Source organism: Schistocerca gregaria, chromosome 10 (genome assembly GCF_023897955.1).
Source record: "Schistocerca gregaria isolate iqSchGreg1 chromosome 10, iqSchGreg1.2, whole genome shotgun sequence".
Lineage (NCBI taxonomy): Eukaryota > Metazoa > Arthropoda > Insecta > Orthoptera > Acrididae > Schistocerca > Schistocerca gregaria.
In genome coordinates, this window is record NC_064929.1 from 204,077,076 (window position 1) to 204,140,540 (window position 63,465).

The window sequence follows — 63,465 nt, forward strand, 5'->3', positions numbered from 1 at the left end:
GGACATATTGAGCTCATTGGAGAATATCTAGGGATCGAAGGCGATGGTCCATAAGACCTGCTCTGATCATTAAAAGGAGGTGTCGCCAGTTGATGGCGGCTGAATGCCAGAGATCAGATGAAAAGTCTATTCCCAAACAGCGAATGGTATCAACGGTGGTGAGAGCTGTAACACACTCCACAGGGAGTCCCATGCCAATGAACATAACTTGTGACTTACGTACGTTTAAAGAGCTACCCGACGCCTCACCATAAATCGCTACCCACGTCAAAACAGCTCGAACCTCGTCGGCATTACGTAAACAGATGACTACATCGTCAGCTTAGGCCGTGCAACAGAATCGGTATCGATCTATGGACAACCCTACCAAACGTTGTCTGAGTCCACATAACAAGGATTCCAAGGAAAAGGCGTACAAAATCGCTGATAGAGGGCAACCTTGACGTACAGATCGACCTACTTTATCGGAGGAGTGAGTCTGCCATTGTACATAACCCTGGAAGAGTCACCCCGCAGAAGGCGCCTCACTACCGTGATAACGGTGACAGGGAAACCCACATGGTGGAGAATGGCCGTAAGGAACGAATGGTCAACCCTATCAAAAGCTTGACTAAAGTCCAAAGATGCAAGTGCCCCAGAGAGGCGTTGTGCCTGGGTAACGGCGATCATAACCCTATAGCGGCATAAAGCCATGCGGATATTATTATCCCCTCCCACAGATGCTTGGTCTGGCGACACAACATATCGGGCAACGGTTTTAAGATGTGCCGCCAAAAGGCAAGTGAAGATTTTCATATCACTGTTAAGGAGCGTGAGGGGCCGATAATCACTGATATTGTTGCCACCATGCGGTTTATGTACAGGAATAATAATTCCTTCCATGAAAGAGTCCAGCACATGTACTTCCGGAGACATCAGTTCCCGACATATGGAGGTGAAGGTGGACTCCAACAAATCATGGAAGGTGCGATAAAATCCGAGGGGAAGACCGTCGGGTCCTGGGGAGCGATTGATGGTTCCTGCTCGGATCGCATCGCGGACTTCATCATCAGTCACCTCTGACACCAAGTCAATCGCCGCATCTCCTGGGAGACCACCGAAGTTGAGCTGTGAGACTTCCTTGATCAACTCTGGGGAATGTGGAATTGCGGCATAGAGCTGGTGGTAGTGGGCATGAAGCACATTCCCTATTGCAGATTGGGTAACATAGCGACGCCCTTTTTGGTCTGTTAGGACGGGAATAAATTTTCGGCGACGATGTTGGCATTCTTGGATGATATGGTACATAGATGGATGTTCATGAGGCATGCGATCAGCAGTACGAGATCGTACTATCGCTCCTTCCAAATGCCTGCGCATGAGATTGGAGATTTGGGCCTTAGCATGGTTCATCCTTGCATGGCACTCAGGGGAGGCTGGCATCATGGAGCATTCTTGTAGGATCCTGTAGTAAAAGTCCATAGTGCTCTTCCTCCAGGTGACAACATCTTTGCCATATCGGATCAAAGTTTTTCGAAGAGCAGGTTTTGCACACTGGATCCACCAGGATATGGTAGACGGATATGTAGGACGGCGTCTATTACATGTGATCCAAGTGTCTTCTATTAGAAGTTGACAGTCAGGTGAATTAAGAAGTGCCGTGTTCAGTTTCCATAAACCACGTCCGTGCCATACTGCCTGTCTTGTGAGAACAACGTCACAGAAGTAAGCCTCATGATCTGAAAAAGCAACAGGCCAGATTTCAGCGTGTCATGTGTGTTGAATTAGGGATCACGAGATGTAGATGCGATCCAGTCGGCTAGAGGAGTGCGCAGTGTAGTACGTAAAGCCCAAACGATCACCGTGAACATGTCTCCACGTATCAACAAATTGTAGCCACGTCACGACTGTTTCCAGAGCTGCGCATGGTGAGTGATGCGGCAATTGATCCTGAGGTCGCTGGGTGCAGTTGAAGTCTCCACCCATGACCCAGTCATCGTGTGGTCCCATAAAAAGGGGTGTAACTTCATCTGCGAAGAAGGCATTGCGTTCATGACAGTACCTGGAGCCCGACGGCACATAAATGTTGACGATGCCTACACCAAAGAGAGTAAGGGCCATACCTCTGCCGTTGGGGAGGTATAGGACATCTTCGGCAGGAAGACCTTCTCGTAAGATGATGGCAGCACCATTACCGGTGTCTGAAGCGGGAGAAAGATGCGCCGTGAATCCATGTGGTGGTGAAAAATCGGCGACATGCACTTCCTGAAAAAGCACAATATCAATGTCCGCATCATAAATCATATCGCGGAGCAGCGCTAGTTTGTGGGGCGCACGAATGGTCGCGAGGTTAATCGTTGCGACACGATAATGCTGGTGTTGGAGTCCCACAGGCACAGATGGGGCTGCCTCTTCAGGAGCGAGAGGTCATCGATCTTGCCGGACCGCTGAAGACGTTGCTATTGTGGAGAGTGTGCGGGCGCGGGCACAACCAATGGGGGTGCCCCATCATCAGCACTATCCACCACAGTCCCTTTGATCTCAACGTCGTATGCCCAGGAGACTGATACTGCGGTAGGGTACCGACTGTGTACATCATCCATGTGGAGAGGAGACGTAGTTTTCGGCTCAGCATATAGACTTTCTTCAATGTCGACTTGTGGGGGCGACGGCGCCAGTAAGGAGGGGTGATCGTTGCCAGTGGTCGCCTGTGGCGGGTCGTTCGCATCAGACTTTTGGACATCATAGAGCGGTTTGTCGTCCATCTTCGGTTCTGCATCTCTGGCATCCATCCGTAGAATGGATTCATCAGGGGGTTTACGGCTACGCTTCTTTCTCTTTCGTGTCGACCCTTGTTTTCGAACAGGTCGTTCCGAGTCTGATTGCAGGTGGCCTTCGTCTGACTCTGGACCAGCCTGAAGGAAAGCAGAAGTAGGTACCACTCTCGGATCAACGTCCATCTCAGCAGCATTTTCAGTCACAGTGCTGCGATGATGTGGTAGGTCAGGATCTGGCGTCTGTGGCACCTCAGAAGGAATCTCAGTAGCGGTTGCATCTGCCTGATCAGACGAAGTCAACAGAGCAGGAAGACCCTGTGTAGAGGTGCTACCTTCCTGGGCAACCTTGGCATATGTGACAGGGATCTGAGTGATCACCGCTGGGGACGCTTCCTCGCCAACCGGCGTCTGGATCAGGCGGCATCGCATGCAGGCAGATCTGACGTGGCCTTCTTGTCCACAACCCGCACATGTTCGGGGTTGGCCGTCGTACATGACAATGGCTCGCACACCGCCAATTGTCAGGTATGATGGTATATGTTTTTTCAGTTCAATTTTTACCTGATGCACACCATTAAGGACATAGTAGGTCGTGAAGGTTTGCCATTTTTCCTCTACGTAACCGATGACGTTACCGTATGTTTGTAATGCAGAGACAACTACGTCCTTCGGCACTTCAAATGGTAGTTCAAACACCCTAATCGTGCGTTGACCGTACTCTGCGAGTTCAAGTGTTACTGCTCCGACGTGACCATCAGAGTATTTGAACTTAAGTCCATTGGTATGGCGGCGAATAACATCTTCACACACCTCGGTGTTTGTCATTTTAATATGAACGACACTACTCGTAATCGAAAAATGGATTCCGATAACGTGGTTAGGATCTAAACAAACTTCTTCATGTAGGAACATTTCAACTTCATGTGCACGAGGTCGTGCATGTTCAGCTGGGAAGGAAACTTAAAGGGTCGCACTGCGGTAAGCGCTCGACATGTTGTTCACGGTGGACGGACTCAAGCCTTGAAGCTACGACGCAGAAGTAAACAAACCTGCAGCGGAGCACGGGGCTGGCGCGCGGGGCTGTCCGCATGCTGCCATGGCTGAGAGCCGACTAGACCATTCAGCTATCGGGGCAGACGCACCAATGCAGTGACCTTTTACAAGTTGTGTACATGATACTACCACCATCTGTATATGTACATATCGCTATCCCATGACTTTTGTCATGTCAGTGTAAAACAGAGTATATGAGTGTGTATCTGTGATCTCCTCCCAAACCCTTGGATCGATTTCAACCAAATGAGGTACAGAAACTGCATATCTCATAAGTATCAGTACTGTGGGGTTTATAACCTTGTTGTTTCAATAGGAGTCAATATACAAGTAAAAACGTACTTTTAGCTCCTGGTGTATAGGCTGCTATGCATGACAGGCATGTAGTATGGGAACAGTATCAGAATGCCAAATCAAACTACTTTGCAGGACAGCTTCCATGTCAGGAGGAAGAAAAAGTTTTCTGGATCTAAACATGTAATATGCCCTGCATGACACGTGTGTTGTGTTGGAGTAGTATCAGCCTGCTTTATCGACCTGCTTAGCATGGTGGCCTGTATAATAATTTTCAAGCCCCTGGCGGTCAGAGAGGGGAGGGAGAAAGACATAGTCAGAGCAAGGGGTGGAGGAAGTGGACAAAAAGGAGGGAAATATACAGATAAAGATGGGATTTTAGTACTACTAGTAGTAGTAGTAGTAGTAGCTTTATTCATCTGTAGATCTCTTTTTACGAGGATATAGGCCATGTCAAAGTATTTACAAATTTATCTAAAAACAAAGATGATGTGACTTACCAAACAAAAGTGCTGGCAGGTCGATAGACACACAAACAAACACAAACTTACACACAAAATTCAACCTTTCGCAACCAATGGTTGCTTCTTCAGGAAAGAGGGAGGGAGAGGGAAAGACGAAAGGATGTGGGTTTTAAGGGAGAGGGTAAGGAGTCATTCCAGTCCTGGGAGCGGTGATAACTAGTTAGAAGAGGTTAACAGTATTAAATTCTTGGGATTAAAACTTGACAATAAATTCATATGGGAGGAACATATCACAGAACTACTGAAGCAACCTAACAAATTTTCATTTTCAATGCAGGTAGCATATTGCTCAAGTGTTTGGGGCCTGTACAAAATAGGACTAACAGGGGTACTGAACATATACAGAGAAGGGCGGCATGAATGGCCACAGGTTTGTGTAATCAGCAGGAGAGTGTCACAGAGATCCTGAAGGAACTGAACTGGCAGACTGTTGAAGATAGAAGTAAACTATCCGAGAAAGTCTATAAACAAAGTTTCAAGAACTGGCTTTAAATGATTACTCTAGGGATACACTATAACCCCCTGCATATCGCTCACATAGGGATTGTGAGGACAAGTTTAGAATAATTACTGCATGCAGACAGGCATTCAAACAATTATTCTTCCTGTGTTCCATATGCGAATGGGACAGAAAGAAACCGTAACAACTGGTACAATGTCATGCACCTCATGGTAGTTTGCAGAGTATAGATGTAGATAAAGAGACAAAATAAAAATAACAAAGCTAACAAACTTCAGCCACTTTAATTCCATAATGTCATATGGGATCATTTTTTGTGTTGGCTCTTCAAGCCAAATTTCGTTAATCCCTAGTTCAAAGGGTGTAACACAAATTATTTGTGGTATGGTCCCAAGAGTTTCCTACACAGGGTTGTTCAGTGAAGTGGGATACTATCTTCTAATTCCAAATATATTTGTTTCTTGAAGAAATTTATCATTAATATACTCTCTAATTAATATACTCTCTCCATCCAAACAGGCCTCGAAAGACCCAACACTACTGACTGACTGCTGTGTCATCCGCATCTTATAAGTGTCATTGGATGCGGATATGGAGGAGCTTGTGGTCAGCACACTGCTCTCCCAGCCGTTGCTGGTGTTCATGACTGGAGCTGCTAATCCTCGATCAAGTAGCTCCTCAATTGGGCTCACAAGGGCTGAGTGCACCACGTTTGGCAATAGCATTTGACAGACCTAGATGGTGACTTGCCCAAGTGGTAGCCAAGCCCGACAGCGCTTAACTTGGCGATCTGACAGGAACCAATGTTACCACTGCTGCAAGGCAAATGAAAATGAGACGGATGGAACAAGTAAGTAAACTGTTTATTATTACTAAAGTAATCACCATACCTGTCAAACATTTATCTCACTATGAGACAAGACATTCAGTACCTTCATGGAAAAATGTTTGTGGTAAGAATGGGTGTGTCACATTACTGCTTTGCTTGACTATCAGAAGATCTCTGCATGATGGGTGCCCCAGATGCTGACTCCTGAAATGAAAGCGCACAGACCTGAAATTTGCCAGCAGCTCCTCTCACATTACAAGAATGAAGATGACACCTTTCTCCATTCAATTGTGACAGGAGATGAAATGTGGCTACACCATTATGACCCAGAGACGAACTGTTGGTCTATGGAATATTGACACAAAGACTCACCCCAGAAAAAGAAATTCAAGATGCAGCCCTCAGCTGGGAAAATCATGGCCACAGTGTTCTGGGATGCCGATGGTGTTACCAATGTTGATTTCCTTGATTTTGGAACAACAATAAATTCAGAGAGTTACGTCACAATGCTGCAAACTCTGAAATGACGGCTAACAATGGTCCAAAAGGGAAAGGGAAATGTTTTCCTGCAGCATGACAATGCCAAACCACACACTGCACGTGCCACCACAGCAGAACTTCAGAGACTGAATCTCACCGCCGTATGGCATCCTCCATACAGTCCAGATTTAGCACCGTCTGACTTCCATCTGCTCCCAATAATGAAAGATGGTCTGCGGCGACATCATAAGCATTTGATGAAGATGTTGATAGAACTGTGAGACTGTGGTTGCAGAAACAGTCAACTTTTTCCGTGACGGATTCAGATAACTTGTTCATTGTTGGCACAAATGTATGCAATTGGTTGGTAATTATGTGGAAAAGTGAATATTGGTAATTAAAGAGCACATTCTGAGGATTATTTCTGTGTTTGATTTATTAAAATATTCCCATCCAAACCCAATTAACAAAGGTGGAGGCAATACTTCTCATTCAACCCTCATAGTGTTACATAGGTATCCCAAAAATACTGTAATCATTGGAGGGCACTTAAGTCAGCCAATAATGAATTGAGATAATTACACTTTTGTTAATGGTGGGCGTTATAAGGCATCCTGTAAAACACTACTAAATGCCTTCTGTGAAAAGTATCTAGAGTACATAGCTTAGGACCCCATTCATAATGGAAATATATTGAATTTAATGGTAGCAAACAGGCCTGACATCTTTGAAGATGTCCACACTGGTATCAGTGACCATGAGGCAGTTATAGCTATAATAATTACAGAAGTACAGAGGACAACTAAAACAAGTAGAAAGATTTACATGTTCAGTAAACTAAATAAAGAGGAACCAGTGTCATATCTCAATGAGGAACTTGAAACCTTAAGCTCAGGAGTTACAGCTGAAACCTGTCAACTCAATAAACTCTTGATGCAACAATTTGTAGGGATTTAAAATGGAACGCTCACATATGTACTGGTCTCGCATTCAAGAGGACTGGGGTTTACTCCCCATGCAGCCATTCTGACTTGGGTTTTCCGTCATTGTTCCTTGTCAGTATAGCAAATACTGAGATATATCCTTTGATTACGTCATGGATGACTTCCTGCCCTATTGTCACCTTACCCTATCCTATTTTATTAATGTTTTATATCTATATATTTTTCAGTAATATTTCTGACATGTCCGATATTACTGTACCAAATGTTCTATGGATGAATAAAATCCATTCAGTCACAGGAGAAATAGGTGGCAGGATGTGGTTCAGGGGCAATACTACGGAAATGCAATTAGTTTACAAAGGAGATGGATTACAAAACACTTGTGCGACTCATCCTCTAATATTGTTCAAGTTGTTGGAACCACATCAAATTGACAAAAGAAGATATTAAAAGTACGCAAAGGACATCACTTATGGTCAGTTTCGTTTGGGGTAGTGCCTTGGAGATGCTGAAAGAAATGAGCTGGCAAACTCTTCCAGGTGAACGCAAACTGTACCATGAAAGCCTATTTAGAGCTTTTCTTTTGGGTCAGGCAAGAAGACAAATTGTCAGTTGTGGCCAAACTTGTTAACAAAATCATCTCTTTTTTTATAAAATTGTCATTTTATTTCCTTGCTCCCTTTCTTCTTCTGCCTCCGTTCTGCATATCCAAACTCCATGACGGTTCATAGGAAGACGACGTACTACAGAGGAACATTGAAAACTGCGACTAATGTATCAAATAGTGCGGCAGAAACTCGGGTTAAAACGACTCTATCAGTCACTTTGCTGGTAAATTGCATTTTCTCTTAATTTTTACGGCTTTTGTCAGACAGCGATGTAGGCCTATTCATACTTTTCATAACATGTTAATGAATTCAGTTTTAAGTCTCACGAGAATCAGGATATAGATTTGCACAAGTCCTTTAATCTTCTACGCTTTGTGTGAGACCCGTAATTATTGTAGTTACTTGCGCTGTCGAAGTTGGTGTTTACGTTTTACTGTGACCTTGAAACTAATCTCCGTACACCGAGATAACTAATAGGACGATAATGAAACGCAATAAAGCTCTTTTTAAACGAATGGTATACTGCTGTTCATTTCAAACTCACAACTGAACAATGATTCGTTCGTTTGCAGCTTGTACGTTTTAGCAAACCCCTTACGAATAATTATGAATGATATTTCTAAATGCTGTCAATTGAGAATGATGAATACGTCTAATGAAAAGTGAGAGATAACAGGGTCCAAGGTTCAATTCTTCTAAACCGTTTACAGTAGTCTAAAGACAGCCTGAGGCAGACGCCGCGTCAGTAAAATGATCATTGCTTCTTGAGATTCGGCCGAGATGTACACCAATGGGATGGATTTTTATTTGGGTAAATACTAAATAAGCAACCTTCCATGTTGGCAACACTTCATTGTCATGGCGTGTGTATATCCAGACGTTTGGGGAGAAAGGTAGCAGGCGGCATTGTTTAGAGTGAGCAAAATTAAGCAATTTAAGATCAGCATTATTGTGACGCGTATATGTTTGTGGTGAATGGAGTCGTTAAGTAACAATATGAACAGCTGTTACAGAATATTTTACTAAATGTTTATTTGTGTGTTGTAGGATAGTTATTCATTACGGATCAACACTACGATATGTAGAATTTGCGGACACTTTCTCTGTCCCTCAGTTCATTTCTCACATTAAACTAGTCTTCGTAATTATCGTCAGTCTCTTTTTATTGTTATAATGGCTATTTGAAACAGCAGCGGCCAAAGATACGACAGCTTTGTGTTTGTTTAATACTTGAGCAGTTTGCCGTTCGTTAATATTTCTTATTGACAGTCATCATGTCCCAGTCCTCCGGACCATATACAGGAAAATAGTACGATTTTGAAACTAATGACATATTGGATGCATGTACGTGCGAATTGGGTTTTCAAAGACTAACCAGGAAGTTAAAAAACCTTGTTACTGCTCAGCGTACAACTGGCGCTCTGAGACACTGGGAAATACCAAAACAATAACATAGCATATTGTGCTGTTGCAGTCAGTGAGAAAGACGTAGACATATGTATTTTGTACGCGAATCCGAACTGCCATGTGTGTTTCCCACACCATGTCTGTTCCGTGTAGTAGACGTATAGAGTGTGTGCGGTTTCAGAATTTATCAGCTGTAAGAAATCATGTTTTATGCGTCGAGCAAATACGGAGTGCTGTACTCTGTGCTAGTATACTTTCACGTGCCTTGAGTGAAATGGCAAAGGAATGATCCTTCTCTTGAAAGGTATTTGTGGTTTGCAATTGCAAATTAAAGAGGATGTTGTACTTGTCACAGACTGTTTCAGTACAAGTGCACAAGAATTGTGCTTGTATGTCTTTTATAGAACACTGGTGGAAATTGACATTTCCTTCGAAATCAGGAATGTTTGTCAGTTGCCGGAATAATAATAATAATAATAATAATAATCCAATGTACCCATTTTGTCTTTAAGTTCTATCTCTGACATCTGGGCCCCCCTGTGACAAAGTATTTTTATGGTGGAAGTTGATTGAGTCGAATTTCATGCATTTGATTCGATTTATTTAGTTCCCCTGTGTCTCATCAAACATGTTCTTACATGGATAACATGACATGAAAGATGTACAATTATGTGCCTGCTAATAAAATTTTCTTATGTATAAATCGCAAAACAAGGATAATGTAATGTAGTCGAATTAAATCATATGGTGCTGACGGAATTAGATTAGGAAATGAGACACTTTAAAGTAGTAGGTGAGTTTTGCTGGTTGGGCAGCAAAATAACTGATGATAGTCAAAGTGGAGGGGATATGTGTGGCTGGCAGTGACAAGGAAAGTGTTGCTGAAGAAGAGAATTTTGTCAACATCCAGTATAGATTTAAGTGTCGGCAAGTCTTTTCTGAAAGTATTTGTGTGGAGTGTAGCCATGTATGGAAGTGAAACATGGACGATAAGCAGTCAGACAAGAAGAAAATAGAAGCATTTGAAATGTGGTGCTACAGAAGAATTCTGAAGATTAGATGGGTAAATTATGTAACTAATGAGGAGGAACTGAATAGAATAGGGGATAAGAGGAATTTATGGCACAACTTGACTAGAAGAAGGGATCGATTGGTAGGACATGTTCTGAGACATCAAGAGATCACCTATTTAGTATCGGAGGGATGTGTCCAAGGTAAAATTGTAGAGGGAGACCAAGAGAAGAATACAGTAAGCAGATTGAGAAGGATGTAGGTTGCAGTAGTTATTTGCAGATGATGAGGCTTGCAGCAGGGAGAGCTGCATCAAACCAGTCTCAGGACTGAAGACCACAACAACAACATGTGTAACATGAAACTGTACTCGTAACAATAGTCATAATATACTAAAATAGGATAAAAATGAATACAGTTTATTTTCCGAATTAGCACTTGGGCCACTATGATGAAGGAAATAAGCCGCTGTATTTTGAATGTTGATGATTCAAGTATTCCTACAAAAACTCTTGCTAATGAGCATTTTTTGAATATGTGGAATTTTGACGTTCTTTTGATTTTCCTTGACTGTTTAATACAAAATGTTCCTGGTGTGCCTTGAGAAAACATATACTTTCATGAATGTGGGTACATGATAGGGTCATGATCTTTATTTCATTGAAAAAAAAATTACGTGATTCTCTATGTGTCACCTCTTTTATTATTCTTATTGCTCTCTTTTGAAGCATAAATGTGGGTTTCACCAGATTGGTATTCTTCCAAAATATGGTGTCATAGCATATGATGCTAGGTAGGAGAGCAAAGTATGAACATAACACTGGATTCTACGAACATATCAGTGCTGACTTAATTTTTCTGTATGTTTCTTCAGCATTAATTTTTCATTGAACCATACTGCTTCAAATTTAGTATTGGAGGGGGGGGGGGGGGGGGGGGGAGTTGCTGCCTCTTACAAGGCCCAAGCTGTATTGTGAGATTGGTTCCTAGTTCATTTGTTATGTGTCTGAAGTTTATCTAAGGTATGTTTGTTTTCTTCTGCAGCTACTGTGACTCTCTCCCGTAGGTAAGCTTCAATCATAGCTGTAACAAACGTACTGGTGCCATCAGGTCAAACTGTTAAGCTCTGCTCGCATCTCGTGGTTGTGCGGTAGCGTTCGATTCCCGGCTGGTTCAGGGATTTTCTCTGCCTCGTGATGGCTGTGTGTTGTCTTTAGGTTAGTTAGGTTTAAGTAGTTCTAGGGGACTGATGACTGTAGATGTTAAGTCCCATAGTGCTCAGAGCCATTTGAACCATTTTTGTTAAGCTCTCTGAGGCAGATTGCTAGTATAGTGCACTAATAATGTTTACAGAATAGCTTTTTATAGAGAAATATGACGTACTTAGCTCATCTAGGAGATGGTATTCAGTCCCTAGATTTTCGTGTTGAAGTACAGATGCAAAAAAAAAAAAAAAAAAAAAAAAAAAAAAAAAAAAAAAAAAAAAAAAAACATTTCTGCTTCCCTTCAGTACTGAGGTTTACTACAAATAAACCATTAGAACACTTTAAATGAACTGAGGACATGGAAACTGTACCAATGGTAACAACAACTTGTGGCCAATAGACCTGTCAAAGCAATAATGAGACTGCGATCTCAGAGGACATCATACTTATAATATTCCAACAGTCATTACTGTGCATATTGTTCTCTGTTGGTGAAGATGTTCATGTAACAAACAAATTTTTCTTCTTCTTAGGCAGTATGTGAGTTGTTATAGGAAACTCTGACTGTTCCTTACATCATGAGCTAGGCTCTCCAGAAGCCGATGGCCTACTTGCATCACTGTTTCCAGTGATGAAGGATTGTTTACCTCTGGGAGTACTTTTCCCTCGTGTGTCCACTGTCATATCTTGCTTGAAAGTAAATTAGGAGTGGCAGTTAACCCTTTATGGGATGTTACATCTGTGCTCGAAATGCTATAGGGGTCTTAACAGGCCACCTAATATGGATCAGACTCCTATTGTAGCTGATCAGTTTGGTAATGGATGCTACTGAGTTTTGCAACTGGTGTCAACATGTAGACTGTCGCTGACCACCTTGGGGTTTATAAGACAACTTCTTCTTCTTCTTCTTCTTCTTCTTCTTCTTCTTCTTCTTCCTCCACTCCATTCATTCATTCATTCATTCATTCACTCACTCACTCTGTTCTGCTGGCAGCTTGTTATTAATGAAGCCCACTGAGTAGTGTACACCTTTGTGTACAATCCTTACGAAATATAGTCAGTATACATGTCACTTTTCCATCTAGTGTTCACTGAATCAATGATGCAGTTTCTTCTGAATGAGTCAATATTGTCAACAATAAAACCCGCAATGGAATATATTTACACCGTCGGCAGAGTTAGAATTCTGACATACTTGAGCAATGGTCTACTGGAAGTTCGCGAACTTTTCGGATAGAAGAATATTGTTGGTGAGTGTTGGAGTTGCCCAGAATATAACACCATATGAGATAATAGAGTGAAAGAAACCAGTGTAAACAAGCTGTTGTGTTTCATTGTCAGAAACATGGGAGATTGACCTTATAGTGAAGATAGTGGCAATCAGTTTCTGCACCAGATGCTGAACTTGATACTTCGAAGAAACAAGACAAAGGAATTAAAGCAGTGGTCATTAAACTTTTATGCTTTAGAGCCAATATAGCAGGGTGGTGCCTTGCACTACATATGGAAGGGAGGATTGGCACCTTAAACAGGTATTCAGTTTTCAGCAAACAATGGCTACTGACAGAAGCTTAGCATATACTCAGTTTGAATCTCCATATTATAAGGTATCACACTGAATATTTTTAAATGGAAAAAGAAAATAATATATTGGTCTAAACGTATTTTTCTGAAGGTTTACATGGTGTCCAGTTTTCACTACTGAAGGGGCTAACATGGCCAGTGCCATCGCAATATGATTACGTGTTTGTTTTCCTGAATTCTGAGCACATTTTCATGCCCTAGTATTGGGAAGGATAGCAAGTGGCTGCAATATACAGTTTACAATCAGAATATTGTATTAGGCCCTGTATAACTGAACAGAGACGCTTTTAAGTTATGTAATTCAGAATTGTCACAAAGGGACACAATGGTGGATGATAACTTTGTATATAAAGGGATTAGAAGTCAGTTTTATCTGTTGTATTACACGAGTTTTTCTAACTAACTGTTATTTGGGTAGACACCTGACATGTAGTGTCGCCACTTTTTGTGATCAAATGCCGTGTTAGCATTAGTGATCCACAGAAGAAAGGGGGGGGGGGGGGAAAGAGGAACTACATTTATAGGCCAGATGCTGAGTTGCGATAGGTACAATAAAAAAATTCACACAATCGTAGCTTTCGCCCATTAAGACCTTTGTCAGCAGTACACCCCCCACCCCCCCTTTCCCCCCACACACACATAAGCACAACTTGCACACGTGTCTGCAGTCTCAGAGAGCTGAAACTACACCCATTTTACATCAGATGACTAAGAAACAAAACAGTTTGTACTAAAAAGTAACAGAACAAGCTTCCATTGTCAATCTCACTGACAACAGTGCTGATGTGTATTAGAACTAATTTGACCACTTCTCGGCAAGCAGCAGTGCTGTTGAGAGTAAAAAATACGCACTGGCCACTTTTCCAGTCCTCAACACTTTACCTCACCTTACCCTACTGATTTAACATTATTTGGTAACCTACATAAATTTATTTGTTGTTATAATTAATAACAGTAACTGCAGTATGAGGCATGGTCACAAATTTGTACTAAATGTTTTGAATATAATTTTTATTATACTCATTGTATTTCAACAGCCTTAATTTGATTTGAAATTACTTGCTACAGACATGTACCACATTTGAAGATGACCATATCTATAACACATATTCATGAATCCATATTTGACGTTTATACAACAACAGCTAATCGGTACTAGTTGCGCATGCTCTTGAGTTGCCAGCTTTGGAAGACGAACAAAATATTCCCACTCTCACTCCTGTTAACTGTGCAGAAGCTGTGCTGTGCACCACTCTGTCCCTGGTGTAAGTGCCTAAGTTTATGTAGCTCATGGCTGAATTCACCAGCTTTAATTAAAATGAAGCACATCTTAAAATATTACTCTCTCTCTAAGTATTTTTGTTTGTTACTCAGCAAGAAAAATACCCTCTTGGGAAGCTCTTAGCATTCATTGATGTTTTTGGATTGTGCCATTTGTGCTAGAAGCATATCATTAAAAAATATGTCTGAGAAACACACACACACACACACACTCTTGAGTCAGGTTGCAAGTAGCTTGCAGTTTGATGACCACTGAAGTAGAGGCATTAGCTTCCAGTGGGCATTGATTTACAGGGTTATTCTAAATGATGGATCCATTTTCAAAAATTCGTATGTATTCAAGTACAAATACAAACTGAACAGGCTTTATACCAATGAAAAGAGGAAGTTTCCCACAGATTGCAGTGCAGTGCAGTGGTCATTTCGTACCACCAACTCGCAAAAGCATTTGCTGTTGGTTTAAGCAATTTAAACAGACAGGGAGTGTGTACAAAGGAAAAAGCACAGTCTGACCATGTGTTTGTCAGAGGATGATGTCCGACAGATTCAAGAAAGTTTTGTGCGCAGTCCCTGTAAGTCTACCAATAGAGCCAGTCGAGAACTTGGAATACCCCATCCAATTGTATGGAAAGTTCTGAAAAGGCGTTTGCTGTACAAGCCCTGCCGATAACAATTTGTGCAGGCTCTCAACCCTAATGACAGAGAGAAGTGTCTCGCATTTTGTGTGCCTGCAAAGATGGAGGATGGCGCATTTCTACAGCATGTAATTTTTAGCGATGAAGTAGTGACGTTCCACCCTAGTGGAAAAGTCAAAAGACGCAATGTTTGCATATGGGTTTTGAAAAATCCACATTCACCATTGCAACACGAAAGAGACTCACCAAAGATTGACGTGTTCTGTACCGTATCCCGTATAAAGGTTTATGGACTATTTTTCCTTGTGGAAAGAACTGTAATGGTAATCGTGTACGTGGACATGTTAGAACTGTGGCTGTTCCCTCAAGTAATGGAAGATTCCCAGGTCTTCATTTTCCAACGGGATGGAGCTCCGCCCCATTGGCACTGTGATGTACGAGGCTCTTTGAATGACTCCGTTCCTCAGTGCTGGACCGGCGGCAGGGGACTTGAGGACCTGGCTCTGCACTTCTGGCCACCGAGATCTCCTGATCTCTCACACTGCGACTATTTCTTACAGGTTTATGCGAAGGAAGCTGTTTACATCCCACCTCTACCAACAACTCTGAATGATCTACAGAACGGGATCACTGCTGCCGTGCACTCAGTAACAGCAGATATGCTTTCGCGTGTGTGGAACGAGTTTGGCTACAGCATTGATGTTTGCTGTAAGCCCATGGTGGCTACATTGAACATTTATAACATTACCACATTTCTAATTATTAAAAACTAATTAATTACAAATTATTAAATTTATTAAATTGATATCAAAGATTACAAAAAAACTTTGAAACTTCTTTTTTTTCCATTGGTATAAAGCTTGTTCATTTTGGATTTGTACTTGAATAAATACGAAGTTTTGAAAATCAGTCCAGCATTTACAATAACACTGTATATCAATGGGACAAGTTGAAAAGTTATTACAGACTGGGTTTGAACCCGAGTCTTCTGCTTACTAGGCAGAAGCTGACCACTACACCATTCAGACACACTGGTCACTGCAATTGCATGGATTACCCTAGCTCAACTCCCATCGCACTCAAATTCTTGACTTACACCACACACCGTGGTTGTAGTGTCCCCTGGTCATTAGCCCCATTACTCTCTGCATGCTGCCCATTCTCGCAACAATTTGAGCTTAGTGTGCACCTGCAGTGAACATTTACAGGAATTGGCAAGATGACATGAGTAAAAGACTAATGAGCAGCGGTATGTGGTAAAGTTGAGAATTTGGGTCTCTTGTGAGATTGCTGGGATAGTCAGTGCAGTTGTGGTGACCACTATGTCCAGATGGTGTAGTGATCAGAGCATCTGCGTAATAAACAGGAGACCTGGGTTCGGGTCCCGGACCAGCACAAATTTTCAACTTGCCCCACTGATATAAATCGATGTCCGCTGGCAGCTAATGTCTTTAATTCCTTTGTGTCATGATTCGTAGTGGATGCAGGATCAAAGTGGTGCCTGTCTCTTCGGACATGTCGGAAAGAACTGACAGCCATGTATACATGACTTACAAGAAAGCCTTCTATCTACCCACAATTGTAATAGGTTAAAATGGTTGATTTCTATGACAGTTCGACCACCTTTTGACAATAAAATTTCAGTTTTACAAGAGTTCGATGTCAGAAACTGTATGCATTAAAGTTTGTCTCAGTTAAGTGTTAATGTAACAATATCATGAAAAGGATAGTTGCTACTAGCCATATAGTGGAGATGCTGAGTCAGAGACAGGCACAACAAAAAGACTGTCACAAATAAAACTTACGGCCATTAAGGCCCTCACACGCACGCACGCACACACACACACACACACACACACACACACACACACACACACTAATGCAAATGCAACTCTCTCTCTCTCTCTCTCTCTCTCTCTCTCTCTCTCTCTCTCTCTCTCTCTCTGTGTGTGTGTGTGTGTGTGTGTGTGTGTGTGTGTGTGTGTGTGTGTGTGTGTGTGTGTGGTCTATTGTTGATGAAGCCTTAGTGGCCAGAAGCTTTATTTGTGACAGTGTTTTTGTTGTGCCTATCTGTGACTCAGCATCGCCACTATATGGTGAGTAGCAACTTTCCTTTTCATAATATTGTTACATTCCATCCTGCATTTCCCATTGCTTGATTAAGTGTTAATGTGTTCTCTGAATGTGACATGCCAGTGTTACTGACTCCCTATTAGCTACAGAATTTGTATTACGTTCCACATCTTTCACACTAAGACATGTCATCTGCAAAGAGTACACTCTTATGTAACACGTACACGTACCAAAATGTCTTTGATAGCGACAATTTCTCCACGATAATTTGAGAGCGTTTCCTCACGATTGTGCCTGAGGGCTTACAGTGACATTATCTGCATAGGAGGCGCACGCAACCCACGGGCAGTATCTGCGCCCGCCCAGTACCATGGCGCAGTCAGTGTGAGCCACGGGGCAATCGTTGGCAATAGTGCCATGATGGATGTAAGCAACTCCAGCACTGGCAGTGCGATCGACATGAAGATGGAGCCGTCCAGCCCCACGGAACGCGAGCTGCGCTACCCTTTCTCCCGGAGTAGCAGTGCGGGCTCCATACACACGTTATCGTCCTCCAACCACAATTCTGGTGAGTCGACACTTAATTTTCTCATACCTGGTTGATTGAAACTCAAAGTCTCTGTTGTAGAGATAGCTTGATCTCTAGTTTAGTGTGAGGTATAATTATTTTTGAAAAGTGATGGAGCAGTTAAGTCTGATGGAGTGCTTTCAGACCTTCAGCTGATCTGCTGGTACTGGTGGACACCAAAAGCACATCATTAAAATATTTTTATATTGTGTGCAATAGAACATATTGAACATTTGTTCCAGAAAGGCATTCTTATTTTAAACAGTTTGGATTTCGGAAAGGAAAATTTAACTATATTCAACACGATAGCGTTATTAAGAATCAATAAATCGAAAATTATGGTCAAAGTTAACTAAATACTGTCAGTGTGCTGTGCTTTAGATCAAATGTTTGCAATGAATCATTAGGTCAAGTTGAAGGTAGCCAGTTGGAGGATGGTGTATGAAATAACTAGTGACAAGCTCCTACAGGGGCAATGTCCAGACACCAACAAGTGTGTTTCCTGAATGGCCTTTCATTTTGATACTACGGTTATTAAGTGATAGTGTGTGAAATATATCTTGCTTGTGCTGAGCAACTAATCTGTAATGTAACCCAAGATCTAGGTCAGGCTGGGAGGTAATAGTTAGGTTGTGAATTGGCAATCTATGTGAATGCGAAACAAGTGTGAATGTGAAATCTTGATTGGGGTGGTGTATTTGGTATCATTTTTGGTTTGTTTAATTAAGTCTTTTTCACTGTTCAGCAATCTACTTCTTTGTTTGGCTGTCTTCAATCTTTTTTCCCCATTTGTTGACACTTTCTTATTTGACTACTTGTTTTCTGTATTTCCATTTCCTCAGTGTTTCCTGCTACTCATCAATCTTTGCAGTACATTAAGGGTTATGTATTTTCTATAATGTTCTGGCCATTCTTTCTGTGTTCAATTTGTCAATGCAGAGTAAACCATCACATTGCTCTAACCCTTTTCCTCTAAAGTGAACCAGTTAGTCATTTCCAGTGTTTTCAGTAATCTCATAATGCACCCTAGCTCCTGTGCTTCAGTCCATAAATTCCTTTTGCAAACATTCTTTACCATAGCCAAACAACAACTCCACATACTTTTTGTTATTTCTACTTAATCATTGGTATTGCTCCAAGAGGAGGGGACCTCTGTATTTCACCATTCAGCCAATCCCTCCTTAAATTCCAGACTTAAAATTTGTAGCCCTTATGCGCCTTGTTCCTGACCAATACTGTGCCTCTGTCAGCGAACACACCCAACATGATAGTTAAGGACTAAAGTACTTATACATATATGTATGTCCAAAAATATTACAGCTAAAATAGTAAAACTTGAGATTATTATGTAAAACATAAAGCTTGCAATTCTGTGCAATTTTTGTTTGAAAATGTGCATTGACGTATATTTTGTGACAATATGAATTATTAATTACCATTGTTTCTGTTGTGCACCTTTTCTTGTAAACTAATCCAGCAATAAAACTGGAATTTCACAGTTTACATCTGCATTAGAGGCTAATAAAACATGTCGAACAGATTTTTACTCAAGGTCATAGTTGCTTTGAAAAGATTTTATTTCAATTTCTGACAGTATTGCTGTACCTCTAGTGACTAATGCTGTCCATATCCATAATCTTTGTTTTCTTCCTGGAGTAATCCCTTCCCCAGCCGTCTTTGTCTACTCATCTTTTGCATTTTTTATTCTGCTGCCTGAGCTTTGTCCAGTTACAATTCATTGATGCTTCCAAGTATTTTCAGTGTGAATCCATCTGCATGGAACCTAGTCTTTGCAGGCACTTAGTCGTACATGTATTTCAGCTATTGAACACTAGACAGGCATCACATGCAGTTGTCTTCATGACAACTGAGGACACTGTCATCATATGGACAAGTATTTCTAAGTCAGTTAACCTAAATCCACTGGGGAACTTGTCTTTGGCACTGTACACAGTGTCATCAATTCCTTCACTTATTTTCTTCTTTGATGAACTCAGGGACTTTGTGGAAAATTGTTCTTCACACTTACGAGCAGCATCTGCAAACTGTTATTTAAATTTCCTGTATCTTTTACACATGAAATTCAACATTTCCTCATTTTTTTGAATATAGGTCTATGATTATGACCCATTTAGAGCAAAACAGGTTGATATATGCAAAACTAACAACTGAAAAAAGTTTGTAGCATGTACTGCTAAAAAACACACACTGTAAACAAAGGAACAAGTAAAGATTTCTCACCACATTCTAGACTCTCCTGCAATTTGTTTAGATTGTGTGAATGAAAAATTAAAGCACAAAAAATTTCTAGCTTGGTGAAGGTGTGGATCACAGCATACAAAGAGGGGGTGTAACAGACGCATATGCCCAGTCAGGCATTTTTAAAACATGTTTCTAGCCAGATTCCAATTATGAAATTTTGCAGTGTTATTCTTAAAGAATCAATCTAATAAATTACACAAAAAACATTTTTTTTTGCAATTTTGCCTTCTATGTGGCCTTAAAGTCATCTGTTTAAACTAGAGCAAAATACCTCACATTACCTAAAGAAGCTATTCATCTGTTTAGTCAAATACTTGAGCTATCTGGCAGTTTTACTCTTAAGAGAAGTAGATAACCATGTACCCAATATGACTTAATTCTGAAATGGTCAGCTTAGGCTTCACCAAAATATCAGTGACCCTGACACAATTTACACAGGAATGGAAAAATTGGTAGAAGCAGACTGCATCGTAGATCAATTTGAGTTACAAAGAAATGTTGGATCACATGAGAGAATACTGAATTGCAGAGTAACTGTGTAGATGTCAGTGTAATGTAGATTACATCTGGAGCTTGTCTTTTTGCCTGTTTGATTCTCTGCAGCCTTCGCTACTTCCTCTGTCAAGGCAATCTATTTATGAGAGTCATTTGGAAAGTAAAGAAAATTTTTTGTACAGTAATTTTTATTTGACACAATGAAATGAAACTGTATTTTGCATAAGTTTGAAACTCAAGCAGCTTTTCTGCGCAGTCACCATTCAAGTTTAGGCACCTATTGTACCGTTCCATCAACTTTTCTATGTATTCTGCATGCTTAGTTGCTGCCAAGCTGTTGAACCACTGATTAGTGGCTTCTTTAAGTGCATCAACGCTTCTGTAGCACTGTCCATTCAAAAGAGTCTTTCAGTTTGGGGAGTAAGTGATAATCACTCGGGGCTAAGTCCGGACTGTATGGCTGATGTTAAAATATTTACCACTAAAATTGCTGAAACAAGTCCAGTGTCACTCCCACAGCATGCAAATGTACATTATCATGAAGGACGACGACTCCACTGGTTAGCATTCCACTGCACTTGTTTTTAATGGAATGGTGAAGTCATTGAAGTGTCTGACAGTAGGCCAATGTAGTCCACTAATTATGAAATGGATATCTCCTTAGAATTTTGTTTCAGTTCTTACTTTGAGTCTGCCAGTCACCGAGTGCCGTTCCGCGTGATCTTCGTAATGAACATTCTTCTGTCTGCCATTAAACATGATACACCATTTCAAAATTGATGTTCCGTTCATCACATTATTGTAAACCTAAGTGCCAGGAAGTCATTTATGAAAGTATTTGTATGGAGTGTAGCCATGTGTGGAAGTGAAACATGGATGATAAATAGTTTGGACAAGAAGAGAATAGAAGCTTTCAAAATGTGGTGATACAGAAGAATGCTGAAGATTAGATGGGTAGATCACATAACTAATGAGGAGGTACTGAATAGGATTGGGGAGAAGAGAAGTTTGTGGCACAAATTGACTAGAAGAAGGGATCGGTTGGTAGGACATTTTCTGAGGCAACAAGGGATCACCAATTTAGTATTGGAGGGCAGCATGGAGGGTAAAAATCGTAGAGGGAGACCAGGAGATGAATACACTAAATAGATTCAGAAGGATGTAGGTTGCAGTAGGTACTGGGAGATGAAGCAGCTTGCACAGGATAGAGTAGCATGGAGAGCTGCATCAAACCAGTAACAGGACTGAAGACCACAACAACAACAGTTAACTGTGCATAAATTTTGATGTGTCAGACTTTTTTGCATTTAAAAAAACGAATAACACTGCGCATCTCACACTTGGCGGGATTGTCAAGTGTGTCACAGGTTGTCAAGTTGCACAGCTAAGCAGTATAATCAACTGTAATGGATCATGTGTGTCTCCCATCCTGGTGTCCGAGTAATCTGCCCATTGTGTGTAACCTTCTCAAATTTATCATTCTTTGCTTTCTGAGGAAGAAATGCTAGTTCCCAGTGCTAGGAATTGTCTCATTTTTAGGGTTCTGTACCTCAGTTTGTTAAACCAGAACCATTACAGGATTACTTTGTCCATCTGACTATTAAGAATCCTTTTTCTGGGGAGTGTCAAATTAATTGGAAGTGCAGGAGATGGCTCATCAAAAGACAGAAGTACTGCGTCGTTGATAAGTACCCAAACAAAAGGTACAGAGCTTTGCCAGCTTTTGGAAGGAAAGCCATATCCCCATACACACGATCCTCTTATCCATTCCAAGAACCAACCACAAAGAAGTGCCCCCTTTGTCACCAAATACCATCCAGGACTGGAATGACTGAACTATGTCCTTTGTTAGGGCTTTGATTATCTGTCATCATGCCCTGAAATGAGGGACATCCTACCCAAGATACATCCGTCCCCTCCAAAGTGGTGTTCCGCCACCCACCCAACCTCCACAACATTCTAATCCATCCATATGTCACTCAAACCCCCAGTCCTCTGCCATACAGATCATACCCTTGTGGAAGACCAAGATGCAAGACCTGCCCAATCTACCCACCCAGCCCAGTCCCATCATACACTTACCCTACCCCATCAGAGCTGGCTACCTGTTCACCTAGAATCATGAAATTTGATAAGACGGTAAGTTATGCAGTACAAGTAAAGGGTAAAAAATCCAAAAATGGTTAAATTCTAAAATTGTATCAAGTAAAAATATCTTTTTGCCATTGGAACTTACATTACAGTCATCATCCATCAGAAGTTAATAGAAAAATATTACTGCATGCAAACTAAAAATGCAAGTTGTAGTTGTGTTTTATATAAAAATATTTAATTAAATTTTTGCTCTCAACATATACATGATGTATCGTAATTAATGGCGTAAACACATACAATTGAAAGTACGTGATACTAGAAGCAAAAAAGTCTCAGTAAACTTATGGTCGAAAATGCATACCTTAAGAGCTACGAGCAATTTTTCATCTTCAATACTGTGAAGCAAATCTCGTCTACTGCAAGCTCTTTGCTTTCCACGTTTGGGGAAGTAGTAGTATGTACCAAAGTGAGGAAAAGTGTCCAGTAAACATTTTCTCTAAAATGCATACTGTAAAAGTTATAAGCAATTGTTCATTAGAAGAGCTGTGTTTTCAAATAGTGAAGATGAGCTCATGCTCATAGCTTTTAATGTATGAATTTTAGAGCACACATGTTTACTGGACTTTCTTCTTGTTTTGGTCCACATTACCATTTCCCAAAATATGGAAAGCAAATAGCTTTCAGTAGAAGAGATTTACTTCACAGTATCGAAGAAGAAAAATTGCTTGTAGCTCTTAAGGTATGCACTTTTAACCCTGTGTTTACTGAGACTTTTTGCTTCTAATATCATATCCTTTCAACTGTATGTGTTTATGCCATTAATTATGATACACCCTGTATAAACTGAAGTCTGCTGCTATCTTATTTTTGTATGTCTGAGGCACTCGCAGGAATGACTAAAGATTTTTATGTGGTTTTGGAGTTTCCAGGACTGACATGTTGCTGGTATCAATATCAACAACAGGCAAAATTGTTGAGTGTCTCAATTTTTAAGGATGGATAACCTATCTGTATACAGAATTAAGTTTGAATGGAGCCCTCAGAGCTCGAGTTCTATGCTCATTTGTCCAGTTTGTGCTTCATTTATGTATCAGCAGTAATACCCATTTCACCTCCAGTAGGTAATCTCTGCCCTGCAAGTCTCTCTCATTATGCATTAGTTTTTATATCCCCTTTGATGTTAAAGCAGTAAAAGCTGTGGAGTGCACCTGTGTGTGTGTGTGTGTGTGTGTGTGTGTGTGTGTGTGTGTGTGTGTTGCCTAATTAGTACAGAAAGGGGTGGAGACAATAGACAATACACATGATGATAAGATATATGCCACAGAACAGATGGCTGAGAGCTAATATCTGCTCATACCAGTCCTTTGCTTTTTGTTCTGTTAAAAATGTGGTGATCATATGGCAGTCTTACAACTGCCAGTTTCTTTCCTTGTATCTTTGACACGGTTCAATAGGTTACAGACAACGAGCTTGAAGAACACAACTTTTCGTTGAATTGCCTTCCTTTAAATTGATATTTAGAGTTTGAAATTGACTTTTATTTAGAATTCAGCATCAATGTAATTTTCTGCTTTTCTTAATAAAACTACCCAATAAGATCCTGATGTAACACCAGATCAGACTGCAAAATAGAATAACTTCCTTCTGTATATCACCCTCATAAAAGTCAAATGCAAGAATAGAAAAGAAAGAGCTTTACAATCTGAAGCAGAAGGCACCCAGCAAACTAAGAGTATTCCAGAGTTTTCGTGGTATATGTGAATAACATAGCACTCAAGGAAAGGGAAAAAAAAAAAGACAGAGGTTCAGGATTTGATGAGATACAAGAGTTCCTCATCAGTTGTGGAAACAAAACTCATAATTGGCTTGCAAGCTTTGTCTATATTATACTGTCGACTAACCTTCCAAGAGCCTCCAAAAGAATAAAAAATCCTAGTTATACTGAAACCTGGCAAACCAGTGAGTAAAGCTGTTTGCTATCATCCAGTCGCCCTCTTAAGGTGCTGCTACAAACTGTTAGAAAGTCTAGTTCTAAACAGAATCTGTACAAAGATCTGTGAAGTTACTTCTATCGAACCAGCAGGATTACCTGTGAAGTTACTTCTGTCGAACAAGCAGGATTCGGACCTAACAAAAGCTTTACAGACCAAGTACTTGACTTCACCACACACACACACACACACACACAGAAGCTGGGTTTCAACGAACTCTTAAAACATCAATGACTCTTGTTGATCTTTCAGCTATCTAAAATACAGCCTGGAAACAAGGACTCCGTTACAAAATTGCAATTTTATACAATACCAAACTGTAGTTAGTTTCATGAACAACGTGTTATCTGAGGGATACTTCCAAGTGATCCTCTTAAGTTGATCAAGCAGACACAAGAAACTTTTGTCTTTTCTGAGGTTTAGTATTGGGACCAGTGGTATTAAACTTATATACATCTGATCTCCATGAAATAATCAAGGAAGTTCATTTATACAACAATCCGTCTTTGGCCAGCCTTGAAGCTAATGTAGAGATACTCCTTGCAGATCCAAGTACAAAGCATGGATACCTCAAAAAGTGGAGATTAACAGTAAATCCAACAAAGACTGAAATTAGCTGATTTCATCTTAACAGTGGCGAGTGCCAAGCTAAATGTCACCTTTAATAGTCACGTCCTCCACCACCAAGACTTCCCAAAATATTTAGAAATAACTCTTGTCCTACAAGAAACACAGAAAACACTGCAGCATCATACAGAAGGTGAGTGGTATCTCATGGAGTGCGGGAGCTATAGCTTTAGACTGTTCTTCCTTAGGACTTGTCTACTCTCCTGCCAAATACTGTTCTCCAGTGTGGCTTATAGTTTACGTGTGAGAAAAATCTACATTCAGTTACATGTAGGGATGAGTGCAATAACAGGCTGCATCATATCTACTCCTCTTTATTGGTTAACACCTCTAAGTCATATGTGGCCACAAGATATTCAGATACAGATTACCCTTTTCATGGAACATGAAAAATTAATTAAAATTCACCAGCTTCCAATCTACTCTGACATGCTTGCACTTAGAATCAGCCCCTTAAAATCCAGGCAGTTACCTATGATATTGGCAGAATTGCTGCAAAGAATGGATTTCAACATGAGCAGGAAGTGGTCAGAAACTTGGATTAGCACTGCTTATGTGGAGTATCAGACCTTGCAAGACTTGGTACGAGGCCAACTGGCATGGCATTACCATGACATGTTTGGAAGACAATTAACAGGATTTGTACATGCTGTGGTGCCTGTGCTGAAAGTCTACATTGATGTGACTTAATCTTCTCAGTGTGATTGTGGAAGTGAACATCAGATGACCATGCACTTTTAACAAACTGTAGCAGATTAGCTTTCCCTGGAAATACAGATTTGTTACAGTGGCAGCACCCTCAACAGATTAAAAACTTAGGTATTAATTTGTAGATATATTGTTTTAGTTATATTTATTTTGTAAAATTATACAGTTCATCTAAGATAGTTGCGCTTCAGTATTTATTGCCACATGCTAAATACGCGGTCCAATCACATTAATACGAGGGCTATGCCGAAAGTTTTTAGCAGAATGTGTGAAAAAAATTTATTTGCAAAAAAACGTTTACAACTTTTCAAAATATTCTCTATTAGCATGTATACATTTTTCCACTCTCTGAAACCATTTAGAAAATGTCAGTCCAAGCTTCTTTTGGGATGTCACTTAGTGCACTCTCGTACACTGCAATGGCCTCTTCATCTGATGAAAACTGCTTCCCTCGAATTTTTTCCTTAGCCTTTTAGAACAGAAAGAAGTCACAGAGGGTTAGGTCATGTGAATAGGGGGGATGGGGTAACACTCGCACTTTTTCCTTCTCCAGGAATTCCATCGTTCTGGCCGCCCTGTGCGCAGATGCATTGTTGTGATACAGCAGAAGATGCCCACTCTTGGACTTTGGATGCTGTGACTTCCATGTGGCGATGACTTTTGGAAGACAATCGTTCACGTACCATTCAGCATTGACTGTACGACGCGTGTCCATGGTCTCAGATGTGAGATGCCCGATCTTTGTGAAAAAAGTTGCCACAATCTTTTTTCCAGAGCTCTGACTTCGTCGAATGTTTGTGGGTGGTTCCTCCCCTGGAAAGCACCACACAGAAGACTGTCTCTTCGTTTCAGGGTCATAATGGTAGACCCACGTTTCATCACCTGTGACGATATTGTAAGTGTCTTGGGGACTTCCCTCCATTGAATTTTTCAGGTATGAAACGACACCAGTCTTATCTAGTCTCCTTTTGGCTTTCTGTGAGAGAATGTGGCATCCAAAGGGCACATCTCTTAGAAAGGCCTAAGTGACTATAAACGATGGTCTGTGCTGCTGTTGATCCAATATTTAGGGTCCCTTCAATGTCGCAAAATGTAAGATGTGGATCTTCTTTGATCATTTTCCTCACAGCATCAATGTTTTCAGGAGTCACAGCCGTTGCTGGCCGACCGGTACAAGGTTCATCTTCAATTGACTGCTGACCCCTCGAAAATTCGCGAAACCAATTTCCAACTGTGGCCCTAGAAGGGGAAGCTTTCCCAAAAACACGCAGCAAAGAAGAATGGCGTTCTTCGGCACTTAAATCCTTTTTATAATCGCGAAAAATCATGGCGCGAAAGTCGCGGCGCGACAGCTCCATCCTTCACCGTCTCTGACTTAACACAGCCTGTGCTTTCTTACCGCGCTGTGGGGGGACCACTGCTAGCCAGGGGCTGCGTGCTCACACCCCCAAGATCGAAAAGCATCGCTCTTTCGAATGAAAACAATCCCATTGTCCTCCACATTATCGTTTACGGGCTGCTAAAAACTTTGGGCATAGCCCTTGTATGACCACTGCCCATGTTTGATGTCAACGAGCAATAACCACTCACAGATGGCAGGTCACTAGCAGTGGATGGTATATAAAACTTGTAGGGGGAATGCGGAAAAAGTGCAGTCATTGTTGTAATGTTGTGATGGAGTGATTTATTTGACATCTGAAAGGCATGATCATTGACTTTTGGACTAAGGGTGGGAGGATTTCCAAAATGACTAAGTTTGTCAACTGTCTGTAAGGGGACATGGTTAAAGTATACTGTACTTGGTAAAATGGCCCTATCCAAAACGGGCACTGCAGCAACTATGGTGCACCACGGATCATAGAACACGAGGGTGAATGATGGCTGCGGAGAAGTGTTTGGATGAACCAAGGGGCTACCAGTGTGTTTCCTCAATGACTGTTCAGCCAATGTTGCTGCATATATCTGCCTCCGCCAGAATCACCTGATTTGTGCACCTGTGCTGACCGCTGTTCTTCAGCGACAAAGGTCGGATGAAAATAGTCTTTCTGGCCTTTTATTACCCTACATGAGCATTTTTTTTTTTTTTAAGTATTATATTTAACACACAGTGTATTTATGCAACCAGGAACTTACCTTCAGTCCTCTGGTTTCACGCTAATTAATATTGATTCAGCTAAAATTGTACCTTTATGAGGAAGTTGTTCCACTGATCAGTCTTTATCTGTGCCTAGCTGCCATTAGTGTGTATTATCAGAAAGCACAATTGCTACCCGTCCATGGGTCTGATAATATAACAGCTGGCAAAGCACGCAGTAGCTACTATGCTCCTTCAGCGGCAGATAGCGAAGTACGTGGTGGCGAGCACGGGATGGAGACCGGAGAGAGTGGATTGCACTATCAGCCTCTTATAGGGGATGCTTGGCTCCACTGGCGACGCAGTGGGAACGGGCGTCGCGGGTCTGACGAACCGTGGCTACACTGGATAGGCGAGAGTGGGTGGAGGAAGCAGTCTGACGGTATTTCACTCATTACTCTCTCTCTCTCTCTCTCTCTCTCTCTCTCTCTCTCTCTCTCTGTCTGTCTTTCCATGTGTCGTGTGTGTGTGTGTGTGTGTGTGTGTGTGTGTGTGTGTTTATACCTGTGCTGTGCGATCCTATTCTGGGTGTAGTGGGTAGTTGTAAAGCCTGAATTGTTGTCGTGGTCTTCAGTATGAAGATGCAGCTTTCAATGCTAATTTGTCCTGTACAAGCCTCATCATTTCCGGATAACTTTTTGACCTTTGAACGACAATGTGTCACCTAATACTTCATTTTTTTCGTTTAAATTTATGTCAGAGTTTCTGATATGGTACTAGTCAGTGGTTGTCTCAATGAACTGTAAAGAACATTCACAAAAATACTGTAGAAAAAGTCCAATATAACTATGTTAACCTTTCCCCTACCTCTTTCTATATAAATGTGATGCTTCAAACAACCTCCGAAAATTATAATAAATTAGTATCTAATCATGCTGTTCGAGCATCTCTTGCATTGTCAGGTGACACTATACCGCAATGCTCGTTTCTTCAGCCAGTTCATAAGAGCAGATTTCCTTTTTCTTGTTTCCTCCCCTCCTCTTACCTCCTCCCCCCCCTCCAAAAAAGAAAGGAACAAATTACATAATTCACATATTAGATATTTTCCTCTTTTAAATCCCAACATTTGTTAAAATGATAAGACCTGATTAATGGAAACTAATACTTATACAAAAACTAAATTTTATTTATCATTACTAACAAGATAAATAGTTCATTAATCAAAAAATTAAATTCCATTTGTCAAATATAACCTCAAATCAAATTAAGTGATATCAATTGGAGCTTCATGCATTCAAGTAACTGTGCTATTTCTTCACAGTTTGCAGCACAAATATGTTCGTCTCTTAACAGAAGTCAGATAGAACCTCACTGCACTAACAGCTCATTTTCTTTGATTTTGTAAGTTGGATCTGTAATAGCCAAAACCAATTGCGGGAACGCCTTGGGCAGCGGGATCGGAGCCGGCAGGCGGGGGAAGCCGGGTAAACACAAGGACGAGTCTGACGACAGACCGACGACAACCGACAACAACCGACTATGACCGACACAACAAGGAAGAGATAAGCAACGGAGGCTTGCAGAAACCACAACACCAAAAACCAACAGTAAATTCACTCGGGACCAGAGCCAGGCAAATGTCAACAACGAGAAAAGACCAGAACGCCTTACCGCCGAGATAGAGACGCAATCCAGAGCGAGTACCAGACTGACTGGAGTAGGGCAGAGTGGGTCTCTGTATACGAAACCGGAGGGAGCGGCTATTGGGCGCGGTCTGCACGTGGTGTAGCGGTGGCGTCCTCACTGCGCGGAAGAGCCGCCGCAGACGCGGAACCCTCTATGGGATAGCCACGTCCATTTGTTCTGGCGCGTGTTCGAGTTCTGCGGCAGGAGGTACTAGAGGATCCTTGTTTTTCAAAAGGGTCATACTGCAACCTACAGCCATTTGAATCGGCTGACTGTACTCGAGGTTCACGCTGCCCCCCACTCCCACCCCCCTCCTCCCCCTTTGCATCTCTCCCTCCTATGCTTCCATTACTAAGCTGTAAATCGATGTGATTCGTTGATGTCTCAGCATTTGTCTTATCAACCAGCCATTATTTTGGTCGAGCAGTGCCATAAATTTCTTTTCTCTCCAGTTCAGTTTCAGTATATCTTCATTAGTTACGTAATTTACCCAAACAATCTTTAACATTCTTCTGTAGAGTCACATTTCATAAGCTTCTGTTCTCTTCTCATCTGAACTGTTTATCATCCACATTTCGCTTCTGTACAAAGCTATATTCCAAAGAAATACCTTCCAAAAAGTCTTCTTAGCACGTTAATTTATGTTTTATGGCAAACCTAGCAGTGCTTCGCAATTGGTAAATATGTATGGGAGTTGGACATACATTCTAAACTCCTTCCCCGTTGATAGGCATATACAAAAGAGAAAGAACATTTGGTGGCTTTTGTCCTCAGCCGCATTTTGTGCCGCAGTTTGGCGGTCCGCAACTTGTGGTCTAGTGGCTAGCATTGCTGCCTCTGGATCACGGACTCCCAGGTTTGATTCTTGGTCTGGTTGGGGATTTTTCTCTGCCTGGAGACTGTGCGTTTGTGTTTTCATCATCATCATCCTCATCATCATTCGCGACAGTGGTTATAATGGATTGTGTAAAACTTGGACTGTGTAACAATTGGGACTTTGTACGGGAGCTGATGACTGTGTGGTTGAGGACCCCACAAACCAATCATCATCACAGTTTGGCGGTTGGTGTTCATGCTGAGCACAGCTTGGTTGGCATACCAACATACAAGGTTGTGCAGTGATGGCAGCAGAGTTCATGAATGGCATGGCATAGATATCCCTGCTTCTGACGAGGTATGGTAAGACTGTGGCAGGACAGCAGTAGGAAGTGCTAAGTGGGTACGTAGTTTAGAACTGTTTGTGGTCAATTTGTTAAAAACAGGAAGTGATGTGTAATTTTGTCTTCTGCACAGATGAGGAAGACGACAGTGATGGTGGAGGCACGGGCAGCAGCAGGGGGAGCAGCATGGGGAATGCACTGAGCTACAAGGAGCGCCGCCGGGAAGCCCACACCCAGGTACGTAGCGAAAGGATTTGGTAACTTGCTAGAGACAGGCACTCGGTGGTACTACTGACGTGTTGGAAATGTACAGGCTACAGTTTCATGTATCGCACCCTGCAGCTGATCACCTTGGTTGGCTGTCGTCTGCAAGTAATCGATAAAAAAACATTTATTCTGATCTATTAGAACCTGATCTATTAGAGCGTTAATATCAATAACAGTTTTTAAAATGGTGCCGTAGCATAGGGGTTAAGTTACTGGGGTGGAGTGCTGAAGGTTATGTCATTGAGTCCTAATGAGTCTACTTCTTTTTGAAATGACTGTGGTCATTATTTTTATTCAGTTACTTGGTTCAAATACATTTTTCCCCTTTATAATCCTTTGTCATGTCATTTTATTAATTTTGTATGTGCTCTCATTTTTATTTCCGTGCATTCTTTTTCAACTAGTAAACTGCTGCATTTTTACAGAATTGAACTCGCTTGTGTAAAGCAGCTTCAAATGCCTGATTGTTTCACCAAGGAGTTAATGTGTGAAATATTGGACGTCAGGCACATAAGCAAGAAAATATTCAGGAAAAGTATGAAATTACGCTTTTAAAGTTTGTCGAAAGTTGCCAAGTGCCCTCATTTTCATTTGAGTAAAGTCCAGGTATTTGTTGCGATAAGTTAAGCTGTCTCAAGCCAAACAGAAAGTTTATAATGGTAATACTTGTCATATTGTGTTAAACTTTTAACATAAGATCATACTTCTTAATGAGTAGGTGATGGCAGCATTTTAAATTTTTGAATTTAGTCAATATTATCCGGGTATAAGCACCCCAGAACAACTGGAATATCTGGGAAAAACACAGAAATTTTTTCATCCAGGAAGACCTTGGAAGTCTTTTACAATTTCAGCAATTTTTCATTGTTTTAGTTTCCAGTTAAATTTTTGTAAATTTGACTGATAAGAACTTATACTCTAACAAACAATTTTACTTTAGCACACTACTGCAGATTAAGACTGTAGAGATAAAACATAAATGAAAGAATAACACCAAAATAAAACTTCAGTTGCAATGAAAATGCACTACTTATAGCAACAAAATATAGTGGACACACAAGTGTCTAACAGCAAAATGTGTCAAAAGGTTTCAGGACAAACACTATGCAATACTTTGTATCAACAAAACGCTTTCAATGAGCATGATGTCATAACTTTAGGTTTCTAGCAGATCAAGGGAAAATATTGCGAATGGTGGTTTGAAAAGTGTTACCTTCAAAGTGAATTTCTTTTTACACAAGGTGAATTGTGGTACATGTGAGAATGTGTGCCGAATTTCTTAAATCATGGAGTGTTTGACTCTCATCCGATACCTAATACTTTGAGAACAGGCACTTAGAAAAATTTCAGTTCCAGAGGACCAGCCATTTATGGCATTATTTAAAGTTTTAGTGGTACATTTGTGTTTGATATATCTTAAAAGGATAACATACACTGAAAAAGACCAACCTTACAGGTTAGCTTTTCATATTTCTGTTAGTTCTTTCATAGATAACAAATTATGCAATAATGTTGGCAAGAAGTACAATTATCCTTGAAAAAGTGCAGGTGAATTCTTCAGCAATTTCACATGTAATTGGCCTTTATATAGAAAGTTGAAGTGCTTGACGGGACATGTATTCGGCCAGTTAACCCACGAAATATTCGCCGCACAGCACTTAAATTTATAATACTGCTTGTCAGAAATATTCAGCTGCTGCAATTCAATCTGTACCCTCTGCAGAGATCACATGACACGAGCTTTGATTGACTGACAAAAGTGCATGCAGTCTCAGTTTCAGTGCTTTGAAAGCTGTCGTGCTGTATTTGGTGGATTTTCTCCCCCTAAAGTGTCAGGAAGTTTTGTGCCAGTGTATAAAATCCGTACCATTCAAAGGACTGATAAATTTTACAGCTCCAATGGAAGTATATTGTCGATTGACATGGGAAAAATGCATATTCACCCAGGGTATAGTGTATTTTCAACCAGGTAAAAGTGTGAAACTTCCTGGCAGATTAAAACTGTGTGCCGGACCAAGACTCGAACTTTGGACTTTTGCCTTTCGTGAGCAAGTGCTCCCCCAGGCTGTGGTTAAGCCATGTCTCCGCAATATCCTTTCTTTCAGGAGTGCTAGTTCTGCAAGGTATGCAGGAGAGCTTCTGTAAAGTCTGGAAGGTAGGAGACGAGGTATTGGCAGAAGTAAAGCTGTGAGGACGGGGCGTGAGTCGTGCTTGGGTAGCTCAGTCGGTAGAGCACTTGCCCGCGAAAGGCAAAGGTCCCGAGTTCGAGTCTCGGTCCGGCATACAGTTTTAATCTGCCAGGAAGTTTCATATCAGCACACATTCCGCTGTAGAGTGAAAATTTCATTCGGGGAAAAAGTGTATTTGAAACTGCAAAATCTGAGAAAAGTGTGAAATAGAATGCTCAAAAGTCCTATGGTCTTTATGTGTAAACTGCTTTGTTCTTATATGGAATCATTATCATGATCCTTAATACAACTAACTTGCATGTGTTGGCTTTGTATCGGTTGCAGGCAGAGCAGAAGAGGCGGGACGCCATCAAGAAGGGTTACGATGCGCTGCAGTCGCTGGTTCCGACGTGCCAGCAGCCCGAGACATCCGGCTACAAGTTGAGCAAGGCCACCGTCCTCCAGAAGTCCATAGACTACATAGAGGTACTTCTCAGCCACAATATGGCTATGGCCTGTGTAGAGTTGATGGCAAAAAATTCTTGATCATTTTGTCTGGCAATGTACAGTGAGTCCCCAAAGTTGTTCATTTCAGATATTTCCTGAAAAATTTAAGATATCGTCATTTTCTTTTCACCCAAATGAATTGTGAATATGTTCTCACTAATTGATGAGTAGTCTCTCTTCACAACTGTATTAATTACAGGTATCTAAATGATTAATGGAAAATCTCATATTAAGATGTGAAACAAATACTAACAAAGAGAGATAGGGGCTGGCCAGTACTTACCTCAGCTCAGTACAGCTGATAGATTCACAAAACAGAACAGAAAATTTACATTCCTATCTTTCGGAACTTTGTTCCTTCATCAGGGAGGAGAGAGGGGAAAGAAAGGGAAGAAGGGAAAGTGGATTCAGTTACTCACAACCCAGGTTATGAAGCAACAGGGAAAGGTAAACAGGGAGGGTAGCAAGAATGGATGCTATTGTGTAGTCTCCAATAATCCCACTCCAGATATTCACGTTGCAATGCCTCTGATATTTGACATGCCTCCATCCTTGCTACCCTCCCTGTTTACCTTTCCCTTTTGTTTCATAACCTGGGTTGTGGGTAACTGAATCCACTTTCCCTTCTTCCTTTTTCCCCCTCTCTCCTCCCTGATGAAGGAACAAAGTTCCGAAAGCTAGGAATGTAAATTTTCTCTTCTGCTTTATGAATCTATCTGCTGTACTGAGCTGAGGTAAGTACTGGCCAGCCCCTATATCTCTTTGTTAGTATTAATTACAGGTATACTGATTAAAGTTCCTTCAAGATGCTATCGTGTAGTCTCCAATAATCCCACTACAGATATTCACATTACAATGCCTCTGATATTTGACCTTTCTCAGACAGTGTAGGTACTCGGCAGTGTAATAAAGAATTTTTCTTATGTTCATCTTTCCGTGATTTGTGTAGGTAGCTTCATCAGTAAAGAGAATTCTTTGAAGAAAGAACCTGTTGTCACATCAGAACTGAATGACAGAATTCTGAGCATCTTCTGCAGTCATGCTAGTTAATTGGCTGGTGAAGTGGTACACTATGTGGATAGAAGCTCTTTGTGCACAAAATGCGAACAGTACTGTGTTGAATTATTCCAGATGTACTCGTAATTACTCTGGGGCTAACATATAGATTATGAGCAACAGCTGCCAGAAAATATATTTTGTTCACTTCATGATTGTGTGGCTGCTCTTACCCTCCAGTGTCCTTCCAGTGACAATTTTTTGCATGTTTGGTGACTTGTCACTCTTGTCTGCCACTCTCTGTTAGAATGACTTAGAGAGGACAGCTCAACTACTTCGCATTCGTTCTGCATTCTCTGTAAAGTGATAACATGTCTGGTTTCTCTTGATTTGTGTGAAAGAGATTTATTTTTTCAAACTAACTAGCTCTTGATACAAGTGAATGACAGAGAGAAAGCCAGGCAGAAAAAAAGCTACATTACCTCGTTGTCCCTTTCATGCTGGTATTGTGGTGATGCAATTCAGTTTCTTCCTTAACCGAACAGACGTTTTTTTGTTTGGGCACAGAATCGCCAACTTTTGCATTTGGATGTTGAAAACTGATAAATCCTAAGTTCAGAATATTTTAATTGTTCTGATACTAATAATCATATTTTAGAGTGAAATGCTGTTGAATTAGTCTGTTGTAGAACTATGATGCCAGCATCAGAAATTATAAGAGACAGTCAGATGAGAAAGAGACAGACAGAAAAGAAGTAAGTGAAGTTTTCATAAGTTGAGAAGGAATTGCTAGGACTGTTAGTACATTTACCCACTGTGAGACAAGATGGCCAGTGCCTTTGTTGAAAAATGTTTGTAGTTCCTTGCATCCAGGTGTGCACCTCTGTATCCAAAGGAAACCGATGGTCGCAGATGTCATCCTTCAGGGCTCTGAAAGTATGGAAATCACATGGGGGGAGATTGGGAACGAATGGAGGATGTGTGAGGGCTTCCCAGTGAAACTTCTGGAGTATACTCAAAGCAGACTTGGCAACATGTAGGCGGGCTCGCGTCCACCACACAGTCCTGATCTCTCCCCATGAGATTTTTGTATTTTTGGCATGCTGAAGAAAGACTTCCGTAGGCAACAGCTAATATTTTTCCAGGAAGGCACTGAGTGTCTTGTCTCACAGTGGGATAAATGCATTAACAGCTGTGATGATTAACTTTGCAATAATGAACAGTTTGCTTACTTTCTCCCTCTGTGTCTCTTTCGTTTGATTGCCACTACTCTAGTCCTATGTAAAATGCAAAGTTGGTACCAATATATCTGTGATTAATATAACTGTTAAAAGAGACTGCATGTTGTTCAGTTATGATTTTCTCACAATTCATCTTGGTGAAAAGAGAATTATGATATATATTCACTGACACTTGAACATAAATACAAGGTATAACAATCTCCCAATCATCTGTATTATTGCTGACCTGAGACTGTATATATATACAAATTAAGGGTAATTGAAAATACATGTTTTTACTGGTAATACCTACATACTGTGTTCACAAAATACACTACAAGCCAAATTTCAGAGTCTACGTCATGTAGGGGCAGTTCTAGAAGTCGGTCAAGGTTTTTGTCTGGGTCAGCAGTTTAAGTGTTGATAGGCATACCTGACATATTTAGCGTTCTTGATTATTGTAAGTAGTACTCGTACATTAATATACATCCAATGTATATTAATAAATAATAAGACGCCCATTTTAAGTTATATGATATTTCTTGGTTTAGATAGTAAGCTATTTGCTGCTTTTATTCTTTTGTTAAAATTTGTTTGAAATACATTGCAACCTATATTGCTACATAATTATAAAAAAAATGATTGAATCTGGTTTGCTGGTTTCTGAAGTCATTTTATTCAGTGTAATATAAAGTAGCTAAAAAGACGAGGGCTGCTAGAAATCCTTGGGTAACAGAAGAAATATTGAATTTAATTGATGAAAGGAGAAAATATAAAAATGCAGTAAATGAAGCAGGCAAAAAGGAATACAAATGTCTCAAAAATGAGATCGACAGGAAGTGCAATATGGCTAAACAGGGATGGCTAGAGGACAAATGTAAGGATGTAGAAGCTTATCTCACTAGGGGTAAGATAGATACTGCCTACAGGAAAATTAAAGAGACCTTTGGAGAGAAGAGAACCACGTGTATGAATATCAAGAGCTCAGATGGCAGCCCAGTTCTAAGCAAAGAAGGGAAGGCAGAAAGGTGGAAGGAGTATATAGAAGGTTTATACAAGGGCGATTTACTTAAGGACAATATTATGGAAATAGAAGAGGATGTAGATGAAGATGAAATGGGAGATACGATACTGCGTGAAGAGTTTGACAGAGCACTGAAAGACCTGAGTCGAAACAAGGCCCCCGGAGTAGACAACATTCCATTAGAAGTACTGACGGCCTTGGGAGAGCCAGTCATGACAAAACTCTACCAGCTGGTGAGTAAGATGTATGAGACAGGCGAAATACCCTCAGACTTCAAGAAGAATATAATAATTCCAATCCCAAAGAAAGCAGGTGCTGACAGATGTGAAAATTACCGAACTATCAGTTTAATAAGCCACGGCTGCAAAATACTAACGCGAATTCTTTACAGACGAATGGAAAAACTGGTAGATGCAGACCTCGGGGAGGATCAGTTTGGATTCCGTCGAAATGTTGGAACACGTGAGGCAATACTGACCTTACGACTTATCTTAGAAGAAAGATTAAGAAAAGGCAAACCTACGTTTCTAGCATTTGTAGACTTGGAGAAAGCTTTTGACAATGTTGACTGGAATACTCTTTTTTAAATTCTAAAGGTGGCAGGGGTAAAATACAGGGAGCGAAAGGCTATTTATAATTTGTACAGAAACCAGATGGCAGTAATAAGAGTCGAGGGGCATGAAAGGGAAGCAGTGGTTGGGAAAGGAGTGAGACAGGGTTGTAGCCTCTCCCCGATGTTATTCAATCTGTATATTGAGCAAGCAGTAAAGGAAACAAAAGAAAAATTTGGAGTAGGTATTAAAATTCATGGAGACGAAGTAAAAACTTTGAGGTTCGCCGATGACATTGTAATTCTGTCAGAGACGGCAAAGGACTTGGAAGAGCAGTTGAACGGAATGGATAGTGTCTTGAAAGGAGGATATAAGATTAACATTAACAAAAGCAAAACGAGAATAATGGAATGTAGTCAAATTAAATCGGGTGATGCTGAGGGAATTAGATTAGGAAATGAGACACTTAAAGTAGTAAAGGAGTTTTGCTATTTAGGAAGTAAAAAACTGATGATGGTCGAAGTAGAGAGGATATAAAATGTAGACTGGTAATGGCAAGGAAAGCGTTTCTGAAGAAGAGAAATTTGTTAACATCGAATATAGATTTATGTATCAGGAAGTCGTTTCTGAAAGTATTTGTATGGAGTGTAGCCATGTATGGAAGTGAAACATGGACGATAACTAGTTTGGACAAGAAGAGAATAGAAGCTTTCGAAATGTGGTGCTACAGAAGAATACTGAAGATAAGGTGGATAGATCACGTAACTAATGAGGAGGTATTGAATAGGATTGGGGAGAAGAGAAGTTTGTGGCACAACTTGACTAGAAGAAGGGATCGGTTGGTAGGACATGTTTTGAGGCATCAAGGGATCACAAATGTAGCATTGGAGGGCAGCGTGGAGGGTAAAAATCGTAGAGGGAGACCGAGAGATGAGTACACTAAGCAGATTCAGAAGGATGTAGGTTGCAGTAGGTACTGGGAGATGAAGCAGCTTGCACAGGATAGAGTAGCATGGAGAGCTGCATCAAACCAGTCTCAGGACTGAAGACAACAACAACAACATGATACTATTTGAAGGGGGGGGCAGGGGGCGGTCCATAGCCCCCCCCCCCCCCCCCCCCTCCCTCCTTTGCCACCGCCCCTGATGTCATGTGCTGGAAATTGACAAGTTGCGTACAAAATTACACTTTAAAACACACTGTACTTCTGATTACATGTTCCTTTTCACTTTTTGGATGTAATCAACATTTTTTTTTCCTATTCCTGTTTTTCACCTTTTTTTTTTTTACAGAGAGTGAAAACGTCGGTTTATCTATCAGATGATGATCGATAAGGGGTTCCTCAGTTGCCTCACTGCTATCCTCTTCCTCTGCTGAACACACTTTGTTCAGTTTAATCATGTCACATAACTGAATCCCAGTTCAAGACATTGCTGTTTAACTACTTGTGGATTTTTTTGCCACCTTCATCTTCGTAACAAGAAATTTGACCCACAAGATTGTACAGATGCGTAGCAGTATCAGTTCCATACTCTTATAACCTTGAAAGCCACATGCAGCAGTGGGTTTCTAATTTTGTTTCATAAGCAAGCTATTGTTGCTATCTTAACATTGCTGCAATTGTTCCAATCTTTACAAATACTGTGTATTGCATTGGGCACATTCGGGCATTCCCATTAATGCAGGGAGTCTCAATCTCCGTGTACAATCAGTTTCGCAATATTTGACTGGTAATGCTGCTTCACAGGTGTGATCACACAGTGGTCAGTTTGCAGACGATACTAATGTTACAATAAATCCCATGGGGAAGTAGCAACAGAAGGAATTATTGACAGTGGTTTTCAAAGAAATATTAAGTGGTTCTCTGAGAACGGGCTCTTTCTAAATTTTGAAAAAGCTCTCTTCATTCAGTTCCCTATAAGAAGTAGCCGTACCAGAAATTGTTGTAGCACTTTCACAGGTATCAATCAGTAAATAGGATATGATGCTCCTAATTTTTGAGGTTTCGTATTGATGTAAACTTGGACTGGAAGAAGCAATAATGTACTATAGAATAATTTTTTGGGGTAACTCATCACTTTGAAAGAACATATTGATCGCACAAAAGCAAGTAGTGAGAGTAATAAGTGATGTTCACCTGCTGTCATTTGAAGTACCTTTTCGTGTAGTTACAAATATTAACTGCGCCTTCATGATGCATATATTGGGCAATGACTTGGTTGTAAATCATCCATCACAATTTGAGAAGAATAATGAAGTCCGTAGCTACAACACTAGAAGAAAAATTACCTTTATTAGTGGTTATTAAAGCTCTCAGAGGGATAGAAAGGAATTTGTTATGCATCAACAATTTGTGATCATTTGTCCAATAAAATAAAAGTTAGCAAAGCTATAGTAGCCATCATGAAGATAGACACCTCAAAGACTCCTCACAGTCTTACAGCATTGCCACTTAGTGATAATTTCAAATGTTAGTAATAAAAAAATGAGACATGTCTTCTTTTACTGCAGAATATGAAAAAATGGACATTCTCAAAGTTTATAGGTGCATGTGGATAAACATTTTATCATGGAAATGTAAAAGTATTCTGAAATATAAAAATAAAGTACTGTAAGAGGTGTGAATCTGTTCCATCTTTGTAACGAAAAACACCATCGCTAATGAATTTGCATTCTGTTGGACCAGGTAGAAATTCCAGCGAGAAAGTTGTTAAGAAAACTATGAAATTAATTTTAGTGACATCTGAGATGACATTATGATTTCATGTTATATGTGAACACATTTTATTTGTGAGAGACTCAGTGTGTGACTGTGCGAGTACTTATATTTCACATTCATGATTTTAGTTCCGTCGGCTCGCCTTAATCCGACCGAGAATATTCCCCACTTCTCAAAAAATTTTATGTGCAACTTTCAGGCCAATATTTACGTTGAGGTCGAGCAAAATATATTTGTGTATACGATTTGTGAAACCTAAGTTTAATCATAATTTCAGCACCAACAAGAAATGTGATGTAGGTTAACCTTATTGCCAATGATCTTCTGTAGAAGATACAGTATTGTTGACATCTCTAGATTGTGAGAAAAGTATGACAAACAGTGCATTCCTTGTGGTGATGCTTGTAGTAAGTTTTCATTTTATATCAACAGAGATAAAGATTTCTGAATGGAACCATCCCAGACAATAATGCAAGTAATTTTCTTTTACCGTACACTTTCAGTGACACGGGAATTATCAACCTGTACCTCGTAGGGAAATGGGTAGTTAGACATATAGACAGGAAATTGACTGCAGAGGTATTACGAGGGTAGGGTCCTCACATTGACCTGAAGGTGTAGAGGGATACAACAGAAAAGTATTTCAGGGGTATTTAACAGTGGGAATTGATGCAAACATTATGTTACCTGGTAGAACATGACTCACGTTCATAATAGTGTATTCTAAATGAAAATACCCATCATAATTATGATAGAATAATTGAGGCTTTGTTTTATACATACATACTTACACATGCATGTCAATGGAAGTACAAATTCTTATCAGTATTTTGAGTTGCACATTATATCGATAAACATGCCAATTCTGTGCAGTGTGTACCTGACAGTAGGAAAAACAATTTTTAACTGCCACTCCTTTGAGTAATTTTATTTCTTTTGTTTCTGTGTAAACTAAAATAATATTACATTTATATCAAAAGGGAAATTGGCCAGGTCTTACCTTCATGTGACAGAATGCTTAGATTCATAAAAACGCAGTCCGATTTCTTTACAAGTTATAAATAATCTTTTGCTCCCTGTACTTTACCCCTGGTATCTTCAGATTTCAAACAGCATATTCCAAAACTTATTCTAAATCTACTAATGCTATAAATAAAGGTTCGTCTTTCTTGAAGCCGTTTTCTAAGGTACATCATGAGATCAGTGTAGTCTTGTGTGTTCTTACACGTCTCTGGAATTCAAATTGATCTCATCACAGCTTCAGTTAGTTTTATGTTTCTTTTGTAAATATTTGTAGCAGTAATTTGAGGTTACTGTTAATACAGGGTGACACAAAAAATGGAAACTTTTGGAACACCTAATAAAAAATAGAAAAAAATGTACCAAAGACTTTTACTAACAGCTATTGAACTACAACAACGTACCTGGTGAGAGACAGTAATCCAAATTATTAATGTGTGAAAATTGTATCCTACAGATGTTGTCGTCCTGTACATATGCAGTATTTCAATCAGCTGTCGAGCGTGGTCGTGTAGTGGTTAGCATATTGGACTCATTTAGGAAGGTGACTGTTCAAACTTGTGTCCTGCCATCCTGATTTGGGTTTTCCGCGATTTCCCTGAGTCGATTTAGGCAAATGCCGGGATGGTTCCTTCAAAAGAGCATGGCCACTTTCCTTCTCCATCCTTCCCTGATCTGAGCTTGTGCTCTGTCTCTGATGACCTCGTTGTTGACAGGATGCTAAACACTTACCTCCTCCTCCTTGCTCCTTCAATCTGCACTTTGAGGCTCCTCATCGATTGCTACAGCTAGTCAGCTGGGGACCACAAATTTCATGTCGAATTCTTTGTTTTGGTTCATCCATTGTTCTCGGCCAAGTCGTGTAGGTCCTACAAATGTGTTAATCTGGAGGACAAGAGAATGCCATGGAGTCTTGAGATGACATGATTACCAAATAATTCTTGCACAGCTGATTGATGGCCTAGGAGTTTGCAGTGTCCACAATCCTGTTGAATCCAGGTTTCAGGAATTTGTGGATTACTGTTTGGTGCAAGTGCAACAGAAGATTGCAACATCTCAGCATAACAATCTAAAGTGTTTGAAGGACGTTCATGTACTTCGTTATGGTTGCTATCTGCCCAGTAATGGTAGTTGTGCTTATTCACGTGACCTGTGAGATGAAAATGGGCCCCGTCAACATTCATGGCTTGTGTGGAAACCCATTGCCCTTATTTACATCTGTCATAATTTGCTGACAGAATTCCAATCATAACTGGTAATTGTTGTCCTTCAGTAGTTACACAATGTTGCTTGTAAGTATGGAGAATTCAGTGAACACTCCCTCATGGCACTCTGCTAACAGCTGCTTGTTTACGAACTGAATGCCGTTGGCTCCGTAAGACTGAAACGCGTGGATTATGAGCCCTTCTCAGTCATTCTGTCATTTCTTTTTTAGAGCAGATTAAATCTCTTCAAAATTTTTAATCGGCATTTTTATCGTGTGTTTAGAGGGAACCTGACTGTCATCTTGTATTAACACTTTGAAAACTGGCCATTTAGAATAACGTTGGGCCAGGAAACTCTGCTCGTATGCTTTTATTTGAAGTGTTACTGGCGAAGTGTTACTGGCACATATGTAATTTATATATCTTGAAGAGACATACCAAAACAGGACCAAGCTTCAAGATTTATTTTTCGTATTTACTTTAGTTCTTTGAGAGATTACAAATTATAAAATAATACTGACAGAAAGTATAAATATCACCCCAAGAAAAAAGTGTGAGTTGATTTATGGAGCAATTCCTTCCTCTTGGAACTTGTTTCTTGCTCACTCAACAGACATGATTTATTTGTTGCAGAATTACGGCAAACTGCGAAACCTAATGAGTTCACACATGAAATTAGATCGGGGCGACCGTGTTGGCTCAGCCATTTGTGGCAGCAGCTGTTAAGTTCACTAATGTTTGTTTCGAAATAATGCTAGAAATTGACTACAGTAGGTATCACCAGTCAAGATCACGAGACGTCCGTACATTGTTCTCGTATGAAATGAGTCCAATTTTTGAGTAATTGGTGGCTCACACATTGAGAAAATCCCCCCCCTATACTCGTGTGCAGTCTTCTTGGCACAAGGTTGCAGTCCGAGCAATGTTCCGGTTCGGTCTCGGACTCTTAAGGTGTTAATACGCAGGAAAATTGGATCATAACTCTGAAATGAATCAGATTTGGTTGTAAAAATAAAATGCTGTGACTGGAGGCTGCATTTTACCAGAAAACATACTCACAACATGTCACATTGTTGCCTCTCTCATTGCAGTTCCTGCTGCAGCAGAAGAAGAAGCAAGAGGAGGAGCGGAACAGCCTGCGGAAGGAGGTGACGGCTCTGCGTATCATGCAGGCCAACTACGAGCAGATCGTGAAGGCGCAGCAGAGCCAGCCGGGGCAGGCTGTGCAGCGCGTCTCGGACGAGACCAAGTTCCGCGTGGTGAGTGTGTGCCACGGTTCCCTCAAGGGTTGACGACATTTGTAAAAAGTGCCACCTTCATACGTGAATGGCATCAGTGCACATTGAATCTGTTTTCTGTCGCATAATTTGGATAGGTAGCCTACTACTGTTTATTTGTAGCATTATCCAGAACACTGAAGCAGGGTGTATACGACCCGGGAGATCCGGGAAAATCCCGGGAATTTTTTCATCTGGGAGAAAACCGGAAAAAGCCTGGGAATTGTTTAGAAACTTGAATCGCAAAGGAAATGCGCCATATACAACAACAAAACACAGTACTCATACAAGCGTCTGCCAACCAAAGTATGTTGAAGGCTTTAGGAAGAATATGCAGTGCTTCCTAACAACAAATTGCGTCTGATGAGTGTGACATAACAGCTGTTTACATTTGAGCAGTTTGGGGGGGGGGGGGGGCTCTTGCGCGTGCGCAGTTGAGACGCCTATGAGTAGTACCTTCTCCCACTTCTGGCTACAAATGTGTGGCTGGGCGCAACTATCTAATTCCTCCAGTTCGGAAACATTGTAGATCTAGGGCTGATGCATAGAGCAGTATTGAGTTGTAGTGGGGAGGTGGACATTCTCCACGTGACCTGTGTTTACGTTTAGTGATTTTGCTATTTCCTCTTCGTTTATTGCTCTCACATTAAATGAAAACAAAAATCTGATTTTTGTGGCTGGGAGCTACCAGATGAATTAAAATACGTTCGCATAATTACGGAAGGCTAAAATATGTTACTAGTTTCAGGTTTTATTTCCACCTTTCTGACAGTCAAGCGTAATCACCTTGCAGAACAATGAAGTTATTTTTGTCAGTTTGCTAAAGAGATTTGGCTTTCATTAATATTTTGTGCTGCTGCAGTCAATTTATTTGAAACGAAGTGTTTAATTTCACACTGTTGGCTAGTTTCAACTGTTCACTTCATTTCAAGTGCACATTTTCCATGTTCTGGCTCGTATGGCATTATGCCATAATAAAGAACCAAACACGATATAATACAGTACTGGTACTCAAGAAAATTTACATCCGAATCTGGACATACGATTGTGCACTTTAAGCAGAATTATGCATTTTAGTATCGTTTACGAAATTCCGATGCTCCTGAAGTATCCTTTGATGTCTTGTTTCTTTTATGACATAATGCAAGATCTTTTAATGTTTTACATGTACGAACATGTCGGCTTCCTGCGTCACCGTATCTGCGCAGGCGCAGTGACGCTTGTTATCTGGTGCTCTCTGGCAACTTCTGAAACGAACCAATTTCAAGCAGGTCACAGGAAAATATTGTGAATAGTGGTTTGAAAAGTGTTACTTTCAAAGTAAATTTCCTTTTACGCAAGATGAACTATGTGCGAGAATGTACGATGAATTTCTTAAATCACAGAGCGTTTGACTCTCATTTAAAAATCAACTCTTTGAGGATTACCATGTAGAAGAATTTCGAGCCCAGAAGATCAGACATTTGCGTCGTTATTAAAAATTTTACTGGCACATTTATGTGATGTATCTTACAGTGTAACACGCTCAAAATGATCAGCATTATATGTGGAAGCTTAGCTTCTCTTGTAGCTTATTAATCTTCAAGACCAATATTATTTGTGGAAGCTTTGTTTTTCTTCTAGCAAAAACTAAGTATATTAATTTAAACCATTAACTTTTCTTCTTGTGTGTTCGCACTACTTAAGAGTGATCATGCAATTGGTTGACTACCCTACGTGTTCTGTGCTGTCATCAGATGCCGATATCACGTGACATGAGCTATGACTGGCTTACAAAATCGCGTTGCAATCTTGATTTCATTGCTTCGGAAAGTAACATGCAGCAGTGTTTGGTGCAATTCGAATTTATACTACCTCCGCAAAACGAAGAAATGCAGCGTACCTGTTGCTGCACATCAAAGGTCTTTCCAAAACGCCCCCCCCCCCCCCTGTGTTTCGTTTCCTAAAGTGCCGGCAAATTCTGTGTCTCTGTAGAAAACCATAAACATTCTAAGGATTGATAAGTTTTACAGTGCCAAGGAAAAGTATACTGTCATTTAACACGGAAAAAGTGTATTTTCACCTGGGAGAAAGTGTATTTTCCAACCAGGAAATCCGGGAAAATCCGGAATTTTTTTCCTTGTCCACGTGTACACCCTGTGAAGTAAATTTCATACTCTTAGTAATGAAAAATTTAAATAATTGATCACATACCTAAGGAATAATTTGTATGTGAGAAACAAAGGTGCACAGTGGAAAGTTTTTAAAGATGCAGTAATGTGCCATAACCACTAATGCAAACACTAACCCAGTAACATGTACAAGAGAGATAGCACCATTATTTTAACATGTTTTCCATCTCATCTGTTCACACATCCAATGATTTACCCCAAACTATTAAAATAACTGTTGAATGTGTAATAAAAAAATGAAAAACCCTTACAACTTCAGGGTGTAATAATAAAAATTGTCTTTAATCTCCAGTTTCAGGCTGTAATGGATCAACTCTTCCAGTCATTCAGCAACATCTCTGTGTCAAATTTCACTGAACTGTCAGCTTGTGTCTTCAGCTGGTTGGAGGAACATTGTAAGCCACAGGTGGGTGATAGTAGTTCATTAATATACAAAATAAAAATTCACAAGTCAGTACCTGCCATCTTTGGTAACTGTAATAGTGAAGTAGTATTGCATTGCGTGCAACTGTTTCAGCATCATAATGAGCCTCATCTTAATGCGGCTGTTGGGCGCGTTAACATGGGGCTGGAGAAGGCACTGGTGGCAGAGGGCATGGGTCACATTGCAGTGGTGCCGGTTGCGTCTGAGTTTCACTAGGAATGACCTGCACCTCAATAGGTATGGGAAGGGGAGGCTGTTAAAACTTACAGGTGACAGTGTAGGGGTGGGGGTGGGATCGCTCATGGAAAAATTCCTGTAGTAGTTGATGTTAGAGCTGCACCTTTTTTGGATTGAAGTCAGCCAATAGGTATACCTGCTTAAAGGAAGTTTCTCAAAGGGCTCACCTTCAGAGGACGTCATGTTTCCAAGTATATCATAACTTAACAATGAGAAAATGTATTTTCACCTGAGAAAGAGTGCATTTTTAACTGTGAAATCTGGGAAAAATTGTTGAAATCTTATTTTTTTGTTGTTGGCATATGCACCCTGGCATTGCACGGCATGCTGCATGCACCTACGAGGACATGCTCTAAAGTAAAGCTCTGAATTTTTTATTCTGTTTTCAATATCGACTGAGGTATTACATGTTGTGCATATTATTCAGTCGACTTTCCCACTTTGCTGATGCAAGTTGCAACCTGTGGCCTAGAAGGCTCTGTATTGTAGTGTGTAACATGGTGGTATGTAGTGTAACAATGTCAGTGAGTTTCTAACCACACGAACTGTGCTTCCAATTGAAGTCCATAGAAGAATGAAAACTGCGTATACAGTGGTGATTGTATTGGCATCACAGATTCGAGACGTTCGGTTGTTTGTTCTCGTAATGAAGGAAGCAGTGGTGATAATGTAATATTACACGCCGTTTAGGCAAATGACACTTCCGACTCCATATTTATGACAAGGAATGGTGATCGTGACAGAATAGTAAAATAGTATTAGGTAGGAAATATGTCGTGAAACACATATTGTGCACGATTGTTTTGTTTCGCATTTGTGCGTAGTTGAACAGAGAGACGTGAGGTTCGAGTAATCGGCAAGGTGCGACGGCAGGTAAATGTCTTCATCTGCTGTGCGTGGGGACTTTTATGCTTTGACATCACAGCTTGGTGGTGTCTTGACTGTAAAGGAGGGACCATCCTCTCCAAGAATGTAAACAGCCACAAACAAAGGAAGCTCTAAAATGAAATAACTTACTTCTTGAAACTTCCTGGCAGATTAAAACTGTGTGCCCGGCCGAGACTCGAACTCGGGACCTTTGCCTTTCGCTGGCAAGTGCTTTACCAACTGAGCTACCCAAGCACGACTCACGCCCTGTCCTCACAGCTTTACTTCTGCCAGTATCTCGTCTCCTACCTTCCAAACTTTACAGAAGCTCTCCTGCGAACCCTGAAGAACTAGCACTCTTGAAAGAAAGGATATTGCAGAGACTTAGCTTAGCCACAGCCTGAGGGATGTTTCCAGAATGAGATTTTCACTCTGCAGCAGAGTGTGTGCTGATATCAAACTTCCTGGCACATTAAAATTGTGTGCTCAGAGAGGGAGAGCACTTGCCCACAAAAGGCAAAGGTCCCGAGTTCGAGTCTCGGTCCAGCACACAGTTTTAATCTGCCAGGAAGTTTCATATCAGCGCACACTCCGCTGCAGTGCGAAAATCTCATTCTGGAATAGAAAATGTGCTGCTCTTCTTTGAACTTTCTTGATGTGCTTTGGTCATCCTTTCTGCTATGAATCCCATACCATGTAGTGGTACTGCAAAAGAAATGAAGATGTACAAGAATAGTGTAGTCAGTGTCTTTAGTAGATCTGTTTCATCTCTTAAGTGTTCGTCCAATAAAACACATTCCTTAGTTCATATTCCCCATAACATTTTCTTTGTGTTCTTTCCAATTTAAGTTGTTCGTAAGTGTCATTCCTAGGTGTTTAGTTGAATTTATGGGAGTTAGATCTGATTGATTTATTGTGTAATCAAAGTTTAACAGATTTCTTTTAGCAGTGGTGTGGATGACCTTGTACTTTCCATTATTTATGGTCAGTTGTCAATTTTTGCACCACACGGTTATCTTAAATTGTTAATTCTTTGTTGCTCTTAGGAAAATAATTTTATTGTTTAAACATCAGTGCACGTGGGAAATATTTGAAATTTGAGGAGTCGTACAAGAAACATTCTTAAAGTTGATTAACAAATAATTTAGTGAAAATGTGGTATACCTGATGTTCCTGAGGGACGATTCCATCTGTTTCTGTTTTGCTTTTAAAAAAACACATTAAAACTGCTTCCTGTATGATTTATCAAATTACAAATCTCTCCCATATGCTTTCTGGATTCTAAACAATAAAATATTTGTTTATCTTTTTTATGAATGAGCACAACACAAGCATGAAGACTTTTAAGAACTTTTTAAGGTTTTGAAAACTGGAAACACGTAGTTTTTAAATGTGGATAAACTTTATGTGCCATACTTATAGTTGATAGCTGTGTTTAAGATATAAGCCATTCACTAGCACTGTTTGCTAAAAAAGGTTTGTATGCAGCTCATAGTTAAAGGCTCTGAAACAGAACCGCCCCAAAATACAGAGTGATTATAATTAAATTTTCAATATTTGGACCAGTGTAGTCAGAAAACTATTTACCGTATTGGTACCCAACTTTGTGTAGGAATGATGTTCAGAGTGTGTACTGTAGGATTTGCATTGTTATAGTTCGAGCCACGTATGATGGCGGTCGAGTTTAAAATTGTTCTGCACTCCTACGTCACGCATACTCCGACATCCAATGAGCATTCAGTAGCGTTCTGAATGCTCTGCTCTGAATGCAATATCTAATGCAAGCATTAAACGTGATTGATCGTAGCGAGTTGTTTAGTAAATTTATTTTATTTGTTGGGAGTTGTCATTGCTGATGATGATGGTATGATAAATTCTGCATAAGCAAGTGAGAGACATAATTTTCAGGACTTCAAGCAGAAAGCATGTGCATACTGCAACTGGCACTTGGAATTGTCAACAGTATCATTCCTCTCCATGCCTCGACATGCACAAACTGCCATCATTCATGGATCGGATTCTAGTAGTGTTTGCGTGTCATGACTTGCTGTTATGTGCCGGTTCCGTTCTGTTCTTCTTCCGAGGTCCTTAATATCCTCTTTTCTTGTCTACTCCACTGGTGACGCTCCATCCTTTTCCTGTTTCCTTCTCAGTTGTCGATCTGTGGCATATTGGTCAGTGTGTTCTTGCTCCTCCAATTTTCCTTTCCTTCCATGTTCATCCCGAATTGGGACCCATACTTTTGTATTTCAATAACCCACTTGGTTCGTGTATTTCACCTTGTCTTTGCTATTGTGTGTCATGTGTATTTATACCTTGTAACACTCTTGCTCTCATTGTTCGCTAATATTTATTCAATGTTTAGGTGTAATTGCAGTTTACTCCAAACTAACAACTTTGTTTCAATATATTCAAAATTATTCAAAAGCAGGAGGTGAAACATATTTTGCACTTGCCTTTTCGGATCAATGCCTTTAATGATTATTGATTGTAGTCATTCCTTTAGTGGGCTAGATTGTTATTAATTTGCACACAACCTGTAGAAGTGTGGATTTTTGAATAACTATCAACAGCCAAATACTGTAATTCTTCCATTTATTCACATTTTTCTTGCCGGCATAACATTAAAAGCACATCTTTGCATTCTGCTTGTTCAGCCACAATCTCATGCACTTTAACTCTCTGCACTACTTTCCATCATACAGCTGTTCTGCAACTACCTCTCCTGCCAAAATTCAGGACATAAATTGAATCAAAGACATAATGTTACATACAAAAGATGTTTGATGCGAATGATTTGAAGTAAAATGATGCCTTTTGTTTTTAAGTTTTTTGTGTACTTGTTATAATAATTTGAGATTATGAAATAATTTTGTGAAATAAATAAATTGGTCTGAAGTATTCGTGTTGTGTATAGACGGTTGAAAAGGTAATTTGAAAACATTACTAATAACTCTTTTTAGATATGACAGGACAACATATACAATCATTGTTTAAGCTTAATCTGTGCCAGAAGTAAATATGTGATGAGTCGTCTTAATGTTATAAACAAAACTGACAAATTGAACTTCTTGATATTGCACAGTGACATACAATGAAGAGACTGATACCCCTTGAAAGGAACTGCCATACTGCAGTTGCATTGCATCCTTCACAGGTGCACATTTAGATAAATGGTGATGATTCTGTAAGCTTGTCACTCATTGCAGACAATGCTTTTTTGGTGCTGCAGACGCTGCACGATGTGGTGCTGGGTGTCTTGCAGCAGCTCAACTCGCAGTTGGCTCTCCAGGGTGGCGGCGCCAGAGTCTGAGGTCTCCGATACCGCTGCCAGTCGAACCGTGGCACGTGCCTGTCCGGTCCTGTGGCGGCCTGGGAGGAGAGGAGCTCCGTGCCTGTAACACTTCCTCGCTGCGGTGTCTGTAGGGTGTCAGCTTCCCTCCAGCTCGTCTGGCGGTCCCACGTGGAGTAGCGGTCGTGGTGTGGAGTGCTCTCGTCATGTGGCTAGAATCTCTTGTGACATCAGTCTCTGCCACTGGGGAATAAAGTACTGGAAGGGGAGAGGGAGGGTAGCAGTGTCGTAGCAACTAGCATCGCCAGAGAACTGGCACAGTCTACTGATACGGTGGTGTCTCGTTTACAGTGCAGCACTGCTCCAGAGGAAGTAATTTTTATGCGGTTACTTTGCTCATTCTGCGATCATTAGTATCAAGTCTTGAGGCATACACAGGTCCTCAATTTTTGTACTCTGTTTCTTGCAATATGTCAGGTGAGATATAGTACTTGTACATTCTGCTGCAATTACCAATGTTAACAAAAAGTAAACAGGTGGACACTAAAATTACTCCCAGTCTTGTGCCGACCTACAGACTCACTCCTTCTCATGTCCCTCTCCCACACCTGTTCCTCTCCCCTCCTTCCCTCTCCCATCCCTCCCCTCCAAGGACATTGCCATTTTCTTCTCCCAGCTTTGTCCTGTGAGCTTATACTACATCTGTAATGACCTCATAGTAAATGAGATTTCCTGGCAGATTAAAACCGTGTGCCGGACCGAGACTCAAACTCAGGACCTTTGCCATTCGATCGCAAGTGCTCTATCGACTGAGCTGCCCAAGCACGACTCACGACCCATCCTCACTGCTTTAGTTCTGCTAATATCTCATCTCCTACTTTCCAAACTTCACAGAAGCTCCCCTGCTTGCAGGAGCTCAGTTGGTAGAGCACTTACCTGCGAAAGGCAAAGGTCCCGAGTTCGTCTCAGTCTGGGCCGCAGCTTTAATATGCCAGGAAATTTCATATCTGTACTGAATGAGTTAGTGAAGTTGTAAGAAACCATATTCACATTTGGAATGAGAGTGGTTCAGATCCCTATCTGGCCATCTGTATTTAAAGTGTTTCCCATGATTTTTTTCAATTGCTTAATTCAGTTGCTGAGATGTGTCCTTCCCTATCATTCGGCACCTCGAGCTTGCGTTCTGTCCAGTATGTCAAATCATAAACTTCCTTCTATTGAAATATTTGGACACGGAAGAAGCCATATGCAGAATCCAGGATACAAAAGGTAGCACTGACAGACAATTCTTTTTTGACAAATATGTATAGATACTACGTGTCTTACAAATTGTCACTAAAGAAAGCGGTTAACACATTTATTCAAATGCATTGACCAAATTCACAAACATGACTGCAACTTAAACTTGGCTCCAGAGAGTGGAAGTTTTGTGGGCTCTTCTAGTTACTAAAACCTCATTTGCCCACTCTTAGCCAAATGTTAACACCAGATAAACAAACAAGCTGAATGTCTTATAATCTATATCCTTTCATGAAATTGTTTTAGTGGTCATAGAGTCTCATAGCCCTTACACATTACTGGCAGTCTGTGATAACAAATCACACCAGGATAATTCAGTGGTTGGCACTGAAAACTGTGAACTGTTGACTTTTTTTTCCTCCGTGTCAGGAAGCAGTGCTATAAGTATCACACAGTCATATGTTTATGAAGCAAATGACGAGTCGAGTGAAAGTTGAGAGAGTATTACTTGTAAGCAATCTGACTGTAATGTTGTGTACCCAAATTTTGAACTGTTGTTGATCTGTTTTCCTGAGATTACATAATGATCAAAGCCATTTGATCTCTGCAGTTATTTTTGCCTCCCTGTCCTCTTTTCCCGTCTCATGTGATACCACGACACTCATCTGGACTTTGTACCTATGAGGATGCACCAGCATTTAAAGATTGGGAACCTGTGTCTCTGGTCAGTGGCAGTGTAAACCGGCCAGCAGGGAGTTTAGAACAGTTTCTTGATGTTAAGGTGTTTCAGGGTAATGTGTCCATTTTTGCATTTAATGGTAACATTGGACTCTGCATATATGTTCAGTTGTGGTTGTAGCTCATTGCAGATTGTGAGCTGTTCTGTGTGTTCATTAAGTTTGTTTACCAGTACTAAATACTGTGATTGGCTGGCACACTAAAAGTGTTTGTATTAACCAGTGAGTCCACATACAAGATCTTATATTTTAATACCGATTGTAGTTACAAAGTTGTTGGCTGTGTCCTTGTTGAAAATATGAAGTTCCTTTTAACTTGGGATTAAGCAAGCCATTTTCAAAGGAAGTAGTGCAAAGTGTAAATTAAAAAACAAAATAATTAATGCAAGATCTTTATTTTTGTGTGTGTGACATTGTTATATTGTATGATTGATGCAATGAAGGGTTTTGTTATTGTATACCAATCTAAATTTTGAAAGAAGCTGTTTTTTTATTGCAGTGGTTATATTTTTCTCAAATATTTTTTTCAGTGGATAAATATATTATTAGTTTAAAAAAACAAAGTTTTGTTAAATAAAACATGTTTAGCTGATTTTAGTGATTTGAGGTTGTTAGTTATGTTCCTTAGATTTGCTTCATTGTTATTTGCTCTAAAATTAGAAGCAGAGTTGTGTGTGTGTGTGTGTGTGTGTGTGTGTGTGTGTGTGTGTGTGTGTGTGTGTGTGTGTGTGTGAGAGAGAGAGAGAGAGAGAGAGAGAGAGATGCCATGCTTGTATTGATGATGAGAATGTTTTTCAGTATTTTCCCAGAATGTTAAAAATGACTTAGTGCACATTCAAGTAAATTAAATAGTTGATTAGCTTTGGAGGTAAAAGAAGTGATGATGCAGTACATTTGAAAGCAGTTCTATGTTTACATTTATTCAGAGACTGCTTTTTATTTTAAACAAAAGTTCATTTATGTGGTAGAATATTCTGTTGCAAATGCAGAGGGACAGGTTTGCATTCTGTTATATTTCAGTGGAGTGGTTTTGTAAACTGTTTTAAATATAGAAATGAGAGATGCCAATTGTAATATATCTCCTAATAAAAACTGCGCGTTGTCTTATGAAGGTGGCCTTAGCTTTCATCCTGAGGAGTAATCTGTTAAAAGTACATTTCATATTTGAAATATGAAGTATATTTCAAAACCATTGTAATGTTTGTGATTACTTGTGAACAGACATTATATCTTGAGGTAATTCACAAATTCTGCAGGAAATCAGTATACAGTATGGCACATATAGAAAGAAAGATCTCCAAAGCGGACAGCTATAATAATTAAAAGATGAAAGAAATCCATCCCCATCAGCAATAGATGGATGTGAAAAAAATGCAAATTTATGTCCTAGATACCTGCATTTGACAATAGTTAAGAGTAGATTAAAGAAGATGCAAGTATTCAGGGAATCCCAGACTGGGAAAGTTTTCCAACATGACAATGCACCATCACACTGGTGCCCTTACTGAGGCTGAGTGTCAACATTCCTATTTGGAGTGTTATGACCACTCAACCTATAGCCTCGATCTCACAACCAGTGAGCATTTTAGGTTGTGCATGACATCCTGACCAAGATACCAGGGAGCTCTGTACAGTGGAAGAAGCATTCTCCGCCCACCAAAGCCTGATACATAAAGAGTCAGCACGAAACGTCTGACAGATTGGATGTGCATTGGCCTCCTGGCCATATGAGCATCCAATTTTTCGTGTTGGGACATTGGTTTGGTATGACTGTTCGACAGTCAATACCACCAACACTTTAACCAACAAACTGTGCCGTGTGTAGCGATTTCGTAACAACAATGTGACAAAACTTAGTCTTCTGGCAGTGCAGGATTAAATGCATTTTAAATGGGGCTAACATGACAAGGTGCAAGGTGTATGAAAGTTTAACAACAAGTTTTTCGGGAGAATTTTCAAAATTGCAGGTTTTAGTGGGACATGCGTAAAGAGTATAACAATAGGGATGCAATAAATGAAGTGCTTGATACACAGACTATATAAATAGTCTGAAACGTATGGAGATGACTGGATTTTAGATTCCATTAACAATGTGTATTGGAAATAAAACAAAAAATTTCGAAATACGGACAATCAATTGACTTTTATTTGTAATATGTACTTGCTTAATTTTTAGATCTGCTAAAAGATTCAGCTGGTTTCCAAGTTTTCTTCTATGAAGAGCAAAGTATAGTTTACAGTTATAACAGTTGTGAAATGCTTCATTTCTTATGTAGCTGTTGCTGTATTTATTAGAAGTGCACCACCACCATTTGTAGTCTTTCCTCTTCTAATTTGAAATCGGTTTCTTAAATTTATAGGGGACATATTTCATGTTACATAGAAAAATAAATTGAGGCCCTAAGAACCATAAGGGCCAAATGCACATACAAAGTTTTGAGGAAAATAGATGTTTGTGAAAATCAAATTTGTAGACAAGTCACCAGTCTCCTAAGTCTGAATTGCCTATGAATAGATAATGTACCCACTTCAAGTTATAAAATATTGATATCTAGGATTATATTATACACAAAATTTCTGGAAATATGCTGGTGACAATAGTATCTTTTGACAATTGTAAAGTTTGTAATTAATGTGAAACTAGGAGAACACAAAGAACAGGAACTAAATTCACACAATATCCAATTCTAACTTATTCCAATACTTTACTGTCCTTGTTATAATTTTCATTAAGCACATTTGTGACTTGATGTTCACTTAAAACTGCTGATATACCTCTGATTACAAAGCGCTGCTCTCGCTACTACTACTAGTACTATGTACGTGATGTAGTAAATAAATCATGCTGGCAACACTAGATAACAATTGAACAGTGCAGTGCAACAATATTATGCTTTGTGTTTTGGGCCTGTATGGAAGCAAATATCCAAGAAATCGGTGAGGCAGCTTTTCGTGAGTGATCATATAAACAGTGGGGGCCTACAGATGTTGACAAAACTGTTTTACCATAAAATAAACAGATTTCAGGAGCAAGTGTATATAATAAAATCTCAAAATCGATGACTGTGTGCCTTAGGCCATTATTGTTCTCAGCATCTCAGTAAATTTTACGTGAACATCATTTGTTTTGTTTTAATTTAGCACGATGTATTTCCTCAGATACCTATAAAACAAATTGCAGGTTTCAGGAATCATTTTAGCTAGTAATTTTAGGGATACAACTGTGCTGATTTTGAGTCATCGTAACTTCTGCCAGTGTCTAGAAACTGTAATGTAGTTAATGGCCTCCTTGCAATTGACACCTTCTCTCATGAGCGAATTACTTTTTAATCTAATATGATTTTATGGCATTCAGTGGCTCCAAAAAGCACGTTGCATCCATTCTCAAATGATTCCGAAAATCATTGACTCCCAACTCTTTAACAACAGAATGTGGGGTCAATTTCATCCTTTGCATTATCCGTTTGTTTGCCTACATCTTTCTTTGGGCTCTTTTTGGCTTTGTGAGCTCTAAAGCAGCCAAGGGAAATCCCAGTTTTTGTGCCTGTAAACACACGATAAGCAGTTTTTTATTCTATTCTATTCTTTTTTTTGTTGCAGAAGAGAAAATGGATTGTGACTTTGCAGATGCATTAGTGCTGTGTATTGAAAGTCTTGGAGGGATTGTTCGTCAAGGAAAAAAAAAAAAAAAAAAAAGTGGTCCAGAAAGTTTATGTTGCATAGAAAAACATGGAGCTTTTAATGTTGTAACATGTAACATCAGTGAATGTTGGTTGAGCAATTCACAATTAGCAATATGACCTGGGCGGCACTGTCAGTTAGGATGTGAGTAGGATGCCACGAAATAGGTCAGCTGCCCGGATGGTCTATGAATTTGAAGTTACCTCTCCAAGCATTATATAAATATGTGTTGAGCGAGCATTTGGATACGCAGAATGAGAATTGTGTCTACAATATCTTCTGCAGCTCTAGTCAGGTGATTTTGGGATGGCGCATTTTTGTCTGTGTACACTTGCGTATTTTGAGTGTTATTGCTTCCCTACTGCAGATAAATCACCTTCAGAAGTACCATGAAACTTTGGATATGAGCTGTACAGACATGTTAGCAATTTGGTATCAGGAGCTGAAGTTGCCTTAAAAATGTGAAAAGCAATAATATTGTGCTTTTCTGCCATAGCATCATAGCTCAGATTCTACATTGTATACAATTTTTCTTTAATAGCAAAAGAAGTGACAGCAAACAATATTTATTTTTTACATTTGCTATTGCACTTAGCCATATTGTTGGGTTTTCGGTTCTAATTAATGACATTACAATGACACTATAGATGACACCAATGTCTTACAAAAAAACAATGCATTTGGAACTACGAAATTGCTACAGTAAACATGGTATGCGATTCGCACCACCTAATTGTCCATTGTTGTTTTCAATTTTTCTATATTTTAATCTGTTTTTTATAGATAAGTAAAATATTTGTAACCTGTTGTTGCTATCTCATCAGAAAAGTAAAACTGTACACTATACACGAAAAAATGAAATGGTATATCTTCCACGGATATTGGATAGGATGTAGGGACCCTGTAGCATATCCTGCTAGATCACTGGACTTAAACCCCCAGGATATTTACCTGTGGGGGCACCTGAAAAGGATTTTGAATGCTGAACCAGTTCCTGATGCACAGACCTTTCAATAGTGTTCACGGCACCTGTGTGTATGGAGATAGGCAATCCATGATACAACGTATGGATGTGTGCATTGCATCGCATGGAAGCCACTTTTAACATGTATTGTTATGTGAATGCGAGGCAACTGTGTACTAGGATGATTTGTTGTCAGTCCACACACACTATCCATTTTCAGATACATGGTTCTTTTTACTCCACTTCCAGTCAGGAATCCATCCCTGCAGTTTGTCGGTTGTATTAATGTTCCCACTGTATGTACTCAAAGCCATACCATCGATGACAAAAATAGCGTATAAATAAGACTCTTTGGCAGCAATATGAGTTAGTCGTCCAACCGCAGGTATAATAAGGGGAGATGCATTGTTGGAATAGAGGCAGCTGTGCTTGAATGAGTCCACTTAAGAATGAAATTTGAATCCGTTACACTTTAGACCATAATCACAATGATTACTACATTGGTCAATGAGAGAAGCTGGCATTTTTGTCCAAAACACTGCAGCCAGAAGCTAATACACTATGTGATCAAAAGTATCCAGACACCCCCACAAACGTATGATTTTCAAATTAGGTGCATTATGCTGCCACCTGCTGCCAGGTACTCCATATCAACGACCCCGTAGCCATAAGACATAAGACATCGTGAGAGAGCAGAATGGGGTGCTCTGCAGAACTCACTGACTTTCAATGTGGTGAGGTGATTGTGTGTCACTTGTGTCATATGGTTGTATGCAAGATTTCCACACTCCTAAACCTCCCTAGGTCCACTGTTTCCGATGTGATAGTGAAGTGGAAACGTGAAGGGACATGTACAGCACAAAAGCGTATCCGCCAACCTCGTATGTTGACTGACAGAGACCGCCGACAGTTTTGGAAGGGTCGTAATGTGTAATAGGCAGACATCTATCCAGACCATCACACAGGAATTACAAACTGCATCAGGATCCACTTAAAGTACTATGACAGTTAGGCGGGAGGTGAGGAAACTTGGATTTCATGGTCGAGCGGCTGCCCATAAGCTGGTAAATGCCAAACGACACCTTGCTTGGTGTAAGGAGCATAAACATTGGACAGTTGAACAGTGGGAAAACGGTGTGTGGACAGACGAATCACGGTACATAATGTGGTGATTTGATGGCAGGGTATGGGTATGGTGAATGCCCGGTGAACATTGTCTGCCAGTGTGTGTAGTGCCAATAGTAAAATTTGGAGGCAGTGGTGTTATGGTGTGGTCGTGTTTTTTGTGGAGGGGGCTTGCACACCTTGTTGTTTTGCATGTCACTATCACAGCACAGGCCTACAGTGATGTTTTAAGCAGCTTCTTGCTTCCCACTGTTGAGCAGTTTGGGGATGGAAATTGCATCTTTCAACTCAATTGAGCACCTGTTCATAATGCGTGGCCTGTGGCGTAGTGGTTACACGACAATAACATCCCTGTAATGGACTGACCTGCACAGAGTCCTGACCTGAATCCTATGGAATACCTTTGGGATCTTTTGGAATGCCATGCCAGGCCTCAATGAGCGACATCGATACCTGTCCTCAGTGCAGCACTCCCTGAAGAATGGGCTGCCATTCCCCAAGAAAGTTTCCAGCTTGTGACTGAACATATGCTTGCATAAGTGGAAGCTGTCATCAAGGCTGAGGGTGGGACAATACGGTATTCAATTCCAGTGTTATTGATGGAGGGCGCCATGAACTTGTAAGTGATTTTCAGTCAGGTGTCTGGATTCTTCTCATCACATTGTGTATTTTGGGCAGCTAACATGGTTTGGGGCCTCCCTCCATGAACCATGAACCATGGACCTTGCCGTTGGTGGGGAGGCTTGCGTGCCTCAGCGATACAGATAGCCGTACCGTAGGTGCAACCACAATGGAGGGGCATCTGTTGAGAGGCCAGATAAATGTGTGGTTCCTGAAGAGGGGCAGCAGCCTTTTCAGTAGTTGCAGGGGCAACAGTCTGGATGCCTTGTAACAATAACCAAAACGGCCTTGCTGTGCTGGTACTGCGAACGGCTGAAAGCAAGGGGAAACTACGGCTGTAATTTTTCCCGAGGGCGTGCAGCTTTACTGTATGATTAAATGAAAATGACGTCCTCTTGGGTAAAATATTCCGGAGGTAAAATAGTCCCCCATTCGGATCTCTGGGCGGGGACTACTCAAGAGCATGTCATTATCAGGAGAAAGAAAACTGGCATTCTACGGATCGGAGCGTGGAATGTCAGATCCCTTAATCAGACAGGTAGGTTAGAAAATTTAAAAAGGGAAATGGATAGGTTAAAATTAGATATAGTGTGAATTAGTGAGGTTCGGTGGCAGCAGGAACAAGACTTCTGGTCAGGTGACTACATGATTATAAACACAAAATCAAATAGGGGTAATGCAGGAGTAGGTTTAATAATGAATAGGAATGCGGGTAAGCTACTACAAACAGCATAGTGAACGCATTATTGTGGCCAAGGTAGATACGAAGCCCACACCTACTACAGTAATACAAGTTTATATGCCAACTAGCTCTGCAGATGACGATAAAATTTGAAGAAATGTATGATCAAATAAAAGAAATTATTCAAATAGTGAAGAAATGTATGATCAAATAAAAGAAATTATTCAAATAGTGAAGGGTGACGAAAATTTAATAGTCATGGGTGACTGGAATTCGGTAGTAGGAAAAGGGAAACGTAGTAGGTGACTATGGACTGGGGCAAAGAAATGAAAGAGGAAGCTGCCTGGTAGAATTTTGCACAGAGCACAACGTAATCATAGCTAACACTTGGTTCAAGAATCATGAAAAGAGGTTGTATACATGGAAGAACCCTAGAGATACTAAAAGGTATCAGATAGATTATATAATGGTAAGACAGAGATTTAGGAACCAGGTTTTAAATTGTAAGACATTTCCAGGGGCAGATGTGGACTCTGACCACAATCTATTGGTTATGACATAGGTGGATAGATCACATAACTAATGAAGTATTGAATAGGATTGGGAAGAAGAGAAGTTTGTGGCACAACTTGACCAGAAGAAGGGATAGGTTGGTAGGACATGTTCTGAGGCATCAAGGGATCACCAATTTAGTATTGGAGGGCAGCATGGAGGGTAAAAATCGTAGAGGGAGACCAAGAGATGACTACACTAAGCAGATTCAGAAGGATGTAGGTTGCAGTAGGTACTGGGAGATGAAGCTTGCGCGGGATAGAGTAGCATGGAGAGCTGCATCAAACCAGTCTCAGGACTGAAGACCACACAACAACAACAACAACAACAACAACATGGTTGACATTGGCTTTAAGTTTGTGACATCATGACAGCTTCCCTTATTATAATTGCATGGACCTGTCACAGAGTGGAATATCTTTGGCACTATTGTCTTCCTCAGTTCATTGTGAATGTTGGTATTTTGTGCACGCCGTTATTCTGTACACGCAATTGTTTGCAACAAAAGTTGTGTTAACTTCTTTCACTAAATTTCAGCTTCATTCCAGGAGCTACCCACTCCAGAATTCATGCAGTGGTGACCTCTAATGGACAATAGATTCTATTTTGACATAACAAGTTTACATTGTGACATAGTGTTATTTTCGACAATGGAGTCATTCCAAGATCACTGTATTTGCGTAATGTTGTCTTCCACCCTTAGCAGACTACAGCTGATGCAAAATGTGAAAGTGAATTCTGCTATGTCGTACTGTCGACAAAGAGTGATGAATGTGTGCACAAACAATGTGTAATGTATTTTGACCTCCTCGGTGAGGAGACAGATCTTGCCTCACATGAGCAAGACAGTATTTGGACAATTAATTCGGTCTCCATGAGAATACCTCGTGCTTTTACCGGTCTGACCGCATAAGGAATGATCCAGATGAATGCATTCATAATCAAATGCAGAGCCCAGCCAGCTGGGCCATGTGAAAAGACGTAAGTTTTCCACCCATGCAGCATGTGGTCCATTTAGATCTTACCCACCGTAAATCTCAGACTGGAAATTCCAGCACGTCTCCAATGGGTCTTTAGTGGAAAATTATACATAAACTACCAATTTTCCAATTGTTCCAAATGGGACTCTCAGCAAAAAGGTTCACGGCAATTGAATTTGTACTGTACAGTTATAGAATTGCCAATGTACTTGAGTCCATAGCCCTACTAAGCAAACACAAGGGATTATACCCACCAGATTAATGTCGTACAAACACTCCCAGCCGAAGGTGAATTCAATACTGCAACCGCACTGACTTAGACACCAGAACAATAGCTACGACAAGTAATATATGAGAAAGAACTGGGCAGTGGGGCAACATCTGACAAGGAGAGGTCCACAGGGATGGGATTCTTTTTGAAACCATATGTATAGTGGTGTAGGTTAAAATCCCAGGTATCACACACTGCAACCATTTGGTGTGGTGGGCCCTCATTTGTGAGTAAGTGATGAACAAAAATTTAAGGAATTTTGAGTGACACTCAATAGAATTAAAATGCATCATTGTATAGACTGCTTGTGTTGTGTAATGGATAGCGTAAGGCCTTCATGTACAGAATATTGTGGGTCTGAATCTTGTCAAGTACTTCAATTTTTTAGCTTTTAATCTTTATCAAAATGACTTTGATAATTGTTTTTCTTCTGTTATTGGTTTAAATTTAATTTTTTATTTATATGTCTTTGTCGGATCATTTTAATCACCATATGAACTTTTTAATTTGTTCTTATTTTTATTCATATCATTCTTTTTGCACTCAGAATTTTTTCTGAAATTGAACTTAATTTTATTTATGCATCATAATAGCTAAATATTTCAAAATGCTGATCTATCAATTACAAAAACAAAAGATGAAATAATTTAGTAACGTTGACTGTGCAGTGATGCCAAAGTGTATTGCAAGTTGAGCATTTTTTTAAAATGGTAATTGTCAAACAAGCATTTAAAACATAGCCTAAGTTTCTGTTGCACTTTGTTCAAAATAACACCGAATAAGATTTGAATGAAGGCTGGCTTTATAAGCAAAACAGAATCCAAGTGAAATGAGAAATAAAAGTAATGAATACTGTAACATGGATGATAAAACAAAAGAAATTAAATCAAAAGTAATGCACAAAATTAATTGAAATCACATGAACAAAGATTTCACGTGTGAAAAAGTCACAGGAAGAAAAATGAGAGCAAACGAAGAAATTGATATGATGATTAAAATAATGTGACAAGGGAAAAAATACATTTAAACCAGTTAGAAGAAAAATAATGATGAAAGTAATTTTGATGAACATAAAGAAGAATTAAAGTTCCAGTTGAGGTTTTTAAAAATCTTCTTGAATACAGTGAAATGGAAGGTTTGTGTCTGATGGATTCGAACCCACAGCTTCTGCATGTGAAGTACCCCAGCTACTACAGCACACATCCAATCTATATGATACTACTTTTTAATGCTATTGGATGTCACACAAAATACAGAAGTTTCTTTCTGTCAGTTACTCACAAATGAGGGTTCCCCAGACTGAATGGCCTCTGAGTTTGATACCTTCAAGGTTAAGCTACATCAGCATGCAGAGGGCTTAAAAAAATCTGATCCCACCACTCAGGACCTCTCCTTGTGAGCGGAGGAAACATCTCGGTGAATCAATCAACCCTGACTATCATACCAGACAGCACACTTTTAATGATCTAGTTAAGTAAATTACCATCTCTGATACACTAGGCAATGACTTTGCTTGAACGTAACATGAGGGAGAACACATTATTTCTGGATGATAGGCTCTTCACAATCACACACCGATGAGTCTACTCCGATATGATGTACAATGTATGTTAATAGCACATTCCTGGCATACCACACAAGCTGCAGCCACAAAGAAACACAGAAACCCAACTGTTTACGTACATTCACGAGAATGGTGTCATGAGTAACTGCCCTAGGAATGGTGACATTCAGCCAACCGCAACTGCCATACCCATGGTTGACAATAACATTCCCAGCAGCAATGAGGGGCGCACAGCTGTGTTGGTTTCACTCACATTTCAGCGACCAGTATAAATTATGCCTTTTGGGCTGCCACT

At 40.2% G+C, this 63,465-nt stretch overlaps 1 protein-coding gene and 1 non-coding gene across 5 annotated transcripts; both read left to right on the forward strand.

Moving 5' to 3' along the window:
- Window positions 1–8,445: 8,445 nt before the first annotated feature.
- On the forward strand, window positions 8,446–53,841 carry LOC126293379 (max-like protein X). 4 transcript variants are annotated; one of them, XM_049986585.1, is made up of 7 exons: window positions 8,446–8,759; window positions 17,470–17,712; window positions 30,943–31,046; window positions 33,590–33,730; window positions 43,578–43,745; window positions 46,227–46,340; window positions 50,695–53,841. In XM_049986585.1, exons 1-7 carry the CDS (start codon window positions 8,729–8,731, stop codon window positions 50,773–50,775), a joined length of 882 nt encoding a protein of 293 aa, XP_049842542.1. In that variant the 5' UTR covers window positions 8,446–8,728; the 3' UTR covers window positions 50,776–53,841. The 4 variants fall into 4 exon arrangements, with proteins under 4 accessions (XP_049842542.1, XP_049842545.1, XP_049842544.1 ...); XM_049986588.1 differs by lacking the exon at window positions 8,446–8,759 and adding an exon at window positions 8,792–8,863; XM_049986587.1 differs by lacking the exon at window positions 8,446–8,759 and adding an exon at window positions 8,798–8,841.
- Window positions 33,285–33,359, forward strand: Trnas-cga (transfer RNA serine (anticodon CGA)). Its single transcript has one exon. It is a non-coding gene; the product is annotated as a tRNA-Ser (tRNA).
- Window positions 53,842–63,465: the final 9,624 nt, after the last annotated feature.

What these genes read in the sequence shown, in the direction of transcription:
- LOC126293379 (XM_049986585.1), top strand. Translation starts at nt 8,729, where the DNA reads ATGTACACCAATGGGATGGATTTTTATTTGG. An exon ending in GTCCTCCAACCACAATTCTG is followed by an intron (nt 17,713 to 30,942) that starts GTGAGTCGACAC and finishes TCTTCTGCACAG; the next exon opens with ATGAGGAAGACGACAGTGAT. An exon ending in AGGAACATTGTAAGCCACAG is followed by an intron (nt 46,341 to 50,694) that starts GTGGGTGATAGT and finishes TTGGTGCTGCAG; the next exon opens with ACGCTGCACGATGTGGTGCT.